Source organism: Meriones unguiculatus, chromosome 3, assembly GCF_030254825.1.
Source record: "Meriones unguiculatus strain TT.TT164.6M chromosome 3, Bangor_MerUng_6.1, whole genome shotgun sequence".
NCBI lineage: Eukaryota > Metazoa > Chordata > Mammalia > Rodentia > Muridae > Meriones > Meriones unguiculatus.
The window spans coordinates 179,742,311-179,807,957 of record NC_083351.1 but is presented as its reverse complement, the minus strand read 5'-3'; the positions used below and the strand labels follow the sequence as shown (position 1 = coordinate 179,807,957).

The 65,647-nt window shown below is 44.0% G+C and overlaps 1 protein-coding gene across 1 annotated transcript; it reads right to left on the bottom strand.

Moving 5' to 3' along the window:
- Positions 1-7,664: 7,664 nt before the first annotated feature.
- On the bottom strand, positions 7,665-40,535 carry Ugcg (UDP-glucose ceramide glucosyltransferase). Its single transcript, XM_021664674.2, has 9 exons — positions 40,438-40,535; positions 22,747-22,888; positions 18,830-18,932; positions 17,779-17,880; positions 16,876-16,988; positions 13,677-13,855; positions 12,423-12,509; positions 11,211-11,400; positions 7,665-10,226 (listed from the first exon to the last, which is right to left on the bottom strand). The coding sequence occupies exons 1-9, from the start codon at positions 40,533-40,535 to the stop codon at positions 10,056-10,058; spliced, it is 1,185 nt and encodes a 394-aa protein (XP_021520349.1). The 3' UTR covers positions 7,665-10,055.
- Between the last annotated feature and the right edge of the window lie 25,112 nt (positions 40,536-65,647).

The window sequence follows — 65,647 nt, the reverse complement described above, 5'->3', positions numbered from 1 at the left end:
ATTCCTGCAGAAAGTTTGCTGACAGGAGATTTATGAGTGGAGCAAGGAAATAGGCAGGAAGTGAGGATGGAGGCCTCCGGCAAGAATTAAGTGGCCTCCTGGCCACAAAGCTTCAGGCTTTATCCTGAAGGCTCCATAAAGCACGGCAGTTTTAAAAAGAAGGGCCTATAATTCCAACACTTGGGAGGTGAGGTGGAGGCAGAAGATTGGGAGTTCAAGGCCAGACTCAGCTGGCCTTGGAGAGTTCTAGGCACGTCTGAGCTACAGGAGACATTGTCTCAAAAACAGTGACAGCAACAACCCAACCAGAGGGGCCACAGGTCCAGGTGTTCTTGATAGTTGGGCGGGGCCACTGGTTTCACCTGCCACTTTGCTCCAAGAGCAAACACAGAGGGCCAGAGTCACTCAGGGAAATGCAGATTAAAACTGTTTTATGATTCCACTTTGTTCTAGTCATAACAGTCATTATCAAGACTACAAATGACAACAAACACTGGCATTGGTGTAAGAAAATAGGAACCCTTACACACTCACTGGCTTGTTTTATAGGGCGGGAGTGGAGGGGTATTGTTTGTTTTTGAGACAGAGTTTTACTATGTAGCTCTGGATAGCCATAAACTCACAGAGAGAGACCTGCTTCTACCTCCTAAGTGCTGGGGCTAAAGCCCACCAGACCTGGCTTTCTTAAACACTCTGGATGGGAGTATAAGTCAGTCTAGAGGATTCTCAAGAAAACTAGAACAAGAATTGCCACCTGACCCATCTATTACCCTACTGACATATGCCCAAAGGACTCCATAGTTTACTGCAGAGAAACCTGCATATCCATGTTCCCTGCCGCCCTACTCACAACAGCTGGGAAACGGAATGAACCTAGATTTCCGTCAGAGGGTGACTAGTGATAAAAATGTACAATACACAATTGAATTGTGTTCATCCGTGAAAAAAGAAAATAAAATGATGACATTTTGGGGGAAACAGCTGGAACTGGAAGTAACTGTATTAAGCAACCACAAACACTGCATGCCCCCTCTCACAGATCACAGCTTCAGATTTTTAGATTTGTGTGCTTAAACTGGAACTTCTGAAGAAATCTGGAGGTGAAAAAAAGTATCAGTGTGTGTGTGTGTGTGTGTGTTTGTGTGTGCACACTGTGTATGTCTGTCTGTGGGGGGGTGTTTGTGTGTGCACACTGTGTATGTCTGTCTCTCTCTCTGTGGGGGGGGGGGTAAAGGCTTTACAGATGGGGCGGTGGTGGCTGAACACTCGTGGTGTGAAGACCGGGAGAGGCAAGCTGGAAAGGTGCCTGGGAACTGAGAGAGCTCGCTGTTCTTGCAGAGGACCCGGGCTTGGTTCTCAGCAGCCTCCTCAAGGGGATCCCAACTGCTGTCTTCAGGTCTGACACCTTCTTCTGGCCTCTGCATGCACTGCACACTCAGGGTGCACTTCCCTGCACACACACACACACAAATAAAAATCTAAAAATGTTACAAAGAACAGGAGTGTCAGATTACCAAGAGTGGTAAGGTTGAAACGGGGTTGGAGAAAAGATGGAGCAACGTTGGGAGAGGGTTAACCAAACAGAAGGACATAAATAGTTACATGGAAACCCACCACTTTAAAAGCTAATTAAAGAATATTTAAAGGGTCAGTCATGGTGGCACATGCCTTTAATCCCAGCGCTTGGGAGGCAGAGGCAGGTGGATCTCTGTGAGTTCAAGGCCAGGCTGGTCTATAAAGCAAGTTCAGAACAGCCAAAACTCTGTCTCAAATAAAACACCAAAACAAATCAAGAACAACAAAATTATTTTGAATGTAGGTCCCATGCTGATCCCAGAAGCCTTGGGTTATCAAACAAAATTCCCAGTGCTGGGTGTGAGAGAATATCCCAGGCACTGCTGATCAAGAAAGCTCCTTAACTATAAAGGTTATGGCTGTTGCTACGGATTACCCAAAAATATGTGATAAGACCATACTGTTGAAGACACCAGTGCTGATTGCAGAATCTAGGGAAAACATGCTATCACTGGACCGGGAACTTCATCTCTTTTGTCTAGCATTCATAATGCCAACAGTTGCTGTATAAACAGCTGGCAGAGAAAAGCCAGCAATGGTCTTCCCCAGCTTTAGACCTTGTAAGCTACCATATCAACTTGCCAGGCAAGAGGGGTACTTATTGGTACAATAGTGGCACAGCTGTTACATGGTAACCAACTGATTTTCGATAGATCCACAGGTGGGTTTATTTGTGGTAACTGTGGACCTAGTCAAAAAAGCTCACCTTGAGGAAGTCACAGGCCACTAGGGATAAACCAAGTACTTTTGTCATGCCTTTAATTCCAGGGGCCAGCCTGGTCTACAGAGCGAGTTCCGGGACAGCTGGAGCTCCACAAAGAAGTCCTGTCTCAAAAAACAAAAACAACAACAAAAAAAACCCAAAAAACAAAACAAAAGACTGATGGGGACTTGGTGGGAGGAAGAGAGGGAATGAATGTGATCAAAGTGTTTTATACACATGTATGAAATTGCCAAAAAATAAATTAGTTTTAACAAAACAGAGAAAGAGGAAGGGCAATGAGGTCAAGTGTTCTTAATAGTAGAAAGACACCCATTGGCTTTTCCCGTGACTTTCCTCTCAGACCAAAGCACTCAGATCAATGAGCACATGATTGACAGCTCTGGAACAGACGCTTCTGTGACCAGAACAGACAACATTCAAAGAGGACTGCACAAATGCTGCGTGCATCTCTAAGGTAGAAACAACTACAGCTGACTTTTAAAAGGTGGAAAATATAAACCAGTTATTATCAACCAAATAAACAGGCAGGTGTAGACGTGGCCGGGCATGTTTACAGATAAATATCTTCAAGCTTTTAAGGAACAGGAAAAATGATTTCTTTTCTCTCATTTTTTTCTTTTTTGAGATAGGGTGTCTCCATATCAGTTGTTCTCAACCGTCCTAAACGCTGTGACCCCTTAATACAATCTCTCACATTGTGATGACACCAACCATAAAACTCTTTCCTTTCTTTTTTTTTTTTTAAGATTTATTTATAATGTATTCAGTGTTGTACCTGCACGCCAGGAGATCTCGTTATAGATGGTTGTGAGCCACCATGTGTTTGCTGGAACTTGAACTCAGAACCTTTGGAAAAGCAGCCAGTGCTTTTAACCTCTGAGCCATCTCCCCAGCTCCATAAAATTATTTTTATTGCTACTTCATAACTGTGATTTTGCTATTGTTAGAAGCGGTACTGTAAATATCCATGTTTTCTGATGCTTTTCTGTGAAAGTGTCATTCAGCTCCCAAAGGAGTCAAGACCCAGGGGCTGACAAGTGCTGCTCTACATAGCTCAGGCTGTGCTGGAACTATGTGGACCCAGCTGGCCTCGAACCCACAGGGGCTGGCCTGCCTCTGCCTCCCACACGCTGGGATCACAGGCGTGCAGCATCACACGCAGCTGCTTATTAGTATTTTTTTCTACAGCAAAGACCTGCGCAGTCAGCACACTCTGCCTCTGGAGTTCAGAGACATAGCGGGAAGACCAGCACCAAGGCCAAGAACCATTTGTTCCACAACTAGAAACGGAGCATTTGAAAATGCTCTTACTTGAAAGCCAGAACTACAGAAAGAGGAAGGGAAATTTGGGGGGAAAGATCTTTGACCCAGACAACGCCCAGGGTCTCACTCACTTGTACAAACAGGAATTATTTCCACCACCACCCTGTCTTGTCTCGGCGAAACAACGCCCTACATATCAAGAGTTTGGAAGACTAAAAAGATTTCTGTTTGGTCATGTAAATCGTTTTTTTTATGGTTAAAATGAAAAGACATGTAAAATAACTCAGGAGGCAGAAGCAAGCCATCCCTGTGAGAGCAAGGCCAGCTTGGTCTACACAGTGAGTTCCCAAACAGCCAGGGCTATGTAGAGAGACCCTGTCTCAGCACTCTCTCTCTCTCTAAGAAACCATTCAGATGTTCATTTAGATAGGGTTAAATATCTATGTGAATCTAGGCACAGCAGCACATGCCTTCAATCCTAGTACCCAGGGAGGCAGAGGCAGGAGGATGCTGTGAGTTTGAGAACAGCCTGATCTACAGAGTCCAGGACAGCCAAGGCTAAATAGTGAAGTCAAAAAGAAGCCAAAGCCAGAGGTTAAGATGGTTTGGTTAGAGTAGTGCAGTTCAAGTCAGAAATAAGCAGCCTAAGCTGAGAGAGGCCAATGACAAAACAAAGAAAAACTGTGGCCAGGGCTGGGAAGTGTATGTTGGGGAGGGTGAGGAATTCTTCTAGAGAACTCAAGCCAGAATCTTTGGTTTTACCCAGTGTTGCTGGAACTTTGGGTGGAAAACATGTCATTGCAGATTCTAAATAAATGTGTCATGACTTTCATTTCTTCTTCACACCCTCCTAAGCCCAGATCATTTCACTTCTGTTACTTCACCTTGCTGAATTAGGGTCCCTAGAGATGTCTTTCTTTGCGAGTTTCTTCAGCAAAAGAGGTGAATGAGTATCTTCAGGGATAGGACCAGTTTTATTTTTACTTTTATTTATTTATTTATTTATTTATTACAATTTATTCACTTTGTATCCCAGCTGTAGTCCCCTCCCAATTCCACCCTCCCTCCCTCTTTTCCTCCCTAGCCCCTCTCCAAGTCCACTGATAGGGGAGGTCCTCCTCCCCTTCCCTCTGACCCTAGCCTATCAGGTCTCATCAGGACTGGCTGCATTGTCTTCCCCTGTGGCCTGGTAAGGCTGCTCCCCTTTCAGGGGGAGGTGGTCAAAGAGCCAGCCACTGAGTTCATGTCAGAGACAGCCCCTGCTCCCCTTACTAGGGAACCAACTTGGACACTGAGCTACCATGGGCTACATCTGTACAGGGGTTCTAGGTTATCTCCATGAATGGTCCTTGGAGTATCAGTCTCAGAAAAGACCCCCGTGCCCAGATTTTTTAGTTTTCTTGCTTTCCTCGTGGAGCTCCTGTCCCCTCCAGGTCTATCTCCCCTTTCTTTCATAAGATTTCCTGCACTCTGCCCAAAGTTTGACTATGAGTTTTAGCATCTGCTTCAATACACTGCAGAGTAGTCTTTCAGAGGCCCTCTGTGGTAGGCTCCTGTCCTGTTCCATGTTTTCTCCCTCTTCTGATGACTATCCCGTTTGCCTTTCTGAATGAGGATTGAGCATCTTACCCAGGGTCCTCCTTCTTGATTAGCTTCTTTAGGTGTACAGATTTTAGTATGATTATCCTATATTATATGACTAATATCCACTTATTAGTGAGTATATACCTGTGTATCTTTCTACTTTTGGGATACCTCACTCAGGAAGATCTTTTCTAGATCCCACCATTTGCCTGCAAATTTCATGATTTCCATGTTTTTAATGGCTGAGTAGTATTCCATTGTGTAAATGTACCACAATTTGTGTATCCATTCTTCGGTTGAGGGACATCTGGGTTGTTTCCAGATTCTGGCTATAACAAATAAAGCTGCTATGAACATGGTTGAACAAACATCTGAAAACCCTTTCCTTCCTCTCTTATGGAATAAAATATACTATATTAAGAAAAATCACCGCGCAAGGATGTTTCTCCCACAGAAAAATTCTAGCTTCATTGTGTGAGACAACTCACTCTAAATGGAGATCCAGCAGCACCGTGGACATACCTGCTCCCTATCTCACTGACTTTGTCCCATTCAACGATCCATGATGCCCCTCCCCCTTCTAAAACCACTTTCCAAAATACTCCCATGGGAATTTCTCTCTTATTTGGACGCGGAAAAGAACTGTGAATCACCATACTTTATACACTTCAACTAATGATCTCAGCCCAGGGAAGGACTTCAATGTCCATCACTGCATATAGCAATAAACGGGGCTTCAGAACAACAAGATGACCAAAGTCCCAGGGTCACCAAGAAGTCCACATAACCTCAGGCTTGGGAGTTTGTCTTCTTGGATTTTGTAAGATATTATTTTACATGTATAAGCATTTTGCCTGCATGCATATCTGTGCTCAGAGGCAGGAAGAGGATGTCAGACTTCCTGGAACTAGAGTTACAGATCTCACATAGACGCTGGGAGTCAAATCCAGGTCCTCTGGAGGAGAAGCCGGTGCTTTACAGTGGCTGAGCCATCTCTCTAGCTCCTTCCTGGGTGTTTCTGTCCTCTGTTCTCTGATCTGTCGACCCTGTACTGTGGTCACCTTCAGACACCAGCTCATTGAGGCGACTCCCAAACCTTCCACTTTTCTTGCTATGTATCTCAGGCAGGGCCCCAACTTTCAATCTTTCTGTTTCAGCCTCCAACTGTAGCCCAGGCTGGGCCTTAATTACACTGTGAGGTGTGGTGTTCAGGGGAGCTGGTGCACAGATCCTCAGCCCTTCAAAGGAATGATATCCCTAAACTGTTTGTCATGTAATTATGTCTTCATGCTATTAGCATGGATGTCTTGATGACTAACAGTCTACAGAGCACAACCACATGAAAACATCCCGACACCTAGACTCCACCAGCCTGTCAGAACTGGAAAGGATCCTGTGAAGGCTAAGCTCAGACTGGTTCTTAGGCTGCTGCTCGTATTTTTTTTTTAAATTTTTGCTTTTAATTTTTTATATTAATTATTCACTTTGTATCCCAGCTGTAGCCCTCTCCCTCATTTCCTCCCATGCCTCTCTCCAAGTCCACTGATGGGGGAGGTCCTCCTGGAGGTTGACAGGGCATGTCTAGCCAGTCACTGTGCTCTGGGGAACACTCACACTCAGCATTCAACATGAATTTGAGAATGTTCGCACACTTCCATTCCTCGCACCTGGATTTGTTCTCCAGGTCATTGTCTCTCATGGGTTAGTGCTGACGGGTCTGGGAATGCCACCCTCTTGAGGAAAGCCCACTGGGACCGTGTTGAGGTGTACCTTAGCACCTCAGGCAGCCATGCCCATTCCAGGCCTTCCTCCGGACCGATTTTCCTTCCTCATCTCTAGAAGCAATACAACTGAAAGGCAGAGTTTAGGCTGCAGCCCAGAGTTCCCAGAGGCAGCTCTGGGTCTGTACTAGAGGTCAGTTATCAGGGACCAGTAACTCTCCAAGTGCAGCCACAGCAGAATCCACCCCACCCAGAATGATTAATGTAGATGTGTGGGTGGGGTGCCTGTACTTCATGTTCTCCAGGCCGTTCCAATGTGCAGAGAAGCCACCCTTTAAGTCCAGCATAGACCAAGTGCAAGGATAATTTTTTTTTTTTTTTTTTTTAAAGCCCAGCACCCAGGGAAGAGGCAGGCGGATCTCTGTGAGTTTGAGGCCAGCCTGGTCTACAGAGTGAGTTCTAAGATAGCCAGAGCTACACTGAGAAACCCTGTCCCAACAAACAAATGGAGGAAGGAAGGAAGGAAGAAAGGAAAGAAGGAAGGAGGAAGGGAGGGAGGGAGGGAGGGAGGGAGGGAGGAAGGAAGGAAGGAAGGAAGGAAAGAAGGAAGGAGGAAGGGAGGGAGGGAGGGAGGGAGGGAGGGAGGAGGAAGGGAGGGAGGGAGGGAGGGAGGGAGGAGGGAGGGAGGGGGGAGGGAGGGAGGGAAGGAAGGAAGGAAGGAAAGAAGGGAGCACAGCTTGTAGGAGCACTGAGCACAGCATAAGAAGGGAGTAAACAGAAGTACACCACTGCTCATGTTGATCGTATTCAAATTTTTATTTTTTGAACAAAAAACTTAAGATAATGATTTTAAATAATAAAACATGATATATTCTAGACACATAATTGGTTTTTTTAAAAAGACAGTTTATTATAAATTTGGGATCCTACAGTTCTGCTGTGATGCTTTGATATTTACAGTATTTCTTACTATTTTATCTTCACTCCAAACTTGCTAGACAAAGAGTTACTCTCTGTGTACTTGAAGCTTCGCTCTAAGGAAATACTCCATGACCACATAAAACACACATACAGAACATTAAAAAATATATTTACAGAACACAAGAAATCTGTCCAGACATTTGGATTTTGTTTCTTTGCCCATACTGAGATCAACAAAAAAGCTAACTAGTCAGCAAGATTTCACTTCAGCAGTGCAAAGAATGACATCCACCAAACTCCACCAAACAAACTAACAAATAACAAACATGCTCAGCAAAACTCAACTCATGGAAGACAGATTAAAAAACAAACAAACAAATACTCAGTGGATCATAACTAGACTGGTTTTCACTGTGCAACTTTCCTCAGGGGACAATATTACCCATTTCACAGAGAGAGGAAAAAAAAAAAGGAATATGCATCCAAGCCTTTGCTCATGAAGAAAATGCCCTTCAAACAAATTCATCATAAGGCAGGAGAGAGAGGGGGGAAGGGAGGAGAGAGAGGGAAGGATAACAAAGTTTGGCCCAGAAAAATGTGCCCTGTGTATTTATAGTATATACACTCACATGTATATTGCAGTTTAGACTGTGTGTATAGTCATTAGGCAAATGGATTGGCTCAGTAAGATGAAAATGTTCTCTATAAACAGGAAGTTATTGCTAATAGGCTACACGCTATGCACCCACACGGAAGCCACGTAACACGGGGTGTGAAGCTGCCACGGTGCTGGTGTTAACAGCAGGCATCTGAGGGTCAACATGCGACCAGATTCTGAAGGAAAAGCAAATGCCACGTGAAAAAGACAGGGGAAAGGCTGATGCACCGTCCCGTACACTTTTGCTTATTTTAAACAAAAGTCCAGTTCACCACAAGTTAAGCACAGGCTGACAAGCAAGTTTAGTTGCGTGATGGAGAGAGAAGAGTAAAGTAAAGCATGCATTTACAACTAGGCTGACCTAGTCTATTGTCATACAAACTGAATACAAAAATTCAATTTAAATAAAACTAGACTATTATAGTAAAAAAAAGATAAACAAAAACAAACAACACACACAGCAGACTTAGTTTGATACTGATTGATTTTAAGAGCAAACCTCACTACGTCCTGTTAATTCTCTACTGCAATTTACTGATAGCTAGAATATTTACTTACTTAAAAAAGATATTAAATACCTGTATCATGAAATTACATTCTTATTAACAATACAGACATATTGAGTAAGAAAATAGCTCCTGTGTGAACTGTGTCTGAAATGCATTTTTCCTTACAGCTATTAAAACATCCACTCACACTAAAACAAGATCACACCCCACTCCCACCCCTAAAAAAAAGCTAAGGAAAGATGGGGTAGGCTGGGTGAGGAGCAGGGAAGGAAAGATTCAGCTCTCGTAATTACAGCACAGTGATTAACATGTTTCAAGACAGAACCAACAACAGTTGGTCCAAAAGATGCCTTCAATTCATGGTTACAATTAAAAACCAATCTCAGCCACTTTTGGTTCATTGCAATGAGACAAAAAAAAAAAAAAAAAAAAAATTCTCACAGATTCTTATAAATACTAGACTCCAGCTCTTTTATTATTATTATTATTATTATTTTAAAGTTTTCCATTTGTTTTTGCAAGGCCTAGCTACCGTATTACAACTTCTAACTTCTATTTGCTCTGCAACAACTACAAGAGGTAGGCATAAAGCATGAAAAAGTTTCTCAGTTGGCTCCTCCCTGCACAACATCATTCAGTTCACACAGGGGAGGCCGCAGCCTGCCCCCTTCTCTCACAGAGCTGCCGTTGTCCTGCCCACACAGACCTCAGAATGAGTACACTCACATAAGAAACTTTCCCTACTGAAGGGTACTGTCATGGTGTCTGCTGCAGAGCAGTCATTTTGTGTGTAGATATATATATATATATAGATATATATATTTATTTGTTTAAAAAAATAAACAACAACAACAACAACAAAAACAAACCCAGTTTCCTAGAACCAATTGTCCTGATTTTCTACTTCCACAAAATACTCTATTTGGCCAAGACTACAGATGTGTTTTGTTTTGTTTTCCTTTCACAGATGCAAGTGCCATGCGAATAAATTAAAGAGCAGATACCATGTGACAAAACTACTGAAGGTAGATCCTTGAAAGCACTTCTATAAACATAATTTGTAATCCTTCTGTCTGTCCCGCGCAGCCACACAGCTCTCGTCACACATCGAGGATCTCCTCTGCTGTCCCCCCACAGCGCAGCCGGTAGCGGCCAGTTCTCCAGCTTATCGTAGGGTCCCACAGTGCCGACAAGAAAATGTATATCGTCATGGATTCGCGGATGAACCAAGCCACAGCATAATCAAGTTTTGAAAAACACAGTGTGCCACCCTGAGAATTAAACATAAAAATCAATTTACTTCCTGCCGGATTAAATATACAGTCAAAGAATAAAATTCCTAGGCTGGTGAGATGGCCCAGTAAGGGAAGGCAATTGTTGCCAAAGCCTGATGGCCTCAGTTCAGCCCTCAAAAGCCACATGGTAGATGGGAGGACAAGAGCACAGTGATCACAGAGAGAGAGAGAGAGAGACAGAGACAGAGACAGAGAGACAGACAGACAGAGAGGGAAGAAAGAATGAGCTCCTGGAATTCTACTCTTGGCACCAATGAAATCAAAGGTGTCTCTTTGGGTGACTTAAGTACCTTGCAATACTATCTAAAAAAAAAACAAAAACAAAAACCACACACACACAAAAAAACAAAAACCGCTTATCATTAGTACAAGCAGTGTGAAAATAACTGCAGTCTCAGTTTGAATATTTGCTTAACATCATTTTCCTGAGCTAACTGTAAGTTCCTAAATTTTGCTTCATTTTATGCCTACATTCTATCCCCCCGCCCCCAAGGCCAAGACAGGGTTTCTCTGTGTGGCCCTGGCTGTCCTGGACTCCCTTTGTAGATCAGGCTGGCCTCCAACTCACAGAGATCCACCTGCCTCTGCCTCCGAGTGCTGGGATCACAGATGTGCCCCAGTGCACCTGGCTTCTGCTCTTTGATATGAAGCTAAAGAATGACTCAGACTTTCTTCAACCTTTTCTTTTTTTTAAAAAAATATTTATGTATTATATATTTATGTATATGCGTGCTCTATTTGAATACATGGCTTCGTGACAAAAGAGGGCATCAGATTCCACCATAGATGGCTGTGAGCTACCTAGTGGGTGCTGAAAATTGAACTCAGGACCTCTGGAAGAGCAGCCAGTACTCTTAACCACTGAGCCATCTTCTCCAACCCCCTTCAACCTTTTCTAAACTAAACTAGTTTTGGTCCCTCACCAGATTTTTGCAAACCCTTTCTTGTGTATCCACATACCTGGACACCCCTGAGTTGAATGTAGTCAGATATAAACCATGCCAGGCAGTGACACATGAAAAAAACCATGATGTCCCATCTGAACACATGGTGGGCTGCCCACCCAATGATTAAACTGGCAACAAAGCATTCTGAAATTGGCTCACAGATTATTGTAGCAGGAAGCATATTAATTCTCAATTTGGTCCACCTGAAAAAAAAAAAAACAGAGAGGATTTTAAGACGACAGCCTGGTTACACAACTAACCAACCAATCCTCACGCCCAACCACCCGTACCAGCACCGCCCTGCCCTGCCCTTGCTGGCCAGTCCCACAGAGACGATCAGCATTCAGCCTTCTCATACCTAGAAAGGCTATCCTCTTTGAAATGTTCTTATTTATTTATTTATATAGTCTTTTTTGTTTGTTTTGTTTTGTTGTTCAAGACAGGGTTTCTCTGTGTAGCCTTGGCTCTCCTAGAACTCCCTCTGTAGACCAGCAGACTGGCCTCAAACTCACAGAGCTCTGCCTGCCTCTGCCTCCCCAGTGCTGGGATTACAGGTGTGTGCCTTTATTATGCTTTCTCTTATGAAGCTCAGTTTGGCCTCAAACTCCTTATGTAGCAAGGATGACTTTCAGTTCCTAATCCTCTGCTTCTTTCCCTAAAGTGTTGGGACTACAGGCAGGAACCACACCTAAGCTGTGTGGGGAGAAAACCCAGGGCTGTCTGCATGCTGGGAAAGCAGTCTTTCAACTTAGTTATGTCCCCAGACTTCCTTTTTCAGTTTTGCTTTTATGAAACTCTTTTCTATTTTTATTTAGTAAATAAAAATGGCTTTACATTCATTTACATGGTCTAGACTCTGACAAATACAGAGGTTAGTTTCAACATCTTTTTTTTTTTAATTTCAGTATTATTAAAGAAAATAGATTTAGGCATTCAATTTATCTTAATTAAAAAAAAAAACCAAACTTTTCTGAAAGCAAATTAATCTTTAGATGTATTTTTTTCTATACACAGAAAAAAAAATTTTTTTTTCAAGACAGAGTCTCTATTATGTAACTCTGGATGACCTTGAACTCAAAGAGATTTGCCTCTCAAAGTGCTGGGACTAAAAGGGTGAACCATGACACCTGCACCAGATGCATTTTCCAATCATATTATACATACATGTAGCATATCACACATGCACATCCATTTTAACAAAGTATAAAACAATACTTTGACTTACCTGATCATTCTGGATTGAAACTGAGAAATCGAGTACGAACCAGAGTTTTGCATGGCAACTTGCGTAGACATTGCAAATCTCCAACCTCTGAAAATGAAGATAATTATAATGTGATCTCTGTTTACGCTGATGGGACACATTCAAGCCTGACTGGTTCTGCATTCGTGAATCACTGCAGAGTAAGCAGGGCCTGGTATTCAGGACAAGCCCAGTCCTTGAAGATGAACACACTGATACTATGGCTGTTTCTGCGCAATCGTATCAGCCCACAATGGTGACACATTCCAACTGGAAGGAGCTGCATTCCCTAGGCTTTTCGGCTCAGGAACTTAAGTGCAGCCATAGTCAGTGAGCAGAGTTCTGTGCTCAGTAGTTTGTCTCTGGTCATCCCCAAGTGTGTGTGTGTGTGTGTGTGTGTGTGTGTGTGTGTGTGGTGAACTTGAACAGATACTGCAAAGCTCCAACCTCTGAAGATGAAGGTAATTATAATGTGATCTGTGTCTGCGCTGATGCAGAGCCAAGCCTGACTGGTCTGCGTTCGTGAATCACTGCAGAGTAAACAGCGTAAGCACTGTCTCAGAAGACATTAGGTGACGGTGAGCTTCACAGACACCACATGCAAGAACTTCAAATACATTCTTTATCAAGAAGATGTTTTAAAATAAGAAACCATACAAAGCAGTTACCTCCTTTAAACCAAAACAGAAATGCTATTATGTGCTAAGAAACTTCAGAGTTTTGGGCTGGAGAGCTGGCTCAGTGGTTTGAGAGCACTTATCGCTCGCTCTTACAGGGACCCTGGGTTCAGTTCCCAGCACCACATGGTGGCTCAGAACTATCAGGCACTCCAGTTCCAGGGGATCAGATGCTTTCTTCTCAACTCCAAAGGCACCAGATACACACACGGTGCACGCACACACAGGTAAAACACTCATGTGTATAAACTACAGACAACAGTGGAGAAAGTTTAGTTTCAAATAGTACTTTTTAAAAACTCACCCATTCATTTATGATTACACCAAGAAATTATGATTACACATAGAGATTTCTACCTACATGCTCTCAAAAGCTTCCTTTCAGACTACAGTATCGGGAAGCGATGGAGGAAGATACTTGCTACTGGTACCTACATTAATTGGATATGAATGCTCACTAGCAAAAATAATAAAATAAAGTAGCCTAAATTCATGGTGGGAACAGAAAAAATAAGCCAATACAAGTAAGCTGGATACTAAAACACTTTAGTTTTCTTACCGGTCAGCTATTGCTTTTGCCATAAAGTAATCTTCAGCCATGTACTGAGCAAATGCTATCAGCCCTCCTGCCTGATCTAGCACATCCTTCCTCATTAAACAAGACATTCCTGTCACACATTTGAAGCCAGTTACATTGGCAGAAATATAGGATCTTGGGTGTGAAGTGCCAAAATATACCTGCCCAAAAAAAAACAAACACAGAAATAGTCAATTAGGTTTTAATGATAAAAATATGAAGCTTATAAACTTTTCTAATACTTTCTGTTAAAATATGATTGAGTGAGTGTCCTAATATGGTCACATACACTACCTGGATAAGAAACAGACAATTACATCACTGTAGTCCAAGCAATTAGTGATTTCTTTGGCTGACTACTCTTGCTATCATCGTTACTGAGAAATGATGGGAAAAGTATATTCTACATTTGGGTAAACATTATCTTTTATAAAATTAATAGATTAGAAGATAAACCCCAAAAGGACTTTAGATGTAAAAATAAAGAGTAAATATTAAATAGTATATAAAATGTTAATATTTAATGTCTCCTGATTTTAAAACATTTAGTGGCATGTGCATGTATGTATATATTTGTGTGTATAAGCATGTATACATATACACAGACCACATATATGGATAGCACCAATGTTTAGGACAATTTTATTTCTTCTTAGGCTTATTTTTAATTCTGTATATTCCTGTAAGTCTGCAGGGGAGTCACATGCCCCTGCATGGGTTTCTGTGGAGGCTGGAGGTTCGGGACCCTCTGGAGATGGAACAGAATTACAGGCTACCGTGAGCTGCCCACTTTGGGTGCCGACAACCCAACTCTGGTCCTCTCTCTCTACCAGAACAGCACTCAACAGCACTTAGCCGCTGAGCCGCCTCCCCAGCTCCTGCTCTCTTACTGTTTTTTCTCTGTAACACTTTGGAGTCCTGAGATCTACAACCTGATCCGTCAACAGTGGAACTGACTGTCGCTGCTCTATTTGCTAGACATAGAGCCTATTTATTGGTTCCTCAGATACGCTGCCCTTTTTAATTCCCTTCAAGTGCGGAGCTGCAGGGCCCTCTTCACGGTAGTTATTCACAAAGAGCAGCACAACAGGATTTTACAAGGCAGCTAAGACTGATTCCTGCTACCTGTGCTCAATTCAGACTCCAGTGAAGCACCGTGATTGAGTCAAACCTAACCCTACCAGAGCATCCGCCTTAAGCCTTAAGCAGCTCCCTAAGGCTACAGCACCAGGGAGGGCTGGCGGTTTGGGCAAAGATTTCTTTTATCTCGCAGGAAGATTCTTCTGGTTAGATCTTCATTCATTCAAAGCATAGTAGACGGGGTGCATTCTGGGAAGTACTTTCATTTGATATAAACATCTGTGTATATTTCTAAAGTATTTTACTTTAAAACAGCCACCTGCAGTTCTTTTTACCAACCAGAAGACTCAAGATTTTAAGACTAACAATTTCTTACAGTAGGAGAAAAGGCAGTGTTAGGAAAGAGACCTCAGGCTGAGATGACAAAGTGAGGGGCACACAAACGCAATGATCTTAGCTACAGACCCAGCATACACATAAAAGAAGCTGGAAATGGGTTTTGGGGATTGTGGCTTTTGTTTGTTTGTTTTGTTTTTTGGGACAGGGTTTCTCTCTGTGGTCTTGGCTGTCCTGGACTCCCTTTGTAGACCAGGCTGGCCTCGAATACACAGAGATCCCCCTGCCTCTGCCTCCCTGAGCACTGGGATTACAGGCGTGCGCCACCTCGCCCGGCAAGAAGCTGTATATGATATGCACTTATCCCAGTCCTTGTGGAATCTGATGCTGGAGGGTCCTTGCACCGTGCTGGCCAGGCAGTCCAGTCAAATTGGGACGCTCCAGATTCAGCGAGGATCTGAGAATCAGTGTCTCAAAAAATAAAGTGGAAAGTGGCTGAGGAAGAAGCCTGATATTGATCTCTGACTTCCACATACCCATGCATGCTCTTCTCTCTACATACACACATGAACACACATAGATGTATAGGGGAGTCAGAAAGAGAGAGATTAAATTGCCAAAGGACAAATCAAAGTCCTTACAGTCATGTGCTTTACCCTCTTGAGTCTGTGGCAATTAGAATAATCAAGTGAACGTAAGATGTGCTAAAGAGGAAGTGGACAAACATCCAACCTGATACCGAGAGCCTGTCCCTTGCTTTCTGTTTGACAATATAAGAGTAGGTATGACAAGCTAATAAAAACTGACCTTTATAAAGCTTTAATATGGGAAAAGCTTATGAAGTGATAAGACTAATGTATGAATTGCTTCTAGAGTACATTCTGAACCATGTCTTTTAAAGGGCACATAAGAAAAACACAAAACCCAAACCGAACACAAGTGAAAAAAAATGACCACACAAAACTGAACCTTAGTGGCTTATTTAGTGGGGAGTAGGCTTTCTTTTGGGAGGGGAAGTGATGTGCATCTTTTGTGTTTCCATAGTTGATCATTCCTTACACGAGTTAAGATCTTGATTGTAATTCCAAAGAGAAAGAGTTGAGGATGTCGCCCAGTGATGGGAAGTTTGCCCAGCATGTTTAAGTCCCTGGGGTTGATTCCCAGCACTTTCAAACGATGAAAGATTGAAGAGGGGGAAAAAAAACAAAAAGAAGACGTAAAGGCAGAAAGATAGAGAGGAGGGGAGTTGAGAGTCAACAAAATGACATATATCATTTTGCCTTAAAGAAACCCAGAGCTTTGTATACTAATAAGGAAGGAAGGAAGGAAGGAAGGAAGGAAGGAAGGAAGGAAGGAAGGAAGGAAGGAAGGAAAGGAAGGAAGGCAGAATGTTTTTCAGCATGATCAGGAAATGAAGGATCTTTTTCTTCTAAATAAAGACTTGCATGAACTTTTTTTTGTATTTGAAATACTTTACAGTATGTCACAAAATACTTTCAGTTTAAAAGAACATCATGTAAGACAACAGTCTAGAGTGAGGATATTCTGGAGGAAAAATGAGTGTTGAGCCGGGGCAGGGCAGACAGCAGTCTCCTCTGCACAGCCATTCCCATCAGGCCAAGACAGTAAGTGACCCAGGGACCCAAGAAGTTCCTTCTGGAGGGATACGAGTGCTCTCAGCAGGGTCCCACATGGGCAATGAAGCTAAGGTCAGGTAGCCAGGTCCACTGGTGTGACGAGGACAATTTATAAGCGCTGTGCTTACCTGCTCTAGCGTGGCAGCAAAGCCCTGTCTGTCTGCAACATAAGGCAGCCCATGAACCAAGCCCACTTTTTCTGTCATCTGATTGACCATGTCAGTTAATGTGTCTGGAATGACTAAAATTGGGGGGGGGGGGGGCGCAGAGAAAGAAGAAGAAAGAAATTTTTAGTAAAATGTCCATTAAATTACAATGAAATATATTATTTTGAACATTTGGATTTAATAATATTAATCACCTATTCTGAGAACATCAAACTTCAAAAAGCTACACATTTTTAGTTCAGGAGAGAAACTTCTTGCTAAAATCATCTAAATAGGTTTTTTAAAAGACACAAATGCCTTAATAAATTTATGTATTTTAGGAAACATGAGTTTGTTGATTTGACTCTTTAGGTAGAATAGCATATTACAGAAGCCCAAAAGATACAAGCAAAAGAGTCCAACAAATAAGAAATGTTATACCAGAGAAAGGCTGGAGATGGGATAATGAATCACTGCTACTTTTCTTGTTTTTTGTTTTGGATAAGGTTTCTTTTTGTAGCCCTGGTTCTTCTGAAACTCACTCAGTAGGCCAGGCTGGCCTTGAATTTACTGAGATTCGCCTGCCTCTACCTCCCAAGTGCTCGGATAAGTGCTGGGATTAAAGGCATGCACCACCACCACCTTTCATGACTATTTTTTTAATGGCTGAGATTTTCCTCTTCAAAATGCAAAAGTTTTAATACATGTAGCATCTAGGTTAGGTCATAAAAAAATTAAAATCTTAATGAGTACAGCTAACATAATACCATAAATATGTTGAAGTAAATTATCAGGCAAACCACAGACTGATAAATAACACAGTTTCAAGATGTTTTTGCTGTCTATCATCCAATGAATAGTTTTATAAAACAGGAGAAACCTTACCTCTTATTCCACTATCACAAATCCATATGAGATCATATTTTGCAACTTCATATCCTGGCATCAAATTATTAATTTTAGGGTTAATGCCAACCTTTTTGCCACCTAAAAATGCAAAAATACAACAGTAAGATTTATATAACGCTAAAAATGCTATAATGATACATGATGGAGAAAGAAATACAATACTGCCATATTTCACACTTTAAACATTTTTAATTTTTAAATATTTCCTATTATTCATGGACAATAAATCTATAAAATTTACTCATTCACAAAAGGAGAATTTTTCATTTGTCTTCGACAACCTAATGTGTTTTCTAATTCACAAATTCTGCCACTAGCACTAGGAACTGTTACTTAATAATTGTTCGGCCTAATGAGCTTACAGCACCGTGTATATGTTGAACACCCGAAAACTGCTGAGCTCCATCACCACATATCAGGGTGCTAATATGCACGTTAATTGATTTGATTTAGCCATTCCACCATATATACATATTTTACAACATTATACTATACCATATCATAATCACATTTTATTTAGTGGTAGGGAATAAGTGAAAATCAACCAACCAACAAAACAGACAGACAGACAGAAAACCCCCACAGGACTCATTTTGAAGTTACAGTAGTTACAACAATACAGAGAACTGGGTGAGGTGGCACACGCCTGTGATGCCAGCACTCAGGGAGGTGGATCTCTGTGAGTTCGAGGCCAGCCTGATCTACAAAGCAAGTCCAGGACAGCCAAGGCTACACAGAGAAACCCTGTCTCAGAAGGGAAAAAAAAAATTAGAAAACAACAAATACTCATAACCTGATTATTGAATAGAATATTTTTATGTGTGCCATTTGGTAACCCAGATTTTTTTTTTCATAACTTCCCTTGAAGGAATAGAAATATCTTTCGCCCCACATTAGAAACACACTGAGCGCAAGCATGCTATCTAACTTTTCTGAGTGTCTCATACTCTAATCTAGAGTTTGAGGCAAGATTACCGATACTTAAAACTACCAAAGCAAAATGGCTAACATAGACTTTGGTACTTACCTATAAATAATCTAGCATCAACATTTGGGTATTTTCCAAGCAGCTTCTTACACACATCTATGGCTGGATCATCATGATCTTGTACACAAAGGAGTATTTCATACTGGTCAAAAGAAGATATTTAACATTAACCCATTATAAAACCAGCACACACTGTTAGCATTTCTAGATCGACCAAAACTGAAAGACAAAGAGGGAATTGTGTGCATAAAGTTTAAAATTTACGAGGACTCCAAAGGGACCCAGCTGCTTATGACACGTGTTGCTTGGGTGGAGACAGCTCTCCAGGCCCAGGACTTGTCAGACAGCAGCAGGAAGAGCCTGGCAGTGCCTGAGGTTGGCACCTGTCCTTCTCAGACAGGCGCTTGTCCCACTGACAACCTGCATATCAAGTTTGCTCATGACTTGCACTGAGCGTGCCTCAAAGCTCGCGGGACGTGCAGGGGGTGTAAAGGCGACACCGAGAAGCCAAGCACACCCCTCTTGTCCGGGGGCCGTCCCGCAGGGCAGCACCGCTTCATGAAGCCACTACAAACCGCAAAGAACGCCCACAGCGGACGGAATGGCCTTCATTTCCCAGGAATTAAACTCAGATCTTCTGAAAAAGTCCTTAGATTTTTTTTTTTTAAGTTGGAAAGGCATTTCTGACCACTTAAATGGCCCTACCCAAACTTTCCTGTAACTTTTGAAGTAGTTAAATCACAGGGACAGACTCAAGCCACGGGAAAGCCCATTCTGTTTATTTCTATGCATAAGTATAAAAAGCAAAAAGCAGAAACAAAATATTCATGACGCCTTCAGCATGCATCTTACCTCGCAAAAATACTGGCAGAAAAGAAATCTGTGGTTGAACACAAGGACTAAATTTAAGAAAGGTTTTGTCAGCAAGGCCGTTTATTTTTATTATTATTTTTAAAAATCTCTTAATCATATAGTCACCTGGCCTCAAAAGACCAGATAAAAGTCTGAGAGCGCAAAGGGTGCCATTCCTACCACCCTGAAACTTCTCAGAGGGCTGAGTCTACACGCTGTCCTGCTCTCTCAAAACAGTAGGGAAAGACAGTCTTGATGACGACTGGAAAGGCTAGGTGACTTTTAAAGGGCAAAATAACAGTTCGTTTTCTTCCTACCTACTAAGGCGCTCCGCCAGGCGCACCCTGAAGAACTCCTTAACCCTTCTGGAATATGTACTATATGAGAGGCATGAACAGCAAGGGGGAAGAAAGTGCTTCTAAGCAGATCATTCCTAAGACACCAAGGAAAAGGCTCAGTGTGGCCTCTTCCCCAAGGAAGACAGAATTTCATAAAATGTAAATTATACTCAATGGAAGGAAAGAGAGAAATCAGGTGGCACCAAAATCTTTAAATACAAAAAAGACTTTCATTGTGTGTGTGCAGGCGCCCACGGAGAGCACAAAGTCTGATCTTCTGGAGTTGCAGTTATAGCCACTGTGAACTGCCTGACGCGGCTATGAGGGACTGAATTTAGTCTTCTGCAAGAGCAGTCTGTTCTCTTAACTGCTAAGCCGTCTCTCCAGTCCCATGCAACACACAAAACGACTTCATTAGTCACCTTACAAATAAAATTCCTCCGCAGTATCCAGGAACAAACACCTAAGACAGCTTCTTTCTTTCCTCTTTCTCTCTTCTTTCATTCTTTCCTTCTTTTAGAATTTTAGCAAACGGAAGGAAGCACTCTAAGTGTTTTCTGGAGCACTATATTGTAATGACATATCACCTCTATGTCTCCCTGGGTGCTAGGAATCTCTGAACTAAGATAGTCAAATCCCTCCAATTATAACTGGCAAAACACTAGATGTGATTAACATTTTTCCTAGCTAATGCACAGAATAACTTTTTGGGTACTTTTTATATTCTAGAAGACTGGACATATATACACATTAAAAATAGAGTACATATTAAAAATATACTTTTAAGATATTTTTAGAAACACTGACTTTCAAGAGGAGCGCAGTGGTGTACGCCTGTGACCCCAGCACTCAGGGAGGCTGAGGCACATGGATCTCTACAAAGCGAGTCCAGGACAGCCGATGCTACACAAAGAAACTCTGTATTGAAAAACAAAGACTGAACTAAACTAAAAAGAAACACTGACTTCCTAAATCTTCAAGAGATGGAACAGATGGTAAACTATTCTAACTGAACTGCTGATATAGACGGAGAGCTTGGAAGAAGGCAGCCCCGGCAAATCCATGTGACTGCAATCACTTTCACCTTCTCTTTTCAAACTGTGAAGTGTCTAAAGACCAAGAGTAAAGACCAACAGCTAAAAAAAGTCTTCAAATTAATCATACTTCGTCCTTGGGTATTTAAGACGTTAACACTTGAAACTGTGAGCTGGGCAGTGTCGGCACACGCTTTTAATCCTAGTGCCAGGGAGGCAGAGGCAGGTGAATCGCTGTGAGTTCGAGGCCGGCCTGGTCTACATGAGCAAGTTCCAGGACAGCCAGGCTACACAGAGAAATTCTTGTTTTGAAAAACCAAACCGACCAAATAAACAAACAAAAAATAAAGAAACAAAACCACTTGAAATTTCAGTTAATAATGAATGCTATCTTTATATTCATGAACAAATTTAGATGTATAAAGAACTATTTAAAAGTGTAAGTGAGAGAAAGTCTCCTCATTGATTCAGACCTGTAGACATTAGGAATGTAAACATTTTCTATAGTAAAGAGGACAAAATGCCATTTAAAACAAAATTTTGAGGGTTGGCGCTGGGAACTGAAGCCAGGGCCTCAAACTCCCTCTGCACCAAAAACCATGGGTTACATGCTAAACAGAGATTCTTATTACCAAGCTATGCCCTAAGTTGTGAAATGTGCTTTAATATATTAATTAATTATATTGCATATTAGGCAAAAACAAAAACATCTCCCCCCACCCCCACCATTTGCTTCATGGAGTCTATACTGGCCTCAAATTTCCTATGTACCAAAGACCAAGGGTTCAGCTTCTATCTCCCCACCTCTACAGGCTGGTGGTGGATCAGAACTTCATGCACGCCACACAAGTACTGTACTGAGGTACACCCAACCCTTCAAGTACAAACAGTTTAAACTACTATTTATAAAGGATTACTTCACATACCAGGTTTTACAGAGAATGTTGTATTTGGATTGCAACAGAATATACATCCTATAATGAAATGGACTTAGACTCCTAGTCCCTAGACAGCGGCTGGCCCAGAGCAGGTAACAAGTTCATTTGTTAATTCATTTGTGTAACTTCTGAGAGAAAGAGCAAAGAAAAGAGAGTTGTTGTTGTTTTTTTTTTTAAAGAAAATACCTCTGAATTCAGTGTTTTAAAAGGTAATTTTGAATAGTTGCTATATGTACTCAAGAACTAGAAGGTTTTGTGCCACATTTAACCACGTTAACGTTTTTAAAGAAAAATACTGTCAGAACAAAAACTTCCCTTAGATGCAGGGACTTTGCGGATTTCCCTGACCCTACTTCGGAAACTATACTATGAAAGAATAGGAACTGTCTCTGGCATATGCTGTTACTCACTACATACTGAAGATCATCAACACAGCTTCCTCTCCCACCAACGTAAATACAAAAGAATGTGACATATAAAAAGAACTGCATGGAACTAGGTCTTTGAGCTTTAAGATGGGATGACAGCAGGAAATGTGAAATTATGCTCCACCTCAAAACCATGTGAGAGTGTAAGGAAGAGGCTAAGATTTGTTCATAATCAACGAAGTATTCTTTCATTCACAAAAATAAACTTTCCTTTGCATTCACATATAGAATACGGGCTGGAAAAACTTCCAGCTTTCTTACTGCAAGCAAAGCTTACTTTCACTTTATGTATATAAAACATCAAGGCTTCTGCCTCACATACAGTGTTGAAATGCCCATCTCTCCCGGGCACAGTGCTATACTCACTTTGGGATAATCCAGTTCAAAGAATGTCTCCAAGTTGTTGATCAGGTTGGGGTCCACCCCCTTCAGGGGTTTCAGGAGAGAGACACCAGGGAGCTTGCTGTAGGGTTGTTTGTCTGTTGCCTTCTTGTTGAGGTGTAATCGGCTAAAACCCAAACACAACAGTGAGTTATTTCCAGAGGGTGTGCTGCTGCTCAGTCAGAAGAAAGCACTCTCTAGGACACTGATAAATCACTAAACTCTGAGGCAGGCTTTTCCTGTTCTTTCTTTTTCTTTTGAAGCAGAGTTGGCGTTAAATGTCATAATAAAGGCTTAAGCACAAGGGTCAAGAGAAAGAGAGGCAGGCAGAACAAAGCAAGACATAGCTAAAAACACTGCTCTGGGAACTCCAAGGGAGGGTGCTTTTGGTTTTGTTTTAAGACAGGGTCTTATATATTGTACAGCCAAGGGTACTCTTGAACCTTGAACTCCCTGCTACCGCCTTTAAGTGTCTGGACTATAGGCAAGCACAACCATGCCCAGCTTATGAGATCAAACCTAGGACTTCACGCACGCTGGGCAAACCCTCCATACACTATGCATCAGCACCCCAGGGCTAAGATGAAAATTTCCAAAGCTGACACCTTTCTGAGAAGTGAAGAGAAGACAAACCAAACAAGCCTTCAGTTTAGGAAAACTAGAAGGAAGCAGAATGAATGTCGCACTGATCACCAGAGCATAGGTGTAAGCTGCGTGTCTAGCATTTCTTGCCGTGTTTCTCAGTGCTTAGTAACCACGGGGTCAAGGAGCAGGCATCCGGTGGATGCACACTGAAGAAGTGACTAGCAGGCCTCTGGAGATGGCTTAGCTATGCAAGCGTGAGGACGGAGTTCAGATCCCCTCATGTAAAAAGCTGGGTGTGGTTTGTGTAATCCCAGTACTGGGATGTGAACACAGGAAGATACGGTTATCACCAGCAAACCAATCTAGTCAATTAGTGAGCTCCAGGATCAGTGAGGACTGCCTCTCTGGTAAGGTTGAGAATGATGGGACAAGATACCCAAAGTCAACCTCTGGCCTCTGCACATACAGGCACATTTATGTACATCACATACATACTCTCAGCCACCCACCACCACCTAAAGAATGACAGTACAGTATTTGTCTACACATGGCTGCTCTATTCTCAAACTGCCAAGAAGTAAGTAAAACCTTTATATGTGCCAGAAGAATATGGAAGTGTAATGAGCACACTTTGAGAATAAGGTAAATGGAATGTACAACAGCAAGAAGTCAGGCTAGCAGGCTAGAAAAGAGGGCTGAAGGAAAGGGGAAAAAACTCAGATAAAAGACAACATATATAGATATACCAGCACCATCAGTTCACAGAGCAGCTGGCTCAGGTTTGCATCAGGCCCATGCCGGAAGTCTTACAGATCCTAATGAGGGACGCCAGCCAATTGGAGAAGCGAGAAGGTGCCCAGTTAGTATCAGTCAGAAGAGACACTATTCAACAGTGTGGTGGAATTGCTCTAAGCACAGCGCAGGTTCATCTCATCAGCCAGTCTCCAGGCAGCGGAAAGCAGTGAGATTTGGGAACACTCATCAGTCTGTAAGGTGTCCCAGGCCCCAGGTGTCTCCATGCTGTAACAGCTCTAGAATGATTGGTATCTAAGAACTGCTCTGGCCAGAAGGCAGTCCTGCCGGGAGTGTAAAAACCAACTGAGATCTTCTTCTAGAACCAAAAGTCAAACTAGTGTCAGCATATACTCAGTTCAAAGAACTGTACAAGCCGGGTGGCAAACACCATTAATTCCAGCACTCAGGAAGCAGAGGCAGGTGGATCTCTGTGAGTTCGAGGCCAGCCTGGTCTACAGAACAAGTCCAGCACAGCCAAGGCTACACAGAAAAACCTTGTCTCCCAGGAGAGGGTGGACGATGACGGCTGTGCTGCAAATACCACAAATGTGTGAATGCCTTGGAAATACCCAGTAACAGAAGCACATGCAGAGCAGTCAGCGGGGATTTCGCTCCCCGCCGGCTGAGTGCACTGCGGCAAACACCCGCTGTGCCACCTGTGGCCACCCAGACATCTTTGTAAGGAAAACAAGACAACACAAAACAAAAAAACTACATGCGGACACCAGAAAAATGGAAATCAACAAGTGTCAAGAGGAGCGGTGCTAACGTCTGGTCTTCCACAGCTAACTAATGCTAGGAAACGACGGATCTCACTACCCGAGGGCGGCCTGACCCCCAGGGGCTTCGCTGCTTGGCAATGACAAGAAAGAGAGACACGGCTTTTGGCAAACTTAAAACGCGGTGACTTGACGGTACCACAACATTCAAGCTTGTGACTAGCAATTTACTTTTCATTGTAGTTTGTCAAAATGCCAAACCATGGAGGACTGAAAAAGCTCAAGAACTATATCTTTGTCACCGATAGTTTGGAAAATATGGATCTACAGGGTTGATCTACAGTGTTAAATAGAAGCAAAACCAGGATCTAACACTTAACGACCACAGACACACAAGAACATCACTTTCCCCAATTCTAACACATTAGACCAGAGAGATGTCTGCAGAAACCTATCTGGTAAAGGGCATCTGGACTGCGGGAGTAAAAAAGTTCACATTGCAGTTTACCTGCCTGGGCTGTAACATGGTTGAAATCAAGAAAAACAGTGAGGATCTCATAAAGGATCCCCGTCACCCCCACCACTCCATCCAATCACATTTCCACAGCTTACCAAGCTCACTTATTCAGACTTATCCTTCTAGAGATGGACACAAGCCTGGCCTTGAACTCATGGTCCTTGACCTCTGAACAGTAGGGATTACCAGGCCTAAACCACCAGTCTGGCCCTTCAACAGATTTTGAAAAGGGATTTTTGCCAGGTCGTAGTGGCTCATGCCTTTAATTCCAGAAGGTGGGTGTCTGAGTTCTGGGCCAGCCTGATCTACAGAGTAGTTCCAGCCACAGCTACACAGAGAAACCCCTATCTTGAAAAACAAAACAAAAACAAAACAAAAAAAAGGGAAAAAGGTCCTCATTAAATGCCAAGTGCAAAGCATGCTCCTATGTGGGCCGACAACCACTCCCCATCGGAAAACACAGATATTTACAATACAATTCATAACAGTAACAAAATTACAGCTATGAGGTAGCAGAGAAATAATTTTATGGTTGCTAGGTCACAAAACATGAGGAACTGTATTAAAGGTCAGAGCATTAGGAAGCTGAGAACCACTGTCTGGTATGTCATCAGCAGCTCAGAGGTCGGACAAGACAGAAGACTGCACGCAGCAGTGGAAGAGAGAACGGGACACTGGATTTGAGGAAACTACCCAAAATTCATCAGCGAGAATAAAGCCCCTTTCCATGCTCCCCCCTCAAATACACCCAGAAATCATGGAAAAAAATATGTGATGAACAAAATAGGACAAGAAGGCCTAACACTAGCAATTTATTATTGGCCCATTTTCACTTATCAAAAGAACATGTTTTATTTTAACATTTTTCTACTGCTACCACACTTTGACCATATTAACTGCTCCCATTTCTTTCCCTCGTGTCCCTCCTTCTATCCCTATCTGTCCCTACAGCCCCCCCATTCTGCTCTCATGCCTTATTATTGTCATGTCTCATAAAGTCGGAATGACAGAAGGATTTCTGGTGATTAGATACAATTTCCCAAGTACCGGCATTCTTTGGGTATTTGGGAAATGGTTCCCCATCCCCAAAAGAAGCCATTCCTTTTGCCTCTGGAGAAGGGACATGTCTCAGCAGCTGCATATCAGGGCCCATGCTGGCCTCCAGGTTCCCTCACTCTCAGCTCCCAAGTACTTGCTATACATCTCAAAGCTGGGTCCTTCTAGCTCCCAGGCTCCCTCCTTCCCTTCACTCTCTAGAAAGTTAAAGTTCTTGCTATATCCACCGTTCTCTCTGCTCCGTGAGCTTTTGCCTCTGGCCACGTCCATCCGATCTGCTTTCTTTCTCCGTGCTCCAGATGTTCTCCTACAGACTCGATAAAACCTGCCCCTAATAACGGTATCCTCCTGTGAGCATTCTTCAGGGCACCCCTCACATCCATAGTTACTATTAAGCTTGACTCTGCCTATGCAAAAGAGAAAAACCACGGTGTTTGTTTACTTAGGTGATGGTCTCTGGCTCTGCCCACTTTCCTGCAAATGACGTAATTCCGTGTTCTATATGGCTGGATCAAATGTATGCCATATTTTCTTTATCCATTTATCTACTGGTAAATAACTAGTCAGACTCTGCAGCTTGGCTACTGCAAATATGCCTCAATAAATACAAGTTTGCAGGTGTATCTACTACCTGCTGATCCGGATGCCTTCTGGCATCTACCCACAGATAAAACAAATCATATGGTAGTTATTTTTAGTTTAAGAACCCCAATACTGATATAATCCAGTGATTCATGTCTACTGGTCCATTCAGTGTTAGAAAGTGTCTCCAAAAAAAAAAAAAAAAAAAAAAGTGACCGTCAATCACTTCATAGTAATTCGCTGTATCTGGCTGTAGTTAAGTCAGCAGCAGCCGTCTCCTGAATGAAGTGGTCTTGTAACTTTTAGATTTGGTCACAAGTTCAGGGTAAGTCCTACTTTCTTCTTCCCCCTTTTATTGAGATGTCTTTAAGAATATTGATATCCCTCCTTTCTTTTTAGCTTTCTATAGTGGTGATGCAGGGCTGTTTGTACAGACTAATTATGGCTTCTAGGCTTATGGATGAAGAGACTTGATAAGGGCCGTATCTGAAATTTCTCACAAAATTAAAACCAAACCATACTACAGAACCTTAATAATTTCTTCTGCTGCCGTTTTTCTCTGTCTACTCGGTCTTTGGTATTTCTTTTCACATACAAAGAGATCAATGTGGAATACACCCTCGAGTATGCCACTTTGGAGAACACTGTTTTCACTTTACGTAATACAACTGACAAAGTTCTATGGTGTGAGGTACTTGAAACCATAGAAGAATGTCTTTTAATCAAAGCCACACAAATGTAGCACTATGCTAGCAGTGCTCCACACCTCTCCAGCATTTGTTTCCTGAACAACATACTCCGAGCCCCAGTGTACGTTAGGTCGCCTTTGTACTTGAGACACAGACACACACATGATCCGCAGACACTACCCACTGTCCACGGACGAGCAGTTCACAGGGGGAACTATACGAGTTCTATGCAACTCGGACACGCCGGCAGAATTCCGTCAGGAGCTGGGACGCAGTGACTTTAGCAATCGCACCCAGAAACAACTCCTTAGACCGAGGCCAGTATGTCATAAACCAAATCCACACCTATAGTTTTCAAAATAGCGTGGGCAGACCATTCGCTCGCTCAGTGTCTCAAAAGTCACCTCTCTGTAGGCAAGCAGCACGGATTTGCAGCTATGGATTTGCAGTGACTTGCTTTCTGCTGGGATTTAAGGTGGCGCCTTTTTCTTCCAGGCGTCTTGCTGGGAATCCAGTTCTTCTGAACCACCACTGCGTACAGCTTATGTCCTTGACCTTTCTCACACAGCGGGCTTTTTTTTTTTCTTCCCTATTGGTACTTAATGTAAAGTGACAAATACTCAACTCAAGGGATTTGCTAAGGTAAAACTCCCTGCAAACCTGTGCCCTGGTCATTAAAGAACATGACCAGAGACCCCCCTGCATGTCCAATCCCTTATATCTACCCTGGTCATTAAAGAACATAACCAGAAACCCCCCTGCATGTCCAATCCCTTCTATCTGGCTTCTTTGTTTCCTATTTAGTTAGCCTGAGGTTTGCCCACACTGACCATCTACAGCTTATTCATCCTCGTTACAGAATGTCTCCATTAATATCTCCCTGCTGTTGATGGCTATAGCAGACAGCGTGTAGTCTCATCTCTTTTACCTTAACTAAGCAACAGAAACCCAAGTCTTCCCTCTTGGGTTGGGACTTCAACTTTTAGACAAAATAAAGAAACATGAATTGGATTTGCCTGCCCACCCAAAAACAATCTGACAAAATCTAGGGAAGAATAGTTACAGACTCTGAGCACCAGGTTAAGGAAGGCAGCAATTCACAAGACGAGGGAACGAAGGCGGAGAGCCCACAGCCACTCCACTACTCCTTTGAGATCACTGCTACCTGCAGGACCCACCGGGAGACCAAGCACAGTATGGCTGATTCCTCTAAATGCAGGGGACCAGCATTGAGTCTGGAAAAATACACAGAGCTCAAAAGAGTGAAATTCAAAATGTCTGCATCTTGTAAAAAAAACAGCCAGGCATGCAAATATCTAGGAAAACACAATGAGCGGCAAAGCCAGGAAGCTGAACCCAGTGTGGAAATGTCCCCGGGACTAGAGCTTTCCTCCTGGAGACTGAAGCTCTGCTTTGCATTTCCTCTGTGTTCTAAGACACACAGATCTCCCTTTCTCACCTCAGGCTGCATGTGTGTGCTTATCACAGTGGCTCCAGTGCTTGGAAGAGGTGTTTCTCACCTTGTTCAAACTAGTGCTATAACAGAGTACCAGCAAAGTTCAAACCTCCGTGGAGGAGGGGAGGGAGAGGGTGTGCTAGGTGTTGCCAGAGTGTGCTCCACCCCACTGCTCCCACCACTCCCACTACAGAAATAGAAACTGCACCTCAGCATGCATCCAGGCATGGGAAGGAAGCACAGGTCTATGTCTCTTCCCTATTGTAAATTCTGCTTCCATTTCACAGGCAAGGGTGAAGAGGCAGCAAGAAACAATGATGCAATTAAAGGGCTAGGGTTATTTTCGCTTTAAGTTAGAACAACAAAGTACAGGACAGGGAAATGGAAAGCAGGGTAGGATATTCTAATCGTCCAGAAGGGGGGGAGGGAAGCAAAGGAAAGCTGTGCAGTTTAAAATGCTAGCAGAAGGGAGCATGGGAAAGGGAGATAGATGCAGTTGAAGAATGCACGGGGCTTGACTGATGGTGAACCACGATGACGCCAGAGTTGGGCTCCAGGAACTAGCGGCGACAGTAACAAAACGCGCACAGTGAACATGCAAACAAGCAGGCATGCACAAACACACATAAAAACAACGCTGAAAGACTTTCTAGAGAGCAACAATAGACGCTGCCAAGAAGGCAGGTCAAGAAATTAAATGCGCGCTATATTAGGGATGCTCACGGGGACTTCCAAGGACGTTCAGCAGCAAGGAAGCATCAAATGCAGCCCAGAAACAGACAGATTTTAACAGCAGATTAAACAGCTAAGTACCTCGAGCCAATGAGACGCCTCAGCAGGTAAAAGGCAATTATTGCCAAGACTGACAGCCTGAGTTCAGACCCCAAGACTCAAAGAGCAGAAAGAGAACTCCCCCCTGAAAGTTGTCCTCTGACCTCCACATACTTAACATGGCATTCCCAAACACATATGGCACTATTTTTACTATTCGCTATTTTTTTAAAAAAATAAAATTTAAAAGGGGAGGAAAAAGTAAATAAATGGGAGGGAAGGCATGACCATAGTGAAAATGTTGAGTTTCCCTAAAATCACAGAATTGAGAGAAAGGGCCCAAGAATGACTGGGTGGAACAGGAGGACCTTTGGGGGGTATTTTGTAATAATACCTGCATGTATAGATTAAGTAACGCCAAAGAGCTAGTCGGAGGGTAAAGAAAAAAAAGCCAATGACCTGATAGGACCCACAAGTCAAGAATCTGAGCCGCCTGCCAAGAACGTGGTACGACGGTGGAGACTTAGAAGGTGCAAGAGGCAGCACTAAGTACAGACACCGAGCACTGCCAGACGGAGAGCTGAGACCAGGAATGCGAAGCACTACTAACCCGCATGGCCAGCCACGGCCTCTGCAGGCCCCGAAAACCGAGAAGCTAAAGCCACTGGACGGGTCCAGGGCGACAGAGAAGACTGACACGTGACGCCAAGCAAGGAGAGGGGCCAGGCCAAGGGCAAACTGGGTTCTGAAAGAAGTGGAGAAGTGAAGGAAGCCGGGAGGTGGCAGGTGCAGGTCACACCTGCGGACAAGCAGCCACCAGGGGCTGCACATCAGAATGGCCTGGGGAGCTGAAAACTTCCACCAATTTAACCAGAACCTCCAGGGTGAGGCCCGGGCAGCGTCCTCTTCCCTCTCCCTGCAACTCCAAAGTGCAAAGTGGAGAAGCACAGACCTCAGAGACTGCGTTACTAAGGAGGGGAGGCAGGGGGTTGGAGCTTTTAGAAAGAGCAGCAGTTGTGAGTCGGGCAGATGTAGTCTGGAGGACAGTGCAAGTTCTGGGAGAATGGGAGGAGCATGTCACCATTGTCATAGACATTCCCTAGCTCTCACAGGGCTCACTTTTGTTCACTTCCGGGTTATTTTTAGGCTGCCTCTGGCAGTGTGCTGCTGAGTGATTTAGAAGCCTGGGCTGGTGGCAGGCTGCCAGGATTTCTAACTCAGAGCACTAGCCATGTGCCCTTGAGCAAGCTGTTTCTTTATGTTGGCATAAGAGTGTCTACTTGCAGGGTATCTCCAGAAATACAGGCTCAAAAATAAAGCCAATGACAGCTGATACCCAACACAACTCAAACAAACACACAGAAAAAAGAAAATAAAAAGGAAAGGTCTAGTGCTGTAATTCAAGGGTGTTTTCTGCCATGTGCAATTACCACAGTTCAGAGACTTAAGTTTAAGAATGTCAAATAGTGGAAGACAGAAAACCAGAAATGAAACAGATGGTATGATGAAAAAGGTGGTGGAGGTGGTGGGGTTGGGGTGGTGTGTGTGTGTGTGTGTGTGTGTGTGTGCGTGCGCGCGCGTGAATATACTTAGAGAAAGAACATGATTAAAACAGAGTAAGAGAAAATATGGTCTAAAGCACACCTAACACTCAGTTTAGATCACATCCAAGAGTCAAGCTAAGAGACAAGTGCCTGAAATCCCAGCGCTCTGAAGTCTGTGGTGATGGGATCCCAAGGTCAAGGCCAGCCTGGGCTACACAGCAAGAACCAGAAACAAACGAACAAATGCAAGAAGAGGAGGAAGAGGAGGAGGAGGAGGAGCCAATATATAGGCTAGTGTAATGCTTAAGATGAAAGAATTATATCAAATATTTAGGAAATACTTAAAAGTTTTAGGGGGTATAGCTAGGGGGAGAGCATTGGCCTGTATGCATGAGACTCCTGGTTTAATTCTGAGCACTGCAATAAACAAATGTTTTATGGATATTCAAAAGAGTAAATAACAGATGAGAGAGGGAGGGTGGAATTGGGAGGGAATGAGGGAGTGGGATACAGCTGGGATACAGAGTTAATAAAATGTAACTAATAATAAAAATTTTTTAAAGATAAAAATAAAAAAGAGTAAATAACAACACAAACATGAGATTAAGAACCATTAAATGTAACAAATTATTATGAGTTAAGAATGGCCTGCTAGTGCTCTTTGGTTTCCTAGGTTTAAGCTGAGCTCCTTTAAGATGGACGGGTTTTCCACCAGACAGAGGCTCCACAGGGTCCCCACCCTGCGTGCCATCCTTCAAACCTGCCTCAGCTGTTGGTCCCCAAACCGCAAGATGCCCCTCATTTGGCCCTGGTAGGTGAAGGTGTGAGACAGGCGGATGATTTCTGCTCTGCAGCAGATACAGTATCCTGATCGGTAGGCAGCCCTGGGCTAACCTGACTTTGTGAAGGATCGAGGAAAAGCCTGTGTGTGCCTGTGTCTATCAGAGCCCCGAGCAGCGGCTACCCGCCAGCTCTCTACTCCACTTACGCTGGCTGTGACGCCCTCTCTATGACCTAGTTTAACACCTGGAACACTAGCTCTTGCTAGGGGCAGCAAGAGCTGTAATTGGGATTTTAACAATATTCTTTGGTTTTTCCGAGACTCTGTGTGTAGTTCCTGGCTGACATGGAACTCACTCTGTAGAACAAGTTGGCCACAAACTCCTAGGCCCCACTGCCTCTGCCTTCAAAGTGCTGGGACCAAAGGCGTGTTCCACTGCCTCCTGGCTCTTTAATAATAGTCTTTATTCTAGTGAAGATCTCCCCTTAACAAATCTATCCATTCAATATTCGGAAACCGGCTTTTGTCACAGCTTCAGGGCTACAGTGGTATGAATGACCCTGTCCTATGGTTAGGCAGTAAGTTTGCTTTCACTTTTAAAAAGCAAACTTGAGTGGGCAATTTGGGGGGCTATTAAATGCAGTAAACTTTTCAAAAAATATGTAATTTTTCCAACTGGGAGCTAGTGTCACTCTCAAACAGTAACAAAGGCATTCAGGTTGTGGTGGCAAGGCCACCATCATGTAAGTCAAGGCCAGGAAGAGAGGTGCTCCCAGGACTGTGCTCAAGGCTGGCCCTGCTTGCTGAATAGTGAAGCTGAGGGCACCATGAGGATGCCAGCCGAGACCAGCTTAAAATCCAAACATTACGAGCAACAAGCCATGGGGTGGAGGGAGGCAGAAAGAGACATCCAGGGGTTCTGCTGGATGCTGCACGCTCCGACTGGACCCCCAACGCCCTGTGACTGAGCGGGAAGGCTTCATGCAGGCCCCACCCTAACATCCTGATCCTGGCCCCTAAAAGGGTTCCTGCGGCCTTCATGGTTTTCGTCATTGTTTCAGCCTTCCCATCTTTCAGGCTCACCCAGCAACAGTTCCAACTTGAAGGTTTTCCCCCACTTGCAACAGCATTTGGGCTTCTCTGTGGCGGGATGGATGCCCAGATGGGAAGGAGCAGCCTCTGGGAGATGGCGGACCGAGCAGGGCTCAGCCCCTCCAGGGAGGCTGACAGCAGCCTTGGCAGTAATCTTGAAGAGGGTGAGGTACCAGGACTTTGCTTAAGGCTTCAGAGTCTGCAGGGGCAAAGGTCAGTCACCTCGCCTCAGAGCTCCTGACTGTGTGCCTGTGTTTTGTTTGGTTTGTTTTTTTGTTTTGCTTTGTTTTACAAGTTCTGCAGTTTGATTCCAATAAAGCAACTACTCCAATGGCAGGAATTTCTCTCCGGTGCTCTGCACCACGCTTGTTAATATTCCTCATCAAATTGAGGCGAGACTGTGGGATCAGCATGCCCATCACAATTGTCCCCCGTGATCAGCAGCCTCTATCACTGCCACATGTAATTGGACTCCGGAAGGCTGTGGCTGTGTTTATGATCAGCATGGGCTGGGCTGTGACTCATGTGGGGCCATGGAGCACCTAATCATTCCAAGATGGGTATCTAATGGGCTGCAGCAGCAGCGCGGCCTACCTCCTCAATGCATTTGTGACACTGCTAACACAAGGTTCCCGTGAGAAAGAAATGCCAGGGTTAGTTAGCTAACTGTAGAGGAGAGCACAGTCTCCGCTGAAGTCACATCATCACAGAATATAGAGGAGTCATGTCACCACAGGAGGCCAACAGGAGATCTCAGTAACAGACTCACAAACAAAACAAAACCAACCGACCTCTGGGGAGGCTACAATTAACTCTGGTCCACGGAAGACAGAATGGTTTGGCTGATAGCAACCAAAAAAAAAAAAAAGTTATAGGAGAAGGATCTTCAAGCTAATTGTTCAATGCCACACAGCACCCTGAGCATACCAAGAAGGCAAAAGCCACCGGAAGTCATGAGCCAGCCCCTATTTGTACATGACTTCCATTCAAAGCAGTCCCTAGCCTTTACACTACTCTGTGTCTGGAAAACACTGTGGATGGAGAGAACAGGGACACTTTGTGAGATTTACATTTGTAAGCCAACCCTGGCTAGCCCTGGGCTCTGCATCCCCCAAAGGACAGAACTGAATGTAAAGATTATTTTTAGCAAGACAACTGGTCCCTTAGGAAAACCTTTTGAGGGAAAATTTAACACAGACTCTGATGTAAACAGATTGACATGAATCCATTCCTATTTCACCTGCAACTGGTTTAGACATAGTGAGAACAAGATTTCACTTGCTCCAATTTCATTAAAACCTCTCTACTAAAAGCACCCCAAATTCTGACCATTTGTCTAGAACCACAATTACTCCACAGACTGAAATAATGTGTGTGTGTGTGTGTGTGTATACATCCCCAGTATTGTTATTAGAGAAACTCAAAAGATCATTCATTCATTCAACAAGTAGTAATTTAATGCTCAGCAGATCCTGGAGATACAGTGGTAAATAAGTCAACATTTGTACCCTCAAAAACTTACAATGTATACAGAAAAGAGAAAAGCAGTTTCTATTTAAAAGACTAATGCTCCCAAACCACAAAAGGATATGAGAAGTGACACTTCAAACCTCTTGCAAAACTAAAGTCTAAACTGGATGAGTAAGAAGTAGCTATACAAAAAGGAAAGAAAAACAAAATGCTTTAAAGAGGGAGAGAAAAGGGGAGGAAAGAAAAAAAGGGTAGTGGTAATTCTGAAGACAGTACAGCGCACATTCGGAGGAATGCCAGCAATCCATTGCTGCTGAAGAAAAGGGACAGGGTCCTGGCCATGCTCCCAAGGAACTCTTGTGTTTGGTAAAGAAGCCTGAGTTTTAACATGAAGGCCGTGGAGGGTCATGGTAAGATCTGAAGCACATGGCCCAGGATTTCTAAATGATGACTAGTTTACAATGCTAAAAATGAAGGGAGTTATGGCGATGGGCTCAGTCAACTGAGTGGGGAAACAGAGGACAGCCAGTCAAGACGGCCATTACTAAATGGTAAAGCTGCGTTATAATTTTTATTTTGCTCTTTAGAACCATCACTTCAGTCCCAGGACTAGGAAGGCAGATCTCTGAATTTCAGACCAGCCTGGACTATAGAATGAGTTCCAGGACACCCAGGGCTACACAGAGAAACCCTGCCTCTAAACAAACAAACAAACAAATGGTGGTGATAATAACAATAACAAAACAAACAAAAAAAAAAAAAAAGATGAACCAGCACATTATGCCTAATTCTGTATTTTTCTGGGCTCAAGTTCAAAGGGCTTAAAGGATAAAATGCCCCCTTCCTGCTAAACAGTGTTTTGTGTAAACCAAAGTCTAAGGGCATCCTAGGAAAGAAGGTCTTGGCTTTTCAATCTATGAAATGAAAGAGAGAGAGGGTGGATTCTATCACCTAAATGTGCCAAATGCTACTTCTTAGGTTGAGATGCTGTTTTCTGTCAGGCAGGTCACCACAGTTATGCCATATAATGGAAACTCCATTCAAAAGCTATGCAGGCTGCTCAACAACGAACACCAGAAACACCGTGTTTACAGAAGCAGAATAAACTTGAAAAAAAATCTTCAGGAAAAGGACTTCTGCTTTAGAGAGAGTTAGTAGTGACTACGAAAAGTATTTCCGGGTCTGGAGAGAACTGGCTGACCTGGGTATGGTGGTGCATGCCTTTCATCCTAGTATTGGGGAGGCAGAAAAAGGTGGATCTCTGGCCAGCCTGCTCTACAAATCAAGATCGTTAGATGGAGAGGGGAGAAAGCAGATGAGCGCAGGGATGGATGGGAGATCTGTCACAAGGATGGTGCCCACATGGCTCCAGGAGAAGGAAACAACTACTTTCAGATTTTGTGTGTCTTCTTCTCAGTCCCCAACTAGGAAACCAAACTCACTGTGACAAAAGGAAAAACAAAATAACCCATAAAGACCACATAGCCTGCACTGACTGCCAAGACTATAATCAGCTGCTATTTTTAGAAAATCAGAGATCTTGGGAATGAGACCCTTCCAGTGAGTATCTGCCATCTACAATAATACTATGAAATGACAGTGCCTCAGTTTGGTACTAAGGTTGAAGAGGAACAAAGCCGGTGGTAGAGATGAGCAAAGACAGATCCAAACCATGGAAAATACCTGTTTCCATTTTATAGATAAGCACTCTTTTTTGGGGGAGGCCCGCTTAAGGGAACTGTGAGGTCTGTGTGAAACCAGAACAAACCACCTCACTGCACCAGAGAGAGCTGCGCAGTGTGTTAATCACAGGCTAGCTCCACTGTTTAAAGCTTTTATCTAACCCTAAGAAGATACAATAGAACAGATTAAGCAGGTGCCATTGATACATTGTTTCCAATATTTTTTTTTTAAAGCAACTTTCCAAAATGCCTTACATTTTGCACTGTTGGTGTTACTCCCGCATCTTTAGCAGCTGGAGCCCACCCTGGTGGCTGACCTGACACCCAATACAGAGCTGAGTATTTAGAAACCTGACAACCAGCTGCAAGCACAACTTTTCAGGTAGAGGGCACCAACACTTCCTTTATCTTTGCCTTACCTAAAAGGACAAGATACGGATAAAAACAAAATGTACACTGAGAAAACATATCCTTTTATTAAAATAAAGGTGATTCTGCACAGTGTTTTAACCAAAATACTATTTCCATAGGTCTTTCACTTAGTTAAATGCTGAGCCTCAACCGCAATTTTACTTATACAGCTAGGAAAGGGCAAGCAAGAAACAAACCACCACCACCAACAAACCCAACTTTGTTCTCTGCTTGAAAACAATTCCCATCAAACCGGGAAGTACCTTATTTAGTTTTTTATTTTTGTTTTTTGTGAAACCATACATACAAAAAACAAAAGGTATCAGTGGGACCAGATCACAAAACAAAGATACTTATCAAACAAACAAAAAACAACAAAAAGTATGGCTAACTCTCTATATACAAATTCATCTGCTGGTTATTTGCTCTTTTAGTTTTTGTTCTTTTGAGACAGGGTCTCACAATATACCTTAGGCTAGCCTTCATGGCAGCTCCCCTGCCGCAGCCTCCCCGAGTGCTGAGGTTACAGGTGTGCCTCAAGGTAGCTATTTTGGGTATTTGTTTTATATTCACATCCATTTCAAAGACATATTTACACGGCCTGTATTTAGCAAATGAAACCTGCTATAAATTATTTTTCCTTTGTTTGATTTGCACATCGCTTTTCAGGAATTATTATTATTACTATTTTGGGTGGCTGGTTGGTGTAACTCTGGCTGTTCTGGAACCCACTATGAAGACCACCAGGCTGGCCTTGAAACACACTGTGAAGAGCAAGTTTGCCTGTGTGCCACTATGCCCAGCCCCAGAACATGTCCTTAGCAGTATAAAAGGGGTGACACTGAGGCAAGAGATATGGCTCGGTAGGTAAAGGTGCTTGCCACCACATCTGATAACCCGAGTTCAATCCCCAGCCCTCACAGTAGAAGGAAAAAACTAAACCAACTCTTGCAGGTCACTGGTGAAAAAATTTAAAGGTAATGCCCCTGGAGTATTCAAAACTATTTACAAAGCCTTTTTTACAGCCCTTCAACAGAGCTAAATGTTTGTAGTATGCTCAAAAATGTAAAAGTATAACTGGGTTAGTGCCTTTCATTCCAGCACCCTGGCAGAGGCAGGAGGATCTCTGCGCGTTCAATGCCAGCCTGGTTTACATAATGAATTCCAGGCCAGCCTGAGCTACCTAGTAAGGCCCTATCATGGGGGGAAAGGGGGAGAGTAAGACTATTAAATTAGGGTTCTAGATCTTATTGTATAGCAAAAAAATACTGAGGAAATCGCAGTGTAATATGTGAAAAATTAAAAAATAATTCACAACAATAGAAGAAAACAGACTAACATACAGCTAACATATAAAATCATTGGGAATGCAGATGATAAAAGGAAACAGAAGACTTAGTACCCCAATTCAAGAGACATGACACCATGTGATGTGACAGATTAACATGGGCGTCGCCATCACATTAAACAGAAACTTGGCAACAGACTGCAGTACAGGCAAAAGATTATAACCACACAATTTATGCTAAATGAAGCTAGCATATAAATATCTGAAAAGTTACTCAGTGGAACCAATAACTAAATGGATGAAAATCAAAACAAAACAGCGAATAAGGAATGCAGACAGGGAAATCACCATCACCCAGGATGGCCAGTACTATCACATTTTTTTATAAGGCAACATTGTGTCAAAGATTCTGGTCCAGTACTTTCTCCCTCTGAAACGTGAACTAAGGAGGCCTTAGGTGTAAGAACTCATCACCGGGACTGGTAATGCATCTTGGTGATAAAGCATTTGGCCAACATGCAGAAGGCCCTGGGTTTGGTTCCCAGCACAGGAAAAAGAAATACAAATGTAATCATTACAGGCTGCCTAATAAACTGGAATCAACTGAATTGCGTATCAATAACAACAGATAAATATTAACAGCTCATAAGCTAAGAGGCTCTGCATCTACCTGAACCAGTGGGGAGAATGCACACATTTGCTGACATGAAAAAACAAAACTCAGGGCACCTTGCCAGCAGCTCCTCCCTGCGAGCAGCAGCCTGGGGTGTCTGTCTGGTGCTTCATGCTTGCTTCGTGCTTGCTTCAGCACCTACGACAGTGCCCTGTGCTGCTTCCCCAAACTGCCTATTAAGTAAGTGAGACTGCAGAGCAGGTTATAGACCAACAGTCATGGCATGGTCTCTTCTCTCCTCCTCCACCCGCCCTCTTCAGATAAAAGTATAATTGGGGAGGCAGGCAAAAAAGATTAACAGAGTAATATTTTGCTATGTGTTATAACTGTCTTTTTCCTTTCTGTACTGTAACTATTGCTTATAAAGTAACTATTGCTTTTCAAAGAGCCCATGTAGGTGAAATGAATACAGCTTCAAAATTCCAAATTCAGCAATGCCATACTGGGCGGGCATGTTTTCTTTCACTTTCAAAAACCCTGTCTGCTTATCTTGTACAAGTGTCCTCTTTCTCGGGATCAGGGAGTGGCATACCAAATGGAGAAAAGCACATGTTTTCTATAGGGGAGAAAAAGCATCTAAAAGCAACTGGCTAATACCCTGGTTTTCATTAACATGTATCCTATTCCACTCTATTCCTATTTGGTGGTTAACTCCCACCCCCTTCAGGTTAAAATGTCAAATAAGTTCATCTCTACACATGTATTTCCTTTATTTACATAGGCTTCATTTTAAAGACATTTAACTAGCCACTCACATCCTCTCTCTCCACCCCTTCACCTTGCTCTGTTTTATTCGTAAGCTTCCTGGGGAATAAGCTTGTTTGGATTTTTATCATGTTTCATCCTTCTAGAATGTAAGCTTCACGAGGGCAGGAGTTGTGTCCTGCTCTAACCTGTGTTAGAGCACAGCACCCAATACTAGGTGGTGTCTAGGCCTTAGGAGGCACTTGTCAAATGAAACACTGTATGTGGAAGACAGAGAAACGATACATAAGCCAATAAAGAACGAATTGGAAAAAAAGAAAGAAAGAAATCATGCTAAAATGCCAGCCTGACAGGACCGAGAGCTGTAACCCAGGCTCGGAGACCGGCGGTTTTCAAGGCGGCCAGTGGCTCCACACCTCTCCAAGCACACAGCTCTTCCAGGAAGGAAAAAATCCACAGTCTCGAGGTGGTGGTGAGCGGCTCCCGGAAGAGTGGCGAGGACCATCACCGTAACAGAGACGTGGCCCGCGCGGAGGGAGGGGAAACCTCACAATACACCACACATCTTGGCCCAGATGGGGGGAAATGACACGAATCTCCCACACCGTCAGACCAGGCAGGCACCCCTCCGCCAGCCACGGAACAGGCTCCCTCCCCGGAGCTCCGTGGTCCTGCAGCCCCGGGGTCCGGGGGCGACCCCTCCTGCGCTGTCCCTCCCCGGACCCCGCGCCGCACGCCCAGAGGAGACCGATGCGGGGACCGTTTGAGGACCGGCTTTCTCCGGCCGGAGCGCGCCGCCCTCCACCGCACACACGCCTGCGGGGCCGGCCGGCCCCCGAGGCCCCGACCCTCCAACTCACGTGTAGATGATGGACATGAAATGCATCAGCCACAGCACCACGAAGAGCACGAAGCCGAACAAGGCCATCCCTTCCTGGGCCAGGTCCAGCAGCGCCATCCCCCGGCCCGCTGGCCCGGCCCGGCCCGCTCCGGCCGCCGCGGACAGCGCTGCCGCGGGAGGAGGACGCGGGGGCCGCCGGGTGCGGGGCGCGGGCCGCGAGTGCGAGGTGGGAGAGGAAGGGCCGGCGGGGCGGCGGGCGTGTGGACGGAAGGGGCGGGCAGGGCCTGCGCGCCCCCGGCCGCTCGGCGCGCGCTCGGCACGGCGCGCCGCTCGGCGTGCGCGCGCTGGTCCGCGGGGGGCGCCGCGCTCCGGGCGGCCGCTGCCGCGCGCTCGGGCTTCCGAGGTCCGGACCCTCCCGGCCGCCGCCGCCGCCGCCGTCCCCGTGGCCGCCCGCGCCTCCGCGCTCTGCCCGCGCCCCGCCGCCGCCGCCGGAGTCCCGGCGCGGGGCCGCCCGCCCCGCCCCGCCCCGCCCCCCGGGGCGGGGTCCTCGTCTCCGGGGCCCGCCCGCCCGCGCGCCCACGGCCGGAGCCGCCCCCGCGCCCGCCGCCCCGCCGCCAACCGCCGCCGCCCTGCTCCCCCCCGCGCCGCCGCGGCCCCGCCGAATCCCGGGAGCCGAGCCCGGAGCTGGAGGGGCCCGCGCCTCCGCCGTCGCTCGAGCTGGGGCGTCCTCCGAGGCGGCCGCTGTAACCAGGCTAAAACGCAGCCGGGAGTGTTGGGAATGTAAATAGTCCCGGCAGGGCCGGGCGGACATCTGTCTCATTCATAAATTTTTGCTGTAGCGATAGATTTTGGACATGGGGTTAAATTACGTTGCACCTTTTAGAAAGACTGTTAATATGTCGCTAGTACTAAAACGTTTAATGGCACGTGTGTACAATAGTGAAAATGGGAACCAAAGGCTGGGCACCGTGCGAGAAGCCTGTACGCAGCCCGTTTACCCCTGGGACTGAGGCAGGAGGATTACCTTCATTTAAGCACAGGGGTTCCAGGCCAGGCTGGGCAAATTCAGTAAACCCCTGTGGTGGACAAACAAAACAGTATTCTAATTGTAACCAGTCCTGGGAGAGGCTGGTAGTAAATGTTTCCATTTGTTCCTTTAGCCTGGATACATTCATATTGTTTACCATTGTTCTGTGTTTAAGCTGTTTATTATTCAAGCTATTTTTTAAAAAATAATCCATGACCTCCCTCGAGGGACTTCAGCACTGAATTCAGTTTTGAAGTTGTTATTGCTATTGATTGTACTTAATAGTAATTGGGCGGCCTCAAGTTATGATTTCCATGATAAACTACAATTACAAGAACTTAAGGTTTGCGATGTCCTTTGTTCTACCGGTGTAAAATCAGTGGGAATGAACCGCCTAGAAATTAATTTTCAATTGTTGAGAGTTCCAGGCTGATCGGTACGGCAAGATGGAATCCATACATAGAAATGATAACATAGGGTTTTAAATGCTACACCTGTGGTCAATCAATTCTAAGACCCTCTTAAGGAATTCCCAACTCATTTTCAAGATTTCAAAAAGGAAATGCGTCTCACTGCTCAGTGACATCTTACAAATAAAACAATAGTCCAGGCTTCTTACACTGTGCTTGTTAGTCATCTACAACGCAATGCTATGTTACAAGTACTCCCTTGGACTTGATCCATGACATGGATTTCTCAACTTGAGCATTTTGTAGCATTTTTCATTTTTCCAAATCTTTCTTAGATCCTTCCAGCAGTTCCGTACACTATGGCGGGTAACACAGAAAGGCCAAAGAAAGTCGGTGTAATTGGACATAACCGAATCACTATGTGGCAGTGCATCTTGATTAAACTTAGTCTGTTCAAACCTGGCTTTCCAACGACAGCTCCAGCGCTGGAAAGATGGCTCAGAGGTTTAAGAGCTTGCTGCTCCACTTTGAAAGGGTCGGGGTAGGAGGTCCATGCAGTGCCCGCGGAGGACAGAAGAGGGCGTCTGATCCTCCAAAAGTGTGCTAAGAGATGCTTGTGAGCTGCCAAGTAGGTGCAGCAAAGGTACTTTGGAAGGGCAGCCAGTGCCTGTAATTGTTGAGCCATCCCTCCACCCCGAGGAAAATATCATCTTTAATGAAATTTCTTAAAGACACAAATGTAAGAAGCCAACATACGTCATGATTTCAACAACCATACTCTGAGAATGACAAAGTAAAAAAAGGTACCAGTTTTCCTGCCAATTATTCTGTGTGACCCTGTGATACCTGAGGTAAACAAGCCGGGAAGTGCGCTGAGAGCGAGGACTTAAGTGTGGCTTTGGGTGGTAACAGTGTGCTGCTTCCTTGGTTGTAACACCTGTATCACTCTATTGGGACATTCCGCCAGTAGAGAAGTCGTGGAGTGAGAGGGGCATGGGGGAGGGAGGGCCGCGGGACATGCAGGGTTTTCTGCACAGTTTGGCTACGAACCTAAAACTACTCTAAAGTCGATTAAAAGTGCTGAGCACCACACATACATGCTACATAACATATTGCATAATTTTTGTATTGAATATATTCAAAATGTTTTTATGAATTATGTAAATACATGTAACGGGAAATGCTGTAAGAGTCTGAACAAGATCAATGAGATCCAATAACTTTACACCTTGTAAGTACTAGAATATTTGTTCAATGCATGAATACACTATTCTGCATTGACAGAAGTCACTAGTAAATTTGCTCAGATTTCTTCTTAAGTTTTAAAAAGTATTTTTAAAAAAAGACATATTAATCATCAGACTTCCTCCTTCCTCTTAAAAAATTAATTCAGAGAACCGAGTAAAGATATACAGGCCATTGAGATTCCGCTCAGTGTCAGACTGGCTGACTCTCAGGCCTTCGGTTTACTCTCAGCACCAATGCAAAAGATTGATGTGTGGCTTTGCCTGCTCACAGCTGGAAGGCCGATCAGAGACCCATTCTGTGAGTAAACAGCACTATTCTCATTTCTTGTTTGTCCAAACATTGAAAGTTCCAAACTTTCAGCCAGGCATAGTGGCACATGCCAAGTCCAGGACAACCAAGGCTACACAGAGAAACTCACTCTCTTTCTCTTCTGTCTATCTGTCTGTCTGTCTGTCTCTCTCTCTCACACACACACCCCTTTGTCAGCATTATTTTTTAAATATTTGGGATGGTGGGTGCACACTTGTAACCCTTGCATTTGAGAGGCAGAGACAGGAACACAGATCCCAGTCTCCAGACACCAACCCCAAATAATGATAACAGTAATTCAGCTCCTTAATGATACTGCATTAAGACATGTATATTGTAAAATTTCATCCCTATAAAAGCTTTCCAAATTTAAGTAAATTTGAAGTTTCAAAAGCAAGCTTAATTCCTGATGCTAGTTGACAAGAGGAATGATATTTTTTCTTTGTTCTAATTGGAATTAGAAAACCACTGTACTTAGGTACAGCTGTGGTGATTAGCATATCTTTGTTTTCCATAAAATACTCGCTTTCTAAAGGCCTTTAGATCCTGGGATACCTGTATAACACTATAAAATATTTCCTTTCTAAAGGCCTTTAGATACTGGATTACGTGTATAACATTGAATAGCCTTCAAACGATTCAAAGGTCGCAAGTAAATTGTCTGCTCTGGGCTTGGTCTTGTTGATAAACTGCAGGTCTGGTGCTCATTTATGTAGGTGTGGTTCAAGGGAGTGCCCACAGGTCACTAGAGTTCAAATTCTCTTCGGCTACTCTGCTCTTGACTAAATGCCTGGCTCTGGTCTGCTTCATTATACTTCTTTTGAAATTTTTTATATTTGATTTTACAATGTAGTTTGCTAACGCACAGCTTGCTAAGTCAAAACATTAATATATACATATTAATTATTACTGTTTGGTCATATGTCTCCTATTTCTTACAAGAAAACATCCAACAGATATTGTTGGTATTTTCCAAAATAGTTTGAGCAGAAAACACTTTTTAAAAAGGTGTGTGAGAGCGAGTCGCTGTTACACCTGTGATCCCAGCACTCAGGGAGGCAGAGGCTGAGGCGGTTGGCTCTCTGTGAGTTTGAGGCCAGCCTGCTCTACAAAGCAAGTCCAGGGCAGCCAAGGCTACACAGAGAAACCCTGTCTCAAAACAAAACAAAACAGAAACAAAAAAAAAAAAAAAACACACAGCAAGTGTACTTGTTTGTGTCAGTAGTCTCTGCCAATGAAACGAGCCGATTATTAAAGTATAAAGGCAATTTTATTGGAGGCATCTCCCAGGTGGTGGGTTCACTGGTCCCAAGAAACAGGGAAGGAAGTTGACGAGCAGGTGGGTGGGGCCAGAGAGAGCGAGAAACAGAGTGTCTCTCTCCAGTATATAGTGAAGAGCCTCTGGACTAGATGAAGCCCAGACTCTGGGCTGGGAAGTTCAGGTAGGGACTGAGGGACGCTGGCAGAACCTGGAGGCCGGGTTTGCTGTGCTGATTGTGTGGGGTCTGGATCCCACAATCAGAGCTTGTAGGGCACCAAGGCTAACTTCAAGCATTCTCTCGGGCACCTTTCAACCTTATTAGTTTAGTGTTTATGTATGTATTACTTATTTGTGAGACAAGGTCTCTCATTGAACCTGAAGGTTACAATTTCAGAAAGGCTGACTGGCCAGTGAACCCCAGGATCCTCCTGTGTTCAAAGCCCTGCTCACCCCCACCCAGTACTGGGCTTCTAATAAGATGCCAGATTATCACATCATTTGGGGGACCTGAATTTAGGTCCTCACAGCACTTCACCCACTGAGCCAACTCCCCAGCTCCTGGTCTTAAACTTCCGACCATCCTGCCTCAACCTTTGGAGTGCTAGGATCACAGCCATGTAATACCACGCCTGACTCAAGAAAGAACTCGGGAAAGACCGCACAGGCTTGATGCTTCCACCTGCCGCTGGCTCCCTGACATGATTGTTTGGAATTCCTATTGATGTAAACGATAAGAGAAAGGCCGTGATGTTTGAATTGTCAGTGCGCCTAGCATCCCTTCCGATATACATTTCAGATGTTAAAATTAATATGTGCACGATAATGTTTAGCAAACTAAACAATACCAGACAGAAATCTGGTATTGCAAATGGCACTTTGAGGATTTGAACACCTATTATTTGACATTTAAATTAATTCAGCACTGTACTTACACAGTCATGTAAATAACACTAGCTTTTCAGCCTGACCAACCCAGGTCCAAACTCCAGCTCCTTCACTTATCATGTTGGGTATGTAAGGCAGTTACTTCACTTAATCTTTTTGGTCTCTAATCATATATCCCATGACTGCTATAAAAACAAAGTTAATATTTTAAAATATCACCTGGCGCATAACTGCCATTTCCTATTTTATTACTTCAAAGAGTTACTAAGAATATAATTAAAATGTGATTTTTTTTTTTAAGGGTCTCACTGCGTGACCCTGGATAACCTGAAATGCACTAGGTAGACCTCAAACACACAGAAATCTGCCTGCCTTTGGCTCTCAAGTGCTCAGATTACAGGCCCTTGCCATCATGCTTGGCCAAACTTTTATTAAGGAGCAAAGACTGCTGTGATAAACTCAACTTGAGTTTAAGCACTCCACCAATTAAGCACAAAGTACCTTGAAATATCAGACTGAGTTTGACTTCAGTTCATTTATTTGCCATGTGGCCCGAGAAAGTCAGTTGCCTCAACATTCTTTTCTGTAAAATAGGCTGTAGTGTATTATACACACACATATATGTGTGCATGATAATAGGTCCAGGAATATTATATTCTATGAAAGTTTTATTTTCATTCTTTAATAGGGAAGGTTCATCCAATTATTCTCATTTTATCTAGATTAATGGCTTTTGCTTTTTTTATTGTTTCTTCCTATAATTATAAATTGAAAAATTAGTTATAAAGCCAAGTGTGGTGGTCAATGCCTTTAATCCTAGCACTCAGGAAACAGAGGCAGGAGGATCTCCGTAAAGATTAGTTACGCTTCCAGATACACAGTGAAAGCCTGTTTGTCGGTTGCTTGGTTGGTTTTGATACAGGGTTTCTCTGCATAGACTTGGAGGACCTGGAACTCAGTCTCTCAGGCTGGCCTTGAACACAGAGATTTTGCCTGCCTGCCTCCCAGTGCTGGGACTAAAGGCATGCATTACCCCCACCCAATGAGAGCCTGTCTTAAAAACAAATAAATGAATGTAGTAGAATTTCAGCAGAACCTTTGCATCTGGTGTGCATTCTGGAGTGATGGAACCAACCTCTGAAGTAGCTTTTTGTCAAGTGATCGTTATCTGAGGTTTTATGGAGTTGTTCTTTGGAAGGATTCTCAGAGCCATTTCGTAACTTAGGCTTGAGTCAGGCCTGGCAGACCAGGAGTCTCTGGCTGAGAATTGCCTAGGTGATGGTTCTTTCAAGACAACCCCTAGATCAGGTAAGTTTTGATATGTGGAAACTGACTTTCTAAAAGTGTGTTTTCTAACAGTAAAAAGAGCTTCCAGAAAGCTGTCGGCGTTCAGGCCTGTGAAGAGGTTGACCCCTGCTGCTTGAGAAGCTGAAATTCATCCTGCAGTGCCTCTCTTTGATCAATAGGCACTTGTAACCCAGAACACTTACAAACAAACACACAGTCTGAAATGTTTGTTTGTTTAGGTCCCCCCACCGCCAGACAGGCTCTCTCTGTGTAGCCCTGGCTGTTCCTGGAACTCACTCTGTAGACCAGGCTGCCTAGCTCACACAGAACTGTTTTCCTCTGCCTCCCAGATCAAAGCATGGCCACCACTCCTGGCTAACTTTTTTGTTTTGTTTTTCAAGACAGTGTTCTTCTGTGTTACCACTCTGGACCTGTCCTGGAGCTCACTCTGTAGACGAGGCTGGCCTTAAACTCACAGAGATCTGCCTGCCTCTGCCTTCCAACTGCTGAAACTAAAGGCATGCACATTTAATTAGCCCGCTGGCAATTTATTTTATTATATGATTTTTCTTTAAATGTTTAGTAGAATGCCATCCGCGCTGGGCATCTTTTCCAGAGGACGTGGGCTCGGTTTTTAAAAGAGTTTTATTGATTTCTACTTTATGTGAGTTCTCTTCTGCATGCATGCTTGTGTATCACGTGCTCATTGCCTGCAGAGGCCAGAACAAGGCACCGATCTCCTGGAACCAGAGTTACAAATAGTTGTGAGCAGATGTCGGTGTTGGGGATTCAGACCCAGGACAAGTGGCTGAGGTGCCCATTTAACCAAAGCAGACCTGGCCTCCAGGTTCTCCCAGCATCCCTCAGTCCCTACCTGTTGTTACAGGACATGACTGGCTACCCTGCCCTCAACACTGAACTTTCCAGCCCAGGGGTGGGGCTCCCTCTCTCTCAAATGCCCTTCACTGTATAATCCAGACTTTTTAGTTCCCTCCTCTTTCTCTGCATTTCCTCTTCTGTCTCTCTCTTGAGAAAGCTTTCTCTCTGCCTCCTTCCCCACAGCCACTGTGAACTCACCGAAGAGCTACCCCCAATAAATCTGCATTTATATTCTAATTTGGCTTGAATTGGCTCTTTTCACTGGTGGAGATAACCTGTCAGCAGGTGCTGGAAGTCAAACCTGGGTCCTCTGTGAAAGCAGCCAGTGCTCTTACACGAGGACAAACCAGCTTAAAATAGTCAAAATTGTTTTAAGGTGTTCTTATGGATAAGGAATGAGGAGAAGGACTAACTCTTCATAACCTGGGTGCGAATCCTCTGCCACACAGGTCCATTACCCTCATCAAATCAACACTCTGTGCAGGCTTTAAAGCATAAGTAATAAGCTTGTGGAGCAGTTTTCTATTTCAACTGTCTAACTCTAAATTTTTAGAAATTTGTTTAATTTTATTGTATGGGTATTTTGCCAGCCTGCACGTGTGTGTAGCCTGTGCACGAAGCAGCTACAGATCCAGATCTGTAGATCCGATCGCCTGGGACTGGAGTTACAGGCAACTGTTAGGTGCCAGGTAGGTGTTGGGAATTGAACCAGGGTCCTTTGGAAAAGCAACCAGTGCTGTTAACCACTGAGCCATCTCTGGAGTCGTGGTCTACGGGGAGACAATATCATTCCCCACAGTAGTTAAACTTGTTATCTTACAAGTGAGACAGTTCAAAAGCATAGAAGTTAGATCTGTGGCCCTTGAAGGTGGGCTGTAAGTGGAGCATTACAAAGAATCCATAGAGGGCAGGTTTGGACTGGCTGCTGTAGAGGCAGAGCTCTGTCAGTGAGGCAGAGAGGAGTTAAATAATTCATCCAGGCTGCATTGTTAGTGAATAGATCCCAGTGCTGGTGATTTGCATGTATGAATGAGAGCGAAAGGTGTTTTGGTGACTTTGCTGCTCTGACATTTGGATCACTTGGAGTTCACTGGACTCCCTAATCCTCATTGCTAGTGCTCTGGGCCAGCTTCTCAGATCTTAATGTGTGCATGCACCAGCCAGGCACTTGGCAAAATGCAAGTTGCAATTTAGTGAACCTGGAGTGGAGCCTGAGAGTCTGAATTCTTAATAAGCACCCAGGCTATGCACACAACCTGCTGTACAGATTCTACTTGGAGAAGCAAGGCTCTGACCAGCTTTATTATCCACATCTAGATTACCAAGAAATTATTCCTAAGTGGTCTGTCCTCAGGTAACAAGGGTAATTTTACAGTGTGTGCTTGCTTGCTTGCTTTTTCAAAGTTCTTAGTTGTGTTTGTCCACTCCTACTCACATATTTCCATCCATCCTCTCATCTCCATTCCTCCTAGCACCTTAGCACTACAAAAATATATTCTCTTGCTCCCTCTCTTTTCTACCTTCCCTCTTTTCCTCCCCCTCCCTCCTTCCTTTTCCTTTGTTGTTTGGAGTTTGAACTCAGGGCCTTTCACATGCTAAACTAATAAACATATCCTGCTCTGAGCTGCCACCCTAGCCCCTGAAATTTAATACTTTATATTAACTTTGGATATTTTACTGGCTACTTGGAAGGCGTATTCTGTGGAAATCAGCTGTGTTCTAGCAACACTGATGAGGAAAAGGATATTTTCACTAACATCTTGTATACTTTCATGTTACGGTATCTTTCCCAATCTTTTATAACTTTTATGGGAATATCTGGACCATGGCTTTGATTACTCCTTCGGTTGTTTGGTTGGTTGGTTTTTGTTTTGTTTTGCTTTGTTTTTTGAGTCAGGGCTTCTCTGTGTAGTCCTGGCTTTCCTGGCACTCACTCTATACACCAGGCTAGCCTCAGAACTCATAGATCTGCCTCCGTCTACTTCTCAAGTGCTGGGATTAAAGATGTGCACCACCAAGCCCAGCTTCAGCCTGCTTTTTGTTTGTTTTGTTTTTTGAGGCAGGGTTTCTCTGTGTAACACCCCTGGATGTCCTGGACTCCCTTCGTAGGCCAGGCTGACCTTGAACTCACAGGAATCTGTCTGCCTCTGCCTACAGAGTGCTGGTATTAAAGGTGTAGGCCATTGTCCTGGCTTCTCACCAGCCCAGTGACGGACCTACCCATAACGGGGCTGGGCTCTCTCTCTTCAGTCACTAATTAAGAAAATGCCCCACAGGCTTGCCTAGAGCCGGATCTCTTGGAGGCATTGTCTCATTGAGGCTCCCTCCTCTCTGATGACTCTAGCTTGTGTCCAGTTGACATAAAACTAGCCAGCACCCCACTACTGTGCCATTGAGCACATCTAGCCTGATAAATTGATATTGTAGTGCATAGGGTCCAATGCTGGATAAGACCATTGATATCCCCTCAGCAGATTACATAGCACCTTCCAACACTATGAAAGATAGCCAACAGGGAGGAAGTTTGAGATTGATTTTTCCACATGCTGCAATGAAAGTGTGTGATTTCTTCAGCAATAGGCTCTCTCCGACTAGTTCTTGAGGGAAACAAAGAGCAATGGCGGTAGCTAGTGTTTTTGCAGATTCTCAGGACCTCCATGGCCAAGGCTTTGCAGCCGTGAACTCAAATATCTGTGAGTTCATTTGTTACCTCCCTAAGTACACGACATTTGAGCTCAGAGCTGAATGAAATAGATTCAGCCATGCAAATGTGTAAGGAATGAGAGTTTAGTGTACAAAATCAAGCCAGTCAGACTTACGGCTTGGGTGAGGGAGGGGCTCCGAAGACCCCCACCCTAGCCGGGAAGATGTTGGCTGTTGACAGCTGATAGAGGGTCTGGGCGTGGGGAGTTGTGAGCATTATAGGTTGCCCAGGCACTGGTGGGTAGCCTCATGCACATAAGGGCAGGACATATTGGTCACACAAACAGCAAGAAAAAAGAGGGCATGAAGTTGGGAAGGGGGCATGCTGGTGGTCCAGAGGGAGAGGGAGGAGACTATGATGATATATGATGTGCATGTATAAATTCTCAAAGAACAAGAAAGAGATAGGAAAGAAATTAACATTCTAAATAAGGAATGGAAGAAAATCCTCAAGTTATGTTTGGCAGTAACAGAGTGGGGCTGTTATTAAACCACTGGGAGAAAAATGAGTGCGCAGCAGGTTCAAAAATTGTGCGTGTTTGTTGGATTTGTGATTGAGTCATTTCATGTTTGTGAAGGTGCCATTCTATACTCAACAAAACTATTCTGGAGGTTTTATTGAACATCTTCTTCTGGACTCCCAAATGGGAGCACTCTAGAAGCTAAGCACATTCATTCACTCACTCATTCACTCATTCCACAAATACTTATTCAACACCTACTATGTCACAAGTACTGTTTCAAATGATGGGAAAGCGGAAGTAGACTAAGTTTCTGCCCTCATAGAGTTTACACTTAGTGGACCAAGCATGCAACACCAACTGGTGAACTACAGCTAGAGTGTCAGGGACCACCTGAGGGAACTCGCCAACTTCAGAGACCTTGCCTCAACTTGCCCGTTCCCTTACCTGCAGTAAACATACTGCTTGGAGATGTCCGTTCCCTTACCTGCAGTAAACATACTGCTTGGAGATGTCAGAGACCACCTGTGGAAACCCATCAATCTGCCTCAACTTGCCCGTTTCCTCACCTGCGGTAAACATACTGCTTGGCAGCAGCAGAGATGTGCTCACAGAACCGTGGCTCATCACAAGATGTTTCAGGCCCCTGGCCGAGAAGAATTTGTAATTTTTCACCCACCCTACTTCCTCATCCTGAACCCTATATAAAAGCTGATTCTGCTCAGTAAAGTTGGTCCTTGACAAGCACCTGTTTGCTTGGACTCCTTTTCTCTCGCTCATCTTTTCACAGGATCGGATTCTCTTCTATCCCCCACTAATGACAGGCTCCGCTGGCCGGAGCACTAGAGTACTCACACAGAGGAGACAGGAAATACATGTGCTACGGTGACCAGCAGGGCTTCCTAAAGACACGCGTCTGAGGAGAAGGCTGAACGAGGAGCAGCTCAGCCATGCGGATGTGTAAAGGGAGCGTGTGTGCCGAGGAGCTACATGTCTCAAGTCCTCCAGAAGAGCACTTGCTGGCTATCAAGGTGATGGGCATAGCTTTGGATTTTACTTAGAGCTTTGAAGCCCCTGGGGTACGGGGCACATGTGATGCCATGGGTTGACAGACATGTTAAAAAGCTCTCTGAGGGGCTGGTGATGGGACTCTGGGGTGGAAAGCATTGGCTGCTCCTCCGGAGGATCCAGAGCACACGCATAGGACAGCTCACTGGTCTGCAGTGAGCCAACTGTAGTGACAGCTGAAGCCTTTGGCATCTCAGGGCACCTCCACTGTGCACACATGTTCATATACAGGCATTAACGTCATTAAAAATAAAGTGAAGCAAAGTAACTTTAAGGTAAAATCCTTTCCTTTAGCTGGGTGCAGTGGTGCACACCTGTGATCCCTGCACTCAGGGAGGCAGAGGCAGCTGGATCTCTGTGGGTTTGAGGTCAGCCTGGTCTACAAAGTGAGTTCAAGACAGCCAAGGCTACACAGAGAAACCCTGTTTTGAAACACCCCCCCCAAAAAAAAAATTCTTTCCTTTGGATTTGAACTTCTCGATTAGTTTCGTGTCTCTTTCTTTCATTAACCAGAGGGCATTTTCAATGCCCTCTATTTAAAGGAAGTCTTTAATCTTTAAAACATTTTATGTGAGTGTGTGCTGGAGGCTGGATTGCTCAGTAGTTAAGAGCACTTGCTACCCTTACAGAGGACTGGGGTTTGGGTCCCAGCACCCACACAGTGACTTACAACTGCCTGTAACAGCTGCAGTTCCAGGGGTGTCTGGAGCCCTCTTGTGGCCACTTCAGGCACCAGGCACAGTTGTACACATAAAATAAAAAGAAACAAAAAAAACTACGTTTTTCTGAGCAAATACAAACAACTTTGAAGAAACCTCAGCACAAAGTACTTTTTGACTTTTAAGTTCCCCACCCCCCAGAGCTTCTCCCATAGGTAATTTGATTAAAAAAAAAAACTCACAAAATAAAACAAACAACAAAACCTTTAAAAAAACCCTCCTCTTTACCAAATATGAGCAAAGCCTTCTGATGAATAAATGGTGGCCTTTTGGGAGTTCACTTAATCACTTAATGTAACAATTAGTTGAATGACTTGAATATGATAATAAGCTCAGTTGGCATAAGCAGGCTCAGCATGAACACAGTTGATTTGGAAACTCACTTGGTGGAAGATGAACTGAGGAATTTGAAGATACTGATTGCATTTCTAAGAGAAAGTAAAGGATGCTGGTTGATCTTAAGTGTCAGTTGAGTAGAGGTTGGCTAGGAAAGTATCTACTCTGAGAAAAGTGTGTGCTCATGTATATATAGTTTTGTAAGCACAGAGAAATTTTCTTGTTGGACATTCAGGAAGTTGCTAGCTATGGTTGACCTGTGAGGAGGCTGACCAGAGCATGACTGTGAAGGGATAAGTTCTTCTCACTCTACACTCTTTCTGTGTGCAAACATTTTATAGTGCACATATGTACACACACAGAGATTCTTCCTTAAAGTAGTAAAGAGGGGCTGGGCAGATGGCATCTCTGATTTCTATATGATACAACCATTTTGGCTATGTATCCTCTTGGTTCTTTTCCTCTCTTGGTTTCTTGGTTCCTAGGTGCTCTCTTTGCCCCCTCTCTTTTCTCTTCCACTCTCACTCTCCCTCCTCTCTCTCCTCTCATGCCCAGGTCTATTCTGCGGATCTGGCTCAATCTGGAAGCTCCAGATGCCCCGGGCCCCTCAACCATACCTTGCAGCAGTCATGTCCTCATTTTTTTTCATTCACCAACCACAACTGCTATTCACTTTTGTCAGGAAGCTTAAAAGGGTGAAGAGGAAGACAAGGAGGTGAGAGACACAGGATGAGAGCACAGGCTACTTGCTTTGCTCCCATTTGGACAAGGATGGTTGTCTTTCCCATGGCTTTATATGAGCTTATGAATTGCCTTCATTCTGCAGGAATTAGTGTAAATCATATTTCTGTCAGTTTTAAACAAAGATCACCCAACTTTCAATTGTTTCCTGTATGTTTGTAACAGGCTAATTCTGCATCGCAGGTTTTAAAATATTCAGTATAAGAAAGGCTGAAAAGGGATATTCTAAGTTTTATATAGACTCAGAGGTGACACCAGTGTTGAAACTATTGTACCATCATACTTAACCTGAACACTAATTCCTAAAATACAACCTTTTAAAGAACTGAGAAAGAGGCAAGTAAGATGGCTTGGAGGGTAAAGGCTCATGGTGCCTTATGACCTGAATCTGATCCCCAGGACACAAGTGGTGGACAGAGAGAACTGACCCAGCAAGCAGCGCTCTGACCTCCACCCGCAGGCTTTGTCCCAGTAAGCAAACAAACAAAAAATAAAGTATAGGTAGTAATTTCCTGTTGTTGTTAAAAAAGAGAACAAAAATTCTTAAAAGTTCTGAGGATTGCAAACTCTTGCAGGATATTTGATCACGTTGTGAACTCTGTGATTGTGTCCTGGGAAAACTTGTTTCTAGTTGTGGTGTGGCTCAGCCCTAGCACACACCTTTTTCAAGAGTTTTCTGTAAACAGGAGTAAATAAAGTTAACTGTAGGTTAAGAGGTGGAGTGAGCCATCAATTGACAGGAAGCGAACATAGCAAAAAAACAGAGAATGAGAAGAAGTTCAGGGGTGGATAAAGAGGTGGATACACAGAAAGTAGAAAGGAGGGCCATTCAGTTTGAGGGAGGACAGTGTGGAGGAGAAGGGGCTGTTTCCTTCTGGGAAGTCGGCTAAGTAGGAAGGTCAGCTGGGTGCTATCTCTGCCTCTCTAAGCTACAGGCTTTCCCCAGCATCTGGCTCTTGAATCTTTATTGGTAATATCAAATGTTTGTGATTTTGTTTAAAAGCCACAGCAAACTTTGAGGAAATATGTGTGATTGGTTCCACAAATCCAGGACACATGCCTGTGAGTTAGCTTCCCTGCAAGGAATCCATGGACAACAATTTTAAATACAGTTTGTTAATTAATTAATGTGTGTTGAAATTAAAGGTGTTTGCCACCATGCCTTGCAAACACTGATTTTAAGAAAGGTACCTTTTTCCTTTCTTGTTTTTCTCATAAACAGAGTCTCATGTAGCTCACACTACTTTTAAGCTCCTTATGTTTCCAAGGATGGCCTTGAACTTCTGATCCTCCTGCTTCTGATCCACCTTTGGAGTGCTAGGATTATAGCATATATCACCACATGTGTGTGAGGGTATCTGTAGACACCAGATCTCCTGGAGGCAGAATTGCAGGCAGTTGTGAACCTGATGACATGGGTGCTGTGAGCCAAACTTGGGTCCTCTGGAAGAGCAGGAAGTGCTCTTAACTGCTGAGCCATCTCTCTAGCTCCCCGTTCATTGTGCCCGTTAGTACTAAAGCAAGCAACCAACCATTGAGGCACACCAACATTGAGACACGTCAGATGTGTCCAGGCCTTACTGCCTAGCATAACTGCAGCCATTTTGTTCTTAAGTCTCCATTTTGATCATAAGCTGAAATTAAGTGCAGGTCCTTGGGCTCTGCCTGAGGAGTCCTGTCTGAGGACTTGAATAGCCTTTTACTTACAATTCAATACTTGTTGAATGTTCTGCTTGAATTAATGATATATGTTCTACTTAAATAAAACCATAATACCCTGTTACTTTCCTTTCTCCTAGACCAGAAAGTCCCCAAGCTTATATCCTAGCCAATCAGCCTAAAATGTTTTTCTAGCTACCTAAATATAGTGTACTTGGAAATGCTTTGTTTAACTGGTCAAAATTATGTAATACTGTCCTCTCCTTATTTTCTACACCTGGCTACCTGGTTATGTTTTGTTTTGTTTTGTTTGTTTGTTTTTAATAAAAAAAAAAAAACCTGCCTTAGAAACAGACCAGCATCATAGTCTGGCTCCAGAGCCCAGACTGTGTCCCTGACAGGTCAGTCTTTGTCCAGCATTCAACACATTTCTGTCAGTCTGAGTCTGGTGTTTTAGAGGTCGGTGTGAGGCTATTCCTGAACCCTTAACACAAAGCAACAACAACAAAACCCTGGGCATGGTAGAAAAAGCCTTTAATCCCAGCAAGCTGGAGGCAGAGGCAGGAGGATCTCTGAGTTTGAGGCCAGCCTGGTCTACAGAGTGAGTTCCAGGACAGCCAGGACATCATAGAGAAACGCCATCTCAAGCAAAACAAAAACAATTTAAAGGCTAGTCTCCTTCAAGTTTTAAAAAAACTATACAATTTCCAAAGTGTTGGTTTAGAAAAGTTTCTCCTCCCCTTGAGGGTTGGTCTATGGGTGGGAGTGTGATTCAATGAAGGAAGTCTGCGTCCAATAGCTCAGTACCTGATGAAAAATTTCAGGAAGGGGAAAGGTCATGGTGACCCTGTTCTGAGTATTCTTGAGGCCATACTGAAGAAACAAGTTAAGCTGCCACCGACCCGAACCCACCCTTGTGAGAACAATTTAAGCAGCCGGGGAATCGGGTCAAAGCTCTTTAACAGCATGCACCCAGCTGCGATCGGGACATTTTCTAACAGCTTACATACACCTGAGGAGTTAACATTCCACGTAGCCTGACATCTTTACATTTCTTTTAGGTCCCGCCCCATGTTACACTTTGAGTAATTAAGAAGAGGCAGGAGAGTGCCTGCCAGCCCGGCCATTTTGGCTAAGTGGGAGATCCACCTAACAAAGATACTGTCACAACCTCTTTTGAAGTTGACCAGTGTTGTTCTTTTCTAGGAACTACTGTCCAGGGATTACCCAGGTCATCCTGACCATCACACAGAATTATACTAATTCTCACAAAGGAACCATTACTTAATGGCTAACCAGAGCTTAAAGAGTAGCTGGTACCTAGCCCTGTCCCCTTTGAGCTGCCTGTTAGAGGTAAGCTTCTGCTATGGGAATAGGGTCTAATTGTCAGCAATCTTAGTGAACAAAACAGAAACATATTCTCAGCAAGCCTAAAATGTAATCGTGTTAGAGGTACAAACATTTCCCCACAGTTTCTAATAAGCCTGTTAGTTGCTGCTTATTTTTCAATTATATTAGAGGCAGCGCTCCTTCACCTACAGCTTGCTCTGTGCACACTTGGTGCTGCCTAAGCACGTTTACGGGCAAATCCTATATAACATCAACCTATTACACTCAGTCCTTCCTTTCACCTTCACAGATACAAGAAAGCTCTCTTCAAAGTCTCTTAATCTTCATCCAGTCAGCTTCCTTGGGGCAGTCTTTCAGCCTGTTTTATGAATGGAAGATTTTGAGGGCCATAAAGAGTCTAGGCCTCAAGTAAAGGATGGTGTGAAGCTGATGTAAGTAGAACATGATGTAATCAGTAGAGGGTATCAGATGCCCTGGCTACAGTGGAAAGCCTATGGCACAGAAGGACTTTACAGCAAGGTAACCGGTACAGCTTCTGAGTAGCAGACAAGAGAGGGTGATGCCACGGATTTGGGAAGATAGCAGAGGTGCCAATGAGATGACTCAGTCTAAAACTATTTAGGATGCTTAGTCAAAAGCACAAATTGATCACATGTGGGAATGCTGGAAGAGTCAGAGATGACATCTGAGTTTCTGTATTGAGCAACTAGTGATGTCATCATTGTCCCCAATTGAAGCCACAGTTCCTAAGAGAGAGAGAGGGACACTTCCTATTTGTGAGGGCATCTGATCAACTCATAGACCTGTCTGTGACAACTTTCTCCTCCTCACTCCCCGTAAGATGTACATAGCCCCTCCCTCCCCAGTTCAACTACCTCCTCACCACCAGAGAAAAATATGAGAACTAAGCCCAGCTGTCAAAGCCTCCATGCATACAATTGCTTATGCACATAAAATTAAAAAATGAGTTGCTAATTGTGTGAAGAAATGGAGAAAGATCATTATGGCACAGAGCTTAAAAGGCACGCATGTCAGATAGAGTTGGTCTATAATCTAGTTTTGCTTCTCAGGCTGGTATGGGAAATAAGATCCTCGCTTTGTAGTAAAGCGAGTGAACAAGAGACAGTGAACACAGGCAGTTTTGTTGGTTTGTTTAAAAATGGACCCTGCTTAAACTCTCTAGCCCCCGTGTCGAGACCTACTGTAGCTCCTGGCATAACTGTGGTTCCCCTGTTAACACCTGCTGTGGCATTTAGCATGTAAGAAGCCCTTTTGCCTCCAAGTCTCCATTTTGATCATAAGGTGAAATGAAGTTCAAGTTCTCAGGCCTACATGCCTGAAACCAGGATGCAATTCAGTACTTCAATGCTTGCTGCTCAGAATAACAATAGATGATAAATGCATGTTCTGCCTGAGTTAAAAGATCGAAACATCTTGCTGTGTTCCTCACTCCCAGAAAGCTGGAAAGCCCCAAGAGTTCCCCTACCCTACATCCCAGCCTATCAGCTTCAAGTGCTTTGTCTAGCTCCCTAGATACAGCACAATACACTTGGAACAAAACTGATTATGTTTAGCTAGTTAAAATGATGTAATGCTGCCCCCCTTTACTTCCTACACCTAGCTACCTGGCTGTTACTTGGTTACAGGTTTTCATATAAAAAAAAAAAAAAAAAAACAAAAAAAAAACCTGCCTTAGATACAGGCTGCTGTCATAGTCTGGCTCCCAAGTCCAGATTCTGGCCCTGACAGGCCAGTCTTCATTCAGTGTTCATTAAACTTCCATTAATCTGAGTCTGGTGTCCAAGTGGTCAGGTGCAGCTATTCCTGAACCCTTAACAGAAACAGGGTTTCTTTGTGTATGCTGGTTGGCCTGGAACTCTCTCTGTAGACCAGTCAGTCTGGCTTCAAACTCACAGGGCTCCGACTGCCTCTGCCTCCTGAGTGCTGGGCTTACAGGCGTGCGCCCCTACCACCTACGTGAAGCAGCTTTTAATATACCATTCCACAAAAAGGGACGGACACTAGCATGCAGAAAAGGCAAAGAGCTGGTGTGCTGACGGGGCACAAGACAGGAGTTTAAAATCTGCCCAGGAGAAATTTCGGTCCTCTTCTGAAACAGCATAGGCTGGGACCTCAGCTCTTCCCAAACTAGCAAAGCCTCATCATAATGGCTTAGAACCCAAAGCCTTATCTAATGAATAACTTGGTTCTTGAGGCTGATCCCCTTTCTGATAGCGGCCCCGTCACACAGCTGATGGCAGGTACTACGCCAATCCTCAGAGTTTTAAGACAAGCAGTGACTGGGCCTGGCATCTCCTGCTCATCTGTAACTGATGAACTTTAAGCATCCCTCACATTGGAAACAGGCCCCATCCGTTTATTTCTTTTACTGGTGAGACTGTTTGGTAGGTAAAAAGCTCGCTGCACCAATAGGAGGACCTGAGTTTGAAACCCCAGAACCCACAAAGAGCCAGGAGCAGCGGAGAACATCTGTAATCACACAGTGCTCCTGTGGAGAGGTGGGGGTGGGGGCAAGGGGATCCCTGACCGCCTGTGGGCCAGTGGCCTGGTTACACAGCAATAAACTACAAGAGAGTCTGTCAGAGTAACTTTTATTCGCTTGTTTCAGTTGTCCCCCAGGCTTACTGCCTCCATCTGCTCACCTAGGCCTAGTCCCGGAAGCTTCTGGCCTCCATAATATCAAATCTAGGCCTAGAATGTTTTCAGCCTCTGAGAATTACCCTTTCTTGTTCTGAGCTCATAGCTAGCTGGTTCAACTCAGCTGTTCTAGCTCAAACTCCTGTCTCAACTGATTTATTCAATCTGGCTTCTTAGCTCCTGAATTGCTCTGCTTGGCTTCAAACTAACTCCAGCAATTTGCTCTGATCTCCTGGCTCCTTCTCATTCTCTGTCTCATTTAGTCTTCACTTACAACCTCTCTCTATTACTGTCCTGGTAAAACTGCCACCTCTCTCTTGCTCCTTAAGAAGTTTCCCTTTCCTCTCTCTTCTCATGAGTGTTAGGCATATCCTATTCAGTAAAATCTGTCTCAGTTTTGTCACTTTTCAGCCACTTAATTAGAAATAACTTTCAAACATGGCTGCTTCCTTCTACAAACTAACTTTACCTTCGTTGTTTGGGATTAAAGGTGTGTACCAGCATGCCTGGATCTAAGCTTTTCTTTACCTGAAACTTGCTCTATACCAGGCTAGCTTTGAACTCAGATCTGCTTGCCTCTGTCTCATGGATTAAAGGTGTGTTTGCATTCCAGCCAGATCACACAGACATAGAAGGTTTTTGGATGTGATCTGTTGCCAGAGCAGCCATGTTCTGAATGAACGTTCCTCTACAAGAATCTATCTTCATCACAGCACTCAGAAGACAGAGGCAGGAGGATCTGTGAGTTTGAGGCCAGCCTGGTCTACAGAGTGAGTTCCAGCTAGGACTACATCGAGACACCCTGTCTTAAGAAAAACAAAAACGAAGAACCATGTCTAGCATATAGTAATCACTCAATACACATTTTGTGTTGCTTCCGTAAAACTCTATGAAGAGGGGATTTTTTTTTCTTTTTTTTTCCCTTGATGTTAGAAATAGTGCCTGACCAAGATCATCTAATAAATATTGAACAAATGAAAACCTTGAGGACAGAACACTAGTTGTTATTTCAACAGGAAGACTTTTCTATTCCCATAGTTACAGAATCTAAATTGTATCTGGGCATCTCACCACCTGCATTGTCTTCTGGCTTCTCTTACCACTAGTTTGGTCACTGAGGCCTGAACTGAAATGTTTATGGGACTTCCATAAAGGCGCTGTTTGGAAGTGCCTTTCCTTTTCTCCTTTTCTCCTTTTCCTGGTCTGAATTTGCAGTTGTCATCTTGTAGTAAAAGAACGTTGTGGGTTGGTACAGAGGCTCTGAGATGGAGACACACAGTAGGCTGAAGCCCTTTGTTCCCAGGTCAATCCAGGACCTTCTCCTTCTAGACTTCAAATGAGTGAAAGAAACACATTTCTGTAGTTAGAATCATTGCTGTTTTAAGACTTCTGGTTAAATGCTGCCCAATTAGTCTAACCCATACATTTTCAAATTTAAACTGTAGCTATAAAGCCAATTATTCAATGTCTGAGACTTATAAAACAATCATTAATAGTATTTTAGTGAAAGGTAGGTGATCAAAAATGGAAAGGACAGGAATAGAGTTCTCCTAACAACTAGGAGTCATTCTTTTTAGACCAATTTTAAAAGGGGAGTATTGAAGACTTTAAGTTAGCCTGAGTGACTCCATTTTTAAATGAGGAGACATCTTGAACGGGAGCTGAATTCAGGTACCAGGAAATATCATAGAATATGCACCTGGCAGAAAACAAAGTTAGCTCTCCAAGCAACAGGCTCCAGGAAATATCACAAAATAAATGTTCAGTAAAAAATAGAGACAATCTCCCTGGCAATTGTGATTATGTAAACGGTCACCTCTTCCCTATGGCTTTTACCCAATTCTGTAACATCAAGGCATGCAGCCCCCTGCTTGCAGTCTTTCCCTTTAAAAACCCTGCTCACTCAGGGCTCAGGGTCCCACTTCTCTACTGCTGTGAGACTTGGGTCCCGAGTTGGATCGCTCTCATAATAAAGCTCTCTTGTTCTTGCATCGAGTTGTCTCCTGGTGGTCTCTGAGGGTCCCATGATCCTGGTATTACAGTATGACTTGACACACTGAAACAGGAAAGCATTCTGGGGGCTGAGGATGTAGCTCAACAGTAGAACACTTGCCTAGCATGCACGAAGCCCTGGATTCAATCCTACTACTGAAAAAAGTGTGTGTGTGGGGGGGAAAGGGTTAGTATTTGAAGTCCAATATATCCAAAATGCCATTGTATTCAGTGAAATGAGTCTACAGAGACCAGTTCTACCCCTTGGGACTTGAACATGGATCACATAGCTTGTCTATAACAAGAAAATAAGAAAACTATGTAAACTGAACCACTACAGTTGATAAACTTTCCCCACATACTGAATTCATTTAAACATCGCATTTGGATGTGTGGGTACTGAGAAATTTTACAGAAAAAAAAAAAAAAAACAAAACTAAGACCAAAAATGGGGCTGCTACCATTTGACTAGCTTGCTCTCAGGCAGGCGGTTGGCCAAGTACATGAGAGAGACAAGATTTAAACCTGTCTGTTTGGCTCCTTCTCCTCCTGTAGTGCTAATCTTCAACAACTGCCTAAGGACATTCTCAAAGGCCTCCAGAGCTGTTCCTGCCACATGACTAAAGGCAGTCAGTGTTTTACTCCCTTTGTCCTGGCTTGCCCTGACCTGTTGTTTCCTGGCAGTTGGGAAATAACTTGATTTAAGTCAAGTCCCACTATAATTCTTATTGTCAAACTACTGGATCCCTTTCACATGGTGACAGTGACCTCTACGTCTTTTCTCAACTGTTCTGACTGGCTTGAGCCTGCTTTTCCAGTGCCAGTAAAACAGAGGTGACTCAAATTGAGATTACAAACCTCTCACCCAATAGGAGGAGAGAGTGGATGGTCTTCTTGGCTACACCCCATTCTTCTTCCTCCCAGAGCTTTTCTTGCTTGGTCAGATGACTTTCAGCCTGTTCCACACCCTGTGCCCTCTGTCTCAATGATGCATCCTACTGCCCAAACCAGGAGCATCTGACTCACGCAGAACACCTCTCCCACAGAAAGGACACCCCCAGCCTCCTTTTCGAAACCTTTACTGTGAAACTTTGCCTCTCTCCATCCCCTCTTCTGGGCCCCATCACCTCTTCTTGAGATGATTGCTGCTTTTCCTCGTCATCTAGAGAGGAACTGCTGGGTCCTAGAGCACTGGCAGATTGGGTACCTGTTGCGATAGTGCCCCCTTTTCATGTTTATGGAGGTGTAACCTACACACAGGAAAATGCTCAAATGGCCTGATAGCTTTCAAAAGTGTACCCAGAACATTTCCAGCCTCTCAGAAATCTCCCTCATGCCCCCACTGAATCATACCAGCCCACAAGGTAACTATTTTTCTGATTTCTGTCAAAGAAGATTAGATTTGCCTATTTGAGGAATATACATAATGTATATATATGTATATAGTAAAATTATATATAGTAAAATTAATAATCTTTTCATTTATCCTTTTGATTTCTGTCAACATAGATTAGATTTGCCTATTTGAATATACATAGTGTATATATAGTAAAATTAATAATCTTTTCATTCCTTTAACCTTTTATAATTTATTATTATTTTTATGTTCATTGGTATTTTGTCTGCATGTATATCTGTATGAGGCTGTTAGATTCCCCTGGAACTAGAGTTACAGACAGGTATGAGCTGCCATGAGGGTGCCTGGGAATGGAATCAGGTCCTCTAGAAGACAGCCACTGCTCTTAACCACTAATCCACCTCTCTGATCCCTCTTCATTCCTTTGGTCCAGTGTGAGGATAAAATCCAGAGCCTTGCACATGACAGGCAACTCTCTCTCACTGAGCTACACCCCAGATTCAAAAGATCCTCTTTTGCATGTAACCATTTTTTGTTGCTTGTTTGTATGCACCTTACCATAAGGACCAGGCTGGCCTTGAACTCCCAGAGATCTGCCTGCCTCAGCACCCATAGTGCTCGGATTAAAGGTGTCTTCTTCAGATAATTCCTGTTATGCATGCAGGCAATTCAGCTGGCCTGCCCTCAGGAGCCTTTAGGGTACTGACAATGTCCTATGTCTTCACCTGCACCAGATGTGATAGATAGAACCCGCTAACCCCTCTGCCCTCTCTTTCTCTGGCTCTTCTCTGGCTCTCCTCTATCTCCCTGGGGCATCCTCTCCCTCTTCTCCCATCCTCCCCCTTTTCTCTCTTCCCCCCTTCTACAAATAAATTTTATACCATACATGTTGCATGGCCCCATATCTTTATATATTACCACATTGGTGCAGAGATGGGTGGGGCTCTCCTGGTCACACTGGGATCCCTTATGCCGGCCATGCTGCCCGGTACAAACTCGCCTTCTGTTCCACTGATCACGAAGTGCCCCATCCAGCGGATTAGTAGGTTTTCCCTTCCTGGTCAGCGGAAACAGCAGTGGCGGGCTGGCTCCCTTCCCAGCATGTTTTTCCCTGTCTGTCTGTCTGTCTTTCACTCAGATGCTGGTACCAGGTGAAACCATGCCACCTGGGTGTCCGCCCTAAGGTCCCTCGCAAGCTCGGGATGACCTGCTTGACTGGCCAGTACCTCTAGTCCCTAGCGCCTCCTGAAAACACTGAGACACCATGGGTTGGGTTTGTGGCTTCTTTTTCACCCACAGGAACTGCCTACCTAACTCAGACCTTCAAGCTTTTTGGACATACCTAGCTTCTAAATTGTCTCACGACACCGTCCAAGATGTCAGGGGAACATTAAAAACTTTCCTATACCTTTTTTCTCACTCCAAAACTTGGTTTTACTCTGCCTAGTTGCTTGCCCATGCTCTTCTCACGTGTAATTCCTTCTGTCTGCCACGCCTGCAACAGATTTCCTTTCTCTCCTCCTGGTAGCACAAACCAGGACCTTATTTCCAAACCACTGTTATTGTCATCTGCTCCGGCACACAATCTGCTCACAATAGACTGATCACACCAGCCCACCTGCTGTTATTACTGTGCAGTAAGCAGTCACCTGCTGTGTGCCGCCTGGCCTCGGGTCCAAGAACCCCAGCAAGTTCAAGGACGGTTTTAAAGTTGCCCTTGCCTCCGCCTCATCCACTGAGGGTTTTCATTCACACCAATGCCTTGAGGCTGAGCCATGCACAGACACTTTTGAACCACTGCACTATGCCAGGAGACCACCGCCAGGGCTGCACACAACACCTAGCTGCCATGTTGATTCTGGGATAGAGAGGGTGGAGCCATGGCTTCACCACCGTCTTAACCAACGGCAATCAAGGGCAGTCACGTGATTGGCAGCCATCTCTGTTAGGGAAAAGTCATGTTTTTTTTCTTTTTCTTTTTTTATTATTATTAATTACTCTTTATTCATTTTGTATCCCCCCATAAGCCCCTCCCTCCTCCCCTCACCCTTCCCTTCCTTTCTGCATGCTTGCTCCTCCCCAAGTCCACTGATAGGGGAGGTCCTCCTCTCCTTCCTTCTGATCTTAGTCTATCAGATCACATCAGGAATGGCTGCATTGTCATCTTCTGTGGCCTGGTAAGGCTGCTCCCCCCCCTCAGGGGGAGGTGATCAAAGAACAGGCCAATCAGATTGTGTCAGAGGCAGTCCCTCCTCCTATTACTATGTAACCCACTTGGACAATGAACTGCCATGGGCTACATCTGTGCAGGGGTTCTAGGTTATCTCCATGAATAGTCCTTGGTTGGAGTATGAGTCTCTGGGAAGTTCCCTGTGTTCAAATTTTCTTGTTCTGTTGCTCTCCTTGTGGAGTTCCTGCCCTCTCCAGCTCTTGCTATTTCCCACTTCTTACATAAAATTCCATTCACTCTGCCCGACAGTTGGCCATCAGGTTCAGCATCTGCTTTGATAGTCTGTAGGGCAGAGGCTTTCAGAGGCCCTCTGTGGCAGGTTCCTAGGTTGTTTCCTGTTTTCTTCTTCTGGCTTTCAGAGGCCCTCTGTAGCAGGTTCCTAGGTTGTTTCCTGTTTTCTTCTTCTGATGTCCATCCTCTTTGCCTTTCAGGATGGGGATTGAGCATTTTAGTTAGGGTCCTCTCTTTTGCTTAGTTTGTTTAGATGTATCGATTTTAGTGGGTTTATCCTATGTTGTATGTTTATATGAGTGAGTAAATACCGTGTGTGTCTTTTTGCTTCTGGGACAACTCACTCAGGATGATCCTTTCCAGGTCCCACCATTTACCTGCCAATTTCATGATTTCCTTATTTTTCATTGCTGAGTAA

Excerpts from the sequence above, each read along its gene's own strand:
- Ugcg (XM_021664674.2), bottom strand. The coding sequence starts at position 40,535 with ATGGCGCTGCTGGACCTGGCCCAGGAAGGGATGGCCTTGTTCGGCTTC. Across the intron at positions 18,933-22,746 it reads TTGAACTGGATTATCCCAAA|TATGAAATACTCCTTTGTGT; the intron begins GTGAGTATAGCA and ends TCTTTTGACCAG. Across the intron at positions 16,989-17,778 it reads TTGTGATAGTGGAATAAGAG|TCATTCCAGACACATTAACT; the intron begins GTAAGGTTTCTC and ends CCCCAATTTTAG.